Source organism: Eriocheir sinensis, chromosome 13, assembly GCF_024679095.1.
Source record: "Eriocheir sinensis breed Jianghai 21 chromosome 13, ASM2467909v1, whole genome shotgun sequence".
Taxonomy (NCBI): Eukaryota; Metazoa; Arthropoda; class Malacostraca; order Decapoda; family Varunidae; genus Eriocheir; species Eriocheir sinensis.
In genome coordinates, this window is record NC_066521.1 from 8,215,092 (window position 1) to 8,280,707 (window position 65,616).

Consider the following 65,616-nt stretch of genomic DNA (forward strand, 5'->3'; position numbering starts at 1 on the left):
GGGGGGTCCACTCACACAGCTCTCCTTGACAGAGTGGAGTCAAAGGCTCTTCGTCTCATCAGCTCTCCTCCTCATACCTTCTTCTACCTCTCAAATTCCGCCTTCATGTTGCCTCTCTTTCTATCTTCTATCGATATTTTCATGCTGACTTCTCTTCTGATCTTGCTAACTGCATGCCTACCCCCCTCCCGCGGCCTCGCTGCACACGACTTTCTACTCATGCTCATCCCTATACTGTCCCAACCCCTTATGCAAGAGTTAACCAGCATCTTCACTCTTTCATCCCTCACGCTGGTAAACTCTGGAACAATCATCCTTCATCTGTATTTCCTCCTGCCTACGACTTGAACTCTTTCAAGAAGAGGGTATCAGGACACTTCTCCTCCCGAAATTGACCTCTCTTTTTGGACACTCCTTTGACCTCTATTCAGGAGCAGTGAGTAGCGTTTTTTTTTATATTTTTTTTACACCCTTGAATTGTCTCCTTAGCTGTAAAAAAAAAAAAATTCTTCTAGCAGATATAATGTAACTTTTAGATGGCAATTCAATCGATTGGTAGTTGAGACCACTAAGATCCACCATGTCTGTTAGTTCAATCGCTGAACAGTGGTGTTAATTACCGTCATTGTAATACTAACAACTTTTCTGATGTTACTTAATTTTGTCGAAGGTAACAGATAAACACTTAATTTCACTTTACCAATAGTTAGTTAAGGGCCACCAGTATATACCTCACCTGTTACCTCATTTCCTGTACATTGTGGTCATCTAAGACCATTAAATAACTAACCACTTACCTACTTTTCTTCAGTCTCTTTTAGCAAATAGAAAATAAAATGCGGAAATAGTCCCCTTTAGGTAGACAAGATCATTACTAATAATTCCCTCGCTTGTTAGTCATTTCCTGGCGGAGAGTGGCGGGTGTACTGTGCATTAACTTCCTGCCGTCATTTTCCCCTCCAGGAGACACCTCAGCCGCGATGCAACACTCCACCAACACCTCCTCCTCCTCCCACCGAGCTGTCCATGCCTCCGTCGCCACCATCATTCACCTTCTGAGTCTGTCCTTAGTGCTGTGAGTGCGCTGCAAGGTGTGGCTCGGCGTGTGATGGTGTGGGTAACGTTGCGGGGGTGTGGGTGTGGCTGAGGGTGGGTAGGCAATGTTGTGGCTGTGTGGGTGTAGCTCAGGGTGTGTGGATAATATGGCTGTGCGGGTATGGCTGAGGGTGTGTGGTTAATAATGTAGCGGCTTTGTGGATGTGGCTAAGGGTGTGTGGGGAATGTTGCTGGTGTGTGGGTGTGGCTGAGAATGTGTGGGAAATGTTGCTGATGTGTTGGTGTGGCTGAGGGTGTGTGGGTAATGTTTTGAATGTGTGGCTGAGGGTGTGTGGGTAATGTTGCGGCTGTGTGGGTGGTTGTTGTTTTTTTACGTCGTGGCCTATAACGCTGGTAGGCTTTCTTGGTTGAGCTTGGTGGTCGGCCCAAGTCCGTCATCGCGTAGGCAAGTGTTTTATGGTCTCACCCAAGGTAAAGGGAGGCAAGCCAGGTATTCTCACGTGGGGGGCGCTGGACCAAAATTGTTGTGGACTGCGCAGGCAGACCGTGACGTCACAGGCTAGACGTGGAAGAGGTCTGATTGCTGCGTGGACTTCAGTCTTGACCCAACCACCGGCGAGAGGAGGTTTATCTGAGCGGTCCGTTTTCTGTGACATGGGAAACTCTTGTAGAGTATGCCTTCGTGTTGCATTGTTCGTGGGTACAGATCCCTGCATCCCAAAGGGACCACACTGCTTTTTCGGTCTCCCAAAAGATGAAGTTACAAATTCAGTTTAGTACTGTGTGTAATTTCATTAGGCATATACTGTACATAAATAAATCATAAGTCTGTAGGCTCATTAGATAGTACAATGGAAGCTGCCAAGTTGTAGAGGGAAGGAACTCAATGAGCTTAGCTGCACTGGGCACCATGGTTTATACCCAAGGCTTATCATAGGTGAACAAATACTTTAAAGAGGAATGGGAACCCTGGATTAAATGTGAACGCACTTGCCCTATAGCCATTATTATTATTATTATATGAGTGAATTGCCCTAACACTCCAGGGAAAATTAATGCAGAGGGCACTAAAACAGTACTGAAAGACAGTGCATTCCAGGATCAGAACCTACTTAGACGTGCAACGGACTACATTACATTAAGATACCTTTAAATTCTCACACACACTCTCTTTTTCTCTATCTATCGCTTGCTCTCGTACACTTGGAGAAAGAAAATAAGGAGAAGGCATGATGTCACAGAAGTGAAGCAGTCTTGGCCTTGGCTTAACTCCTCCCACCCCTACACCCCATGCTTCACCTCACACGCTGAGGGCCACTCCATGTATTCTTCCTTCAAGCTCGTATAGCCCGTGACGTCACTTAGATGCGCAGAGAGTGGTGGGGTAGGGGGGATCGAGACTACCTGCTGTTCCTTCTACCACGGTTTCACCATCTATTCTTGGCTCATACTGCCCCCCGGAGCTCATTCTTGATTTCACTTGGACCGTTCATCTAGAGTCCGGGATGATAGGTGGTCTGCAGGACAGCATGTGGGTAATCTTAGGCCACTCGGCGGTGACTGAAAAATCCCAGGTGTTAGCGGTGGATTCAAACCCGCATCATCCAGAACGCGGCGAGCGCGGGACCGGCACGCTAACCACTCCGCCACTCAGAGAGTGGTTATATTTAACCCCTAAAGGGCCGGAGGCGGCTATAGCCGCTTTTCCACGGAAGGGCCGGGGGCGGTTATAACCCGCTTTTTTTTCGCTAAATTTGTTTTTTTAATGACTTTCGACGATTTTCGTTCGCAACTGCCAGAGGCTATGTTTTGAGCTATCTTTTACTGCTTCAGAATCTTCTCCGCTCTCACGCGTATCCTGGCACACTGACACGGTCCTGATTCCTGCCACCTTCCCGCAGCCAAGCAACACGAGAATGAGAATGAAGAGTGCTACAATGACTCCCCCCCACCCAGACGACTGTGTTACATAGAGAAAGCTTAGTATTGACTATATATAAGACTTGTGTGTGTGTGTGTGTGTGTGTGTGTGTGTAATTCACCACGGCCTGATCACGAGTTGGACTAGCGATTGCCAGCAAGTACCTTCACAATTTGTGCAAGGCTCTTTAGTCGATCTTTGGGTACACATAACACAATCAATCCCCATTACTCAAGGGGGGAGGGGGGGGGGTAGTAACCGCTCCTACTCAGCGGGAAAAACCCGGCCTGAGCGGGGTTCAAATCGCTGCCGCCCACGCCGCGAAGCTCAGCACTTTACCGACTGAGCTATGTGTGTGTGTGTGTGTGTGTGTGTGTGTGTGTGTGTGTGTGTGTGTGTGTGTGTGCAAGTGTTTGAGTGTGGATATGGTGTTGCAAGTGTGACTGTTTAGGTAAACTTGTGGTATGGCTGTGGCTGTGAGTGCATGGGTGAGGGTGACGGTGTTGCTGTAACTGCGTAGAAATAACTATGGATGCGGGTAGGTGAGCGTGTGTTTGCGTGGGATAATGTAGTAATAGGTTCGAGTGTGGCATCTGGGAGCTGGTTGTGGGTGGGCCGGTGGCCATGGGTGTGCTTAACATCTTAACACGTCTACCTGTGATAGTTGCATATGTGAACGTAAGTGTGTGTGTGTGTGTGTGTGTGTGTGTGTGTGTGTGTGTGTGTGTGTGTGTGTGTGTGTGTGTGTGATGATCATTATTAATGATTTTTTTTTTTTTTTACGCCCAAGCCTGTAGCGCCGGTAGGCTTTCTTGAGGGGACAGGTGATCGGCCCAAGCCCGTTCTGACTCAGGCACGTGTTTATAGTGGCGCCATCTATTCTTGGCTCATGCTGCCCCCCTAAGCTCATTCTTGATTTCCCTAGGACAGTTCCTCTAGAGTCCGGGTTGATGGGTGGTCTTCCGGACCGCATGTGGGTAGTCTTGGGCCACTCGGCGTTGACTGAAAAAATCCCAGGTGTTAGCGGCGGATTCGAACCCACGCGGCGGAACGCGAGACCGCCACGCCAACCACTCAACCACCGCCTCCCCATGTGTGCGTGTGTCTGTGTGTGTGTGTGTTTTGTCAATGTGTGTGTGTGTGTGTGTGTGTGTGTGTGTCATAACCTTATTTTTATTATTTCGTTCCTCCGTGTTTGTAACTTCTTAATTTTTATTGGCCTTGTTTATCTAACCATAGACTTCACAACTAGTTGACGGGAAATCTCTTCAGTCTTGGCGCGCTGGCTTCGCGTAAGGGGCCGATTGTTATGGCGACTTTCACTGCGACAACTCAAACACACTCTGCGTTCTTACTCCGAATTTAAGTGGAAACAGGACGAAATCTTCAAGTTTTAGTGCATACAAGCAGGCAGGAGTCTCTAAGTGATTTGGGAGGATTCAAGGTAACTTATATAAAATAGCACCATGCGTGCACTTTGAAAACGTTGTGTAAAAAAAAATTGCGTAACTTTAGGTTGAAATCTTTACGTAAAAAAATGAATGATAACTGTGGATAGTAAGTTACGTATTACGTATTAGGAAACAAGAAATGTACGTTTAGTTAGTGCCTGCTCAGTTCCGCCTAACTCGCCTTAGGCACGCAGTCAGCTGGGCACCCCTCTGTAAATTATCGCTGTCCTGCCTCTGTTTACTCTCAAGTAAAGGACCCTACAGTTATTCATCGTCTCTGTACCCTTCCCCACAACTGGACGAGCGTGCAGAACTTCATGGTGAGCAACAGGTTGGCCCAGCGCCTGCATTGCTGAAGCTCGTCGGGTTCTTCCCGGGGACGTGCAGGCCGACCTGGACCGGGCAGGCAGAGGAGAAGGAGGACGACGAGGTGATCTTGGCCCAGCTTGCCAGGGAGCTGGCCGACGACCAGCCGGACCCGCCGACGGACGGTGCTCTCGCCGCGGTCGGTCACCTTCGCCAGCTACCTGGCCGGAAGGTCAGGCCAACTCCTCTGTGGCCGAGTGCTGCAAGCAGGAGCTTGCCCAGCAGGAGGAGATGAAGATTACCGGAGCTCGAGAGGGGCGACCCGCCCTCTGTGATGTTCGACGCCCTGGTCGAGCTGGTCAACAGGGGAGAGCTGGAGACGGGCCGAGGGCCAGCGGCCATCTCTCTCAATGGCCCACATGGCGTCCTTCGGGATGTCGCTGGACTCCCTGATGTGCAGGAGGACAAGAAGGAGCGCAGGTTGAGGTTCCTCTCCTTGCCATGCGCCACAGGACAGGTTCAGGCACCTCCTGGTGCAGGGACACCATCTTGCCGCACATCAGCAGGTCCCTCTTCAACTGTTTCGTGCTAATTTCTCCAGGACGTGACCAGAAGCGAGGAAGAACAAGGCCTTGAGGCAGCAGCCAGGAAGGGAGCAAGGAGGCAGGAAGGAGACGGCGAGGAACAGGGACGTGTAAGTCCAGGAAACTGACCGAGGCCCACAAGTCATAGGCCAAAAGGCTAAGTGATTGTTCAGGCCAGATAGCCGGCATCGAATTCAGCAAAATAAGTTGTGATTGTATATAGAAAATATTTTTGTTTTGTTGAGTAAAATTAAGATGTTCTGCATGCTTTCCTCAAGTATTAAGTTTCTAAAAATTAAGTGATTTATTAGATGTTAAAACTTACGTAAAAAATTGCACTAAATAAAAAAAAATAAGTAGCTATTTCGGGCAAAACTTATAAGATATACTAAATATTGCTATTGATTCTGAAAATATAAGTGATTATCTCTGCATTTGGTGATGTTTGTGCATCATCTGAGGATTTTATAATTTTAAGTTTATTATACTTATATAAAAACAATTAATCAGGATTTTATTAGGGAACGACTTTGAATTTTTGATACCGCTGCTCATGGAGACTCATATATGCCTTAGGGGAGCCTGTTTTAGTTTCAGGCTCAGCTGCTTTTTTGAAAATATTTAAATTTTAAATTTTTGAAAATCGGCCCCCTGCGAATCGGCCCCGCGCCCCGTTTCCCGTCAAGAGATTGTGAAGTCTATGATCTAACACATACCGAAGAAAATCCCTACTCGCGAATAATATACAACTTTCTCTTCATCACAAACTATCCATCTCTTTCTTTATTAAACAACAATATTTTGCGTGCAAGCAGAATTTCATTACACTTGCTTATCTAACATGAACATTTAGATATATATTTTTTCAAGATAAATCTGTATACTCGTATTTTCAAGTTAACCAACAATTCTAACTAACAATCAAATAGCATCGCTCTGATCCATCAGGTACATTTCACATTATTGATTGTTATAATCCTTGTCTTTGCAGTATAACAAGTTTTCCTCTTACCCAACCCTCCCTTGCCTCTTTTTTCTAACTTAATCAAGAATTTTACTCACAATCAAGCTAGAACATTTTTCATTCCTTACATAAAATGCCTTACATTTACAAACCATATTTTTTTCTACAATCCTTCCCTCACCTGACGTACCCCACCTGTGCTCCTGCGGAAACAGCCGTGTCCATGGTCACCTTGGCGGCAGGTAAGGGGAGTGTGAAGCCGTGACCGCCCCACAGTGCAGCTCCGTCACCCTCACCTGTCACTGGAGGGCCAGCCCACTAGTCTTCAACGTCACGACCTGACTGACAGGTGTTTATAAAGTATATTATTTTTTGTGTCTACATTTTCTGAGTTGGAGGTGGTTTCGCATTTGTAGTTTGGGTATATCTGGCGTGTTCTTTGTTTTCCTTATTTCTTTAGTAACTCAATGAATTTTAACATTTTTCTTCTTTATCTCCTTTTATTGATTTTTTTTTTACAACAAAGGAGACGGCTCAAGGGCAACAAAAAGAGTGTAGAAAAAAAAGCCCGCTTCTCACCGCTCCCACAACAGACAAAAGTAAAGACTGGCCAAAAGAGAGGTCAATTTCGGGTGGAGAGGTGTCTTGATACACTCTTCTTGAAAGAGGTCAAGTCATCGGTAGAATGAAATGCAGAAGAAGGAAGGCTGTTCCAGAGTTTACCAGTGTAAGGGATGAAAGAGTGAAGATGCTGGTTAACTCTTGCATAAAGGGTTTGGACAGTATAGGGATGAGCTAGAGTGGACAGTCGAGTGCAGCGGGGCCGCGGAAGAGGGGGAGGCATGCAGTTAGCAAGTTCAGAAGAGCAGTCAGCGTGAAAATATGGATAGAAAATAGAGAGGCAACATGGCGGTGGTCTTTAAGAGGTTGAAGACTAGCAGTAAGAGGAGGAGAGCTGATGAGACGAAGAGCCTTATGTAGGTTAGCGGATAGCTAGGCTTGGCAACATCGCCTCGGGGCATCACGTGACATGTTCCTCTTTGAACTTAGTAACTAAGCAGCTAGCCTAGGGGGTACACGCCGCTCGCTCGTTCCCGTGTCTACCACTGTACTTTCACCAATAGACTGATAAAGGACCTCAGGGTGTTTTCGTTCCCATCCTTCAGTACGAGAAGCCAGCATCGGCAGGGACATAGATGGCGCAGTGAGACTTATAGTGAAAACAGTGTGTGACAAGAAGCCGGCTCAACGGACGCGGACGCCCCTGGCCAAGGATTACTCATTTTGCGTCGCCTTTGGATACTACAGGTACTTCCGAGCTGTTTAGTGTGCGTTCCCGTGTGCTGTGTGTGACCCTGGTGCAGTGTGTGGTGACGTGTGTGGCCTTTGTGCGTGTAGCAGTGCATCGCCCTTACGCTGCATGTACATAAGGGTGGGAATCTCGTCTCCCTAGCCACCACGGAGCGGCGCAACACGTCCTCTCCCTATGACTGTCCGCTGGGCACTGCTTGCCGCGGGCCCCGCCGGCCAGCCGTGACACACCCACGCCACCGCCACACACACACACACACACACACAACGCCGGGCTGGCCAGCCCCTGCCCCCCCCACTACAGCTCTAAGCACGCACACTGCCGTCGCGTCGCAACTTGGCACTAGATCTACGCCCTACAGACTGCGAGGAGTTGATCCGGTCTGGAAAGGCTTGATCTATGCCACCACCTGTTCTTCGCAGCCACACACAAGCTCAAGAACAGCAACAGACATCTGCAGCCATGTCTTCACCGCCGTCAGACCTGATGGCTTTGTTGCAGCACATGGAGACCAGAGATCAACAGAGGCGCCAGGAGGAGCAGTTTCAACGCAGGGAGGAAGCAGCCGCCAGACAGCAGGAGCTCACAGCTATCATTGCAGCTCTAACGCAGCGATCAGGCGGACAGGCCTCTCCCGACAGCAGTCGCCCCACGTCGGAAGGAGCGCCGCAGCAGCCCTCGCTGCCTCCTCGCCCCGCGCACACCCAGATCAAGGCTACAATCTCACCGCCCCCTCCTCTACAACCTGACGCAACATACCAGGCTTTTCGGGAATGGCGCCGACGGTGGCAAGATTACGCCGTTATGACTGATCTGGCTACGTTATCTCTGGGTAAACGCCACATACAACTACGGACTTGCCTCAGTCCAGAAGTGCTCCATACACTCCACTATCGCCTTCAAGTTCCCCAGGACGACACCGCAGCAATAGACGACGTCCTCAACACACTCGACACACACTTCAAGGCCCAAACCAACGAGGCGTTACGAAGACGTGAGTTGTTCAGCTGCCGTCAAGGTGCCGGGGAGCGCTTCAACGAGTTTTTCGTCCGTGTCAAGAACCTCGCGGAGGCAGTGGACGTATGCAAGGGAGGTGATAAAGACTGTGAGGAAACACAGATCAAGCAGGTGATATTGATGGGCGTCACCGACCAAGAGTTAATACAAGAACTCATCGGTATCATCCCCACGCAGTCACTCGATCAGGTGGTGCAACACTGTTACGCATACGAGGCTGCTAAACACACTGCTACCGCCATCACCTCCAAACCCAAGTCTGCTTGTGCTGTGTCTCAGTACAAGAAGAACAAGACAGCCACACAGCGCTCGCAAAGGTCAGCAACACCTACTACAAGCGCCTGCAACAGCTGCGATCGTTCACATGACAAGGGATCTTGCCGTGCCGCCAATGTCACATGTGGCAACTGTGGCAAAAAGGGACACTTCCCACGAACTCAGCGTTGCCCGCACGTAACGCCACATGCAGCAATTGCGGTAAATCAGGTCATTATGGCCGCTACTGCCGTTCAACCAAAGCTACTGGAAAGGGAGGAGAAGCGAGTCCCAGTGAGTCAGCTGCCCGGGACTCTAAGGGTAGTGGAGCGCGGCGCGTCACTTCCACCACCCGAGCCCCGTCTGAGACGTCCCCACCCGTAGTTGTCAGCGTCACTCATGACAAGGGGACGAGGGATCTCCGCATGTTACCCGATACAGGCGCCGACACGACAATCATCGGCCTGGATCATCTGCGTAGCATCGGCCTGACACACAACAACCTCCAGCCGCCTCCTCAGACGCCGACATACGGTGCTGATGGTTCCCTCATGCAGCCAGCGATTGGTTCGGTGCAAGTGCAGCTGCAGGTCAAGGACATCAGCACACAGGAGTGGATCGACGTACATCCTGGCACTCCTGTCCCCCTTCTGTCATATAGGGCGTGCAGAGAACTTTCGCTCATCCCCGAGCGCTTTCCCCACCCTATTGCACAGGTGACCCATGCACGTGTTCAGAGCGACCGTGGCGACCAAGGCACGACAAGCGACGGGAAAACTGAGACGCCGATCGCAACAGCTGGCAGTGACGTCACATCCACTGCCAAGGTCACGTCCACTCCACACTCAGCCCCGCCCACAACGCTCCAACACCTCAGCACCCCTCACCGCCTTTCACCAGCAACACGACTCCTACAGAGGCCAGAACGTACTTCCTGAAGGAGTATGCTGACGTGCTGGTGCGGAAACAGGATCTGCAGGCGACGCCGCTCAGGCCTATGACAGGGCCGCCTATGCGGATTCACCTGCGGGAGGATGCCCAACCGTTCGCCATCCACACCCCGCGGCAGATCCCGCTGGCATACCAAGATGCCGTGAGGCAGGAGCTGAGCGACATGGAGGCCCAGGGAATCATCGCACCCGCTGCTGACGAACCGTCGCCCTGGTGCCACCACTGGTGGCCGTACCAAAGCCACACGGCGGCGTACGCATCACCACCGACCTATCGAAGTTGAACAAGTACGTGTCTCGCCCGCCCATCCCTCTCCCACACCTTTCGCTGCGATTCGGAGTGTCAAGCCTGGCGCCAAGTTCTTCACAACCGTCGACGCGCTGCACGGCTACTGGCAGTTGGAGTTGGCGGAAGCAGACCAGCACCTTACAACTTTCATTACACCTTACGGTCGCTACAAGTACTTACGCGGCCCCATGGGTTTTGCAGCGACTGGCGACGCCTTCTGTCGCAGAGGGGATGAAGCACTCCAGGGCATCAGCAACTGCGTCAAGGTCGTGGACGACGTCCTCCTCTACGACGAGGACCTTCTGCCGCACCTCCAACGTGTTGACAAAGTTCTCGCCCGGTGTCGTGTCAACGGCATCACCCTCAACGCAGAAAAGTTCTCCCTCGCCAATCCTGCCGTCCAGTTCTGCGGATTCGTGCTCTCGGCTGATGGGATCGCCGCAGACCCCGAGAAGGTGCGGGCGATTACGGACTTTGCCACACCGGCCAACATCACCGATCTACGGTCGTTCATGGGCCTGGCGAACCAACTGGCGGAATTCTCCCCCGACATCGCAGCCGCAGCCCAGCCACTCCGCCCCCTCATGAGCCCACGCCGGTCGTTCACATGGACGATCGACCACGACACAGCTTTCCAACGTGTCAAGACGGCACTGGCCAGTCCACCAGTCCTGGCGATGTTCAACATGCAGTTGCCCACCATTCTCCAGACCGACGCCTCCAGACTCAACGGCCTTGGATACGCCCTCCTTCAGGATCACGGAGGAGGCCACCTGCGGCTTGTCCAGTGCGGTTCCCGTTTTTTGACAGACGCCGAGACCCGCTACGCAACCATCGAGCTGGAGATGCTTGCTACAGTATGGGCGACGCACAAGTGTGGGTATTACCTCAAGGGACTGCAAATGTTTGACCACGTGACCGACCACCGCCCGCTCATACCCATTCTCAACAACTACACCTTGGACGCAGTTGAGAACCCCAGACTACAGCGTCTCAAGGAAAAGCTGTCTCCATTCATCTTTACCGCTCGATGGCGTGCCGGCAAGCAGCTCTGCATCCGGATGCACTCTCCGCCACCCGTCAGTCACCCCACAGATGAAGACGACATGCTCACCGACTGCTCTGTGCAGGCTGCCGTCGCAGTGCGGGCCGTACGTTCCCTCGCCGAGACCGACGCATCGCCCACGACCACAGACACCCAGCTGGAGGACCTCCAGAGAGCAGCACACAACGACGAGACCTACGTCAAGCTGCTGGAGTGTGTGCGCCATGGATTCCCAAGCCACCGATACGACCTCCACAACACCATCCTCGACTACTGGAAGATCCGCGATGAGCTGTACTGCGACGGCGACCTCGTACTCTACGGCCCACGCGTCGTTGTCCCTGCAGCGTTACGCAAGTCAGTACTGCGACGCCTGCATGACAGTCACCGCGGAGCCGAGGCCACCAAGCGCCGCGCGAAGCAGACGGTGTTCTGGCCGGGCATAAACGCCGATATCACTAACGTCGTGCGCTCCTGTGATGCCTGCCAGACCCTGCTTCCAAGCCAGCAGCGAGAGGAATATCGGAACGACGACCACCCGACACGACCCTTCGAGTCAGTATCGGCAGACTACTTCTCCGTGGCGGGAAATCCTTCCTCGTCATCGTCGACCGTCTGTCGGGGTGGCCGGCTGTCTTCCCGTGTGGCACCGACACGACTGCCGCTGCCACTATCAACCACTTCAGCCGCTACTTCGGTGACAAAGGTGCGCCCGTCCGCATACGCACTGACGGAGGGCCCCAGTTCACTTCGAAGGAGTTCCACGACTTCCTGCGGCGCTGGAACGTCCGGCACATCGTCACCTCCCCACATCATCCACAGTCCAACGGACACGCCGAAGCAGCCGTCAAGTCCGTAAAACACCTTATCCTCAAGGTTGCTCCTGCCGGGAACATCAACTGCGAGGACTTTCACCGCGGACTGCTGGAGGTGAGGAACACGCCAGACCACACAGGACGTTCCCCAGCACAGATACTCTACGGCCACCCTCTCCGCACTTGCGTCCCTGCCCACCCTGTGTCGTTCCAATCGGAGTGGCAGCCTGACGCGGAGGAGTGTGATCGCCGTGCCAACCAACGGGACCAAGACACACGTTCCCGTTACAACAGTCGAGCCCGGCAGCTGCCTGTACTCCCAGCCAACCAGCGAGTCCGCATCCAGGATCCTGTCACTAAGCGCTGGTACCAGACAGGCACGGTGGTGGCACAGCCGAGGCCACGACAATACGACGTCCGCCTCCCCAACGGCCGCACCCTCAGGCGCAACAGGGTTCACCTACGCCCTGTGCCAGCCATCAACGGGGATCAAGCCGCCACCACTGTTGCAGACGAGGCCGTCATCCAGGACCCCCCTGCCCCTCGACGTTCCGAGCGCCTTCGCCAACGCCAGAGGACCCCGCCGCATTGAACCTCAAGACTTCGCTATGAGCTTCAAGGGGGGAGGGAGGTGTAGGTTAGCGGATAGCTAGGCTTGGCAACATCGCCTCGGGGCATCACGTGACATGTTCCTCTTTGAACTTAGTAACTAAGCAGCTAGCCTAGGAGGTACACGCCGCTCGCTCGTTCCCGTGTCTACCACTGTACTTTCACCAATAGACTGATAAAGGACCTCAGGGTGTTTTCGTTCCCATCCTTCAGTACGAGAAGCCAGCATCGGCAGGGACATAGAATACTCACTAAACGTTCAGGCTGACGAGGTTTTCATCATGGAGGGGCTGCCTTTTTTTGCTTTGTTTCGTGATGTACTTTGGTTCGTTTCCTGAATTGCTGTTTTATATATCTGGCAAAGTATTTTTCCAAACCTTTTCTTTTTCTTTTACTTGGACAAGTCAAGTAGTGGTATTTTTTTTATTTTCCCCTCCAGGTAAGGGCTTGGGGTTGGCCACTAACCAGGAGACAAGGACACAGGCAAAAATGTGAACCTCAAATCGTTTCTTTTTACTTTTGTTTTCTTTTTTTTTCTTTTTTTTTTATCCAGTCACATCTCCTGTATTCGACAATGTTTGGTCATTGATATATTTTTTTTCTGGTTCTATTTCATTTTTTGTATTTATTTCCTAACTGATTATTATTTTTTTTTTTTTAGTTTTGTTTCTTTTATTTTCTCTTCAATGTCATATTTCAACTTTCCACCTAATTAGCTTCTTGAATTTGTCCATCTGTTCTTCTATTTTGCATTATGTTCTATTTTGTTAATATATATTTTTTCCATTCTTTTTTATCTTAGTTTCCTACTTCTTGAAATTCACCAGTTTTCTTCTCTTCTTACCTTTCCACTTTGTTTTTTTCTAATTCCATGTTCCTTTACTCCTCTGTTGTTTGTTATTTATTTATTTATTTATTTCCTTATTTTTGTTGTTGTTGTTCTTTTTAAAAAAAAAATTTCTTCAAGTTCGTTCCCAGTTTTCTTCTTAACTGTCCACTTCGTTGGTTTTCTAATTTCATGTTCCTTCAGTCTTCTATTTCGTGTTTGCATTTTCCAATCTCTTTCGACATTTACTTCTAAGTGTTTTCGTTTTCTCTTTTCCTTCCATTTTTTTTCTTTTCTTTCCACTTTGTCACCCTTCTAACTTTATGATCCTATAGTGTATAATTTCGTATTGTTTCATTTTCATTGTCGTTTTCTTGTCTCTATCTTATTTTTTTTTACTTCATTTGATTTCCACATTGTTCACTTTCTATTTTTATATTTTGCTACATTTCTTATTTTGTATTATTTTCTTCCTTCCTGCATTAACTCCATGTTTGTGTGTGTGGGAGGATGGTTCTTATATTTCATTGTATGTCATCTGCGTTCCCATTTGTCATTTTCTTTCTCTCTCTCTCTTTGTCTCTCTCTCTCTCTCTCTCTCTCTCTCTCTCTCTCTCTCTCTCTCTCTCTCTCTCTCTCTCTCTCTCTCTCTCTCTCTCTCTCTCTCTCTCTCTCTCTCTCTCTCTCTCTCTCTCTCTCTCTCTCTCTCTCTCTCTCTCTCTCTATATATATATATATATCTTTTTACCTACCTATTGTTTTCGCTTCCCTCTTCACCCTTTCAACATAACATTTCCTTTTCATCCATTTGCTACTTTTTCTCTCCTACTGACTTCCTCCCCTATTCCCTTCTCTCCTATATCTCTCTGCTCAATTCTCCCTCTCTATCTATCTGCCTATCTGTTTGTCTGACTGTCGGTCTGTCTCTGTCTGTCTGTCTGTCTGTCTGTACACTAAAGGACACAGGATGCCATAGCAATACATATACATCTTTATGACTCGAAGGAGTAGTCTTGGCAGTAGTGGTTGCTATTGTTGTGTTAGTTTTCGTTGTTGTTGTTGTAAAAGTGTCCATCCGTCCTCACAACCCTATCATCTTCCCCTTTCATATGCCTTGACTCGTAAAGTAAAATTAAGAAGCAGCACGTAGTAGTAGTAGTAGTAGTAGTAGTAGTAGTAGTGGTAGTAAGAGGAGGAGGAGGAGGAGGAAGAAGAGGAAGAGGGGGAAGAAAATGAAGAGGAAGAGAATGAGAAAGAGGAAGATGATTATGATGATGATGAGGACAAGGGGGACGAGCTAGAAGAAGAGGTAAAGAAAGAGAAAGAAGGGGAAGAGGACGAAGAAGAGAAGAAGGAAGAGGAAGAAGATAAGGACGAGGAGGACGAGCAGGAGGAGGCAGATTAAGAGGACGAGAATGAGTAGGAAAAGTAAGAGGAAGAGGAAAACGACGAGGAGGAGGAGGAGGAGGAGGAGGAGGAGGGTATATACGTCTTCACAAACCTCTAATCTTCGTCCCTGTGCGTCAGAAAGTTAGTAGAGCAACGCGCCGCCGCTCACGCCACTCCACAGAGGCTCCAGGTTGCCTGAGTGTGCCGCGGTCTACTGTATCTCTTGTCGTGTGTCCGTTTGTTGCTTTTAGTGTGTCGGTGTTGTTCGAGGAAAGCTTTTAAAGAATAGTTGATTTTTTTGTGTGTGTTACCGATCTATTTATATATTCTTTGTGTGTGTGTGTGTGTGTGTGTGTGTGTGTGTGTGTGTGTGTGTGTGTGTGTTTTCTTTTCCAGCTTTGGCAGGTACCAACGTAATTATTTGATCCATTAAGTTTAGGTGAGTTTTTTATGAGATTTTATTATTATTATTATTATTATTATTATTATTATTATTATTATTATTATTATTATTATTATTATTATTATTCATTGTTACCACCATCATGAACGCTATCATGGGCATTGCCCAACACTCATCATATTTCTGTATCTCTTTTTTTTTTATTCTGTCTTCAGTCATAATAGTTAACTAGTTATCTTCATTTTTTTTTCTCAATTTTTTCTATCCTATTTTCTCTACTTATACTCTTTATAATCCACCTTCTCCATTTTTCTCTCTTCTCTTCTTCTACCTTCTTCCCTTAAAAAGAAAAAAAAAAGACTTTCTGTAATACTCATTTTCACCTTTTCTTTATCAACCTTATCTACCTTTCTTCTCCTTTATTTCACTTGTCCACCTTTCCTCTACTCACTCGCCTTCCCTCACCTTTTCTCACCTCTGCTCACCCGGATTCATGTTTTTTTTCAGCCTTGTCACCTTGCCTTCAACTTTCGTTATCTTCCTGTATATAGCCTCACTTTTCTTCACCTTTCATCACATTCCTTCCCTTTTCTTCACCTCCCCTCACCTTTTCTGACAGTTCTCACCTTTTCCTTACATTTACCATGAACCATCCCTAACGTCTTTGCGCCTCTCCTCACCTGTCTTCACCTTTACTCAATTTCCTTACCATTCCCGTACCTTTCCCTTCTTTTCCCACCTTTTCTCGCCTTTGCTTACCTTCCTTACCTTTCCTCACCATGTTCTGACCTGTCATTACCTCTGCAAACCTCCGCATACCTCTCCTCACGGTTGCTTCCCTCCCTGTGGCGTTCTTCTTCACTCCACTCTTTTATTTACATCCCATTCTTTTGCTCACCATTCCACACCTTGCCCCACCTTCCCTCCTTACCTGCCTCCCCTCACTCGTAACTCCTCATTGATTACCAGCTCCTCCCTCGTTCCGTCGCCGCCGACCGCACACCAGCTCACTCAGGCGCCTGTCTTCCCGCTGCCTTCCCCGTCTGTATCTGTTATCCTGCAGGCGGTGGGATTTATATTGATTGCACAGTACTTGAGGGTTGCGTCTTGTTTCTTGTGTAGGTGTGGATTGTTTAATTGGTGTGGGGGGGGAAGGAGGGGCAGGAGGATTGTGTGGCGAGGATGGAAATGGGGTGGTGTATGTAGGGGTGTGTGTGGGGGGAATGGGATATGCATATAGGTAGATATATGTGTAGGTATTTTATTTACAGCAGAGGAGTAAGTTCAAGGGCATAAAAAAAGGTAACAAATGTTTTAAAAAAAGCCTGCTACTCACTGCTCCTATAAAGAGTTAGAGGAGTGGCCGAAAGATAGGTCAGTTTCGGGAGGAGAGGTGTCCTGATACCCTCCTCTTGAAATAATTTAAGTCGTAGGCAGGAGGAAATACAGATGAAGGAAGATTGAAGGTGCTGGTTAACTCTTGCGGAAGGAATTTGGACAGTAAAGGGATGAGCATGAGTAGAAAGTCGTGTGTTGCGAGGCCGCGGAAGGGGGGGAGGCATGCAGTTAGCAAATTCAGAAGAGCAGTCACCATGAAAATATCGATAGAAGATAGAAAGAGAGGCAACATGGCGGCAAAATCTAAGAGGTAGAAGACTATCAGTAAGAGGAGGATAGCTGATGAGACGATGAGCCTTAGACTCCACTCTGTCCAAGAGAGCTGCGTGAGTGGAGCCCCCCACACGTGAGATGCATACTTCATACGAGGGCGGACACGGGGAGAATAACTGGCGGAGACGGTACAGAACGCCCAGCCTCGAGGAAGCTGATTTAGTGAGAGAAGAGATATGAAGTTTCCAGTTGAGATCTTGAGTTAAGGATAGACCGAGGATGTTTAGTGTTGAGGAAGGTGATAGCTGGGTGTTGTCAAAGAATAGGGGATAGTTGTTTGGAAGATTGTGTCGAGTGGATAGGTGGAGAAACTGTGTTTTTGAGGCGTTGAAGGACACCAGGTTCTTCTTGCCCCAGTCGGAAATAATAGTGAGGTCTGAGGCTAAGCGTTCTGCCGCCTCCATCCTGGAATCATTTAGTTCCTGTTGGGTGGGTTATCTATTAAAAGAAGTTGAGTAATGCAGAGTAGAGTCATTGGCGTAAGAATGGATTGGACATTTCGTTTTGGAAAGATCATCAGTGAACAACAGAATGAGAGTGGAAGATAGGACAGAACCCTGCGGAACACCATTGTTAATAGGTTTAGGGGAAGAACAGTGACCGACTACCACAGCAGAAATAGAACGGTCAGACAGGAAACTTGAGATAAAGGTACAGAGGGAAGGATATAAACCGTAGGAGGGTAGTCTGGAAAGCAAAGATTTGTGCCAGACCCTATCAAAGGCTTTTGATATGTCCAGCGCGATAGCAAAGGTTTCACCGAAAGGGCTAAGAGAGGATGACCAAGAGTCAGTTAGGAGGGCAAGATCACCAGTAGAACGCCTCTTGCGGAACCCATACTGGCGATCAGATAGAAGGTCAGAAGTGGAAAGGTGCTTTTGAATCTTCCGGTTAAGGATTGATTCAAAAGCTTTAGATAGACATGAAAGCAAAGCTATAGGACGGTAGTTTGAGGGATTGGAGCGGTCACCCTTCTTAGGTACAGGCTGTATGAAGACATACTTCCAGCAGGAAGGAAAGGTAGATGTTGACAGGCAGAGGCGAAAGAGTTTGACCAGGCAGGGTGTCACCACGAAGGCACAGTTTTTAAGGACAATAGGAGGCACTCCATTTGGTCCATAAGCCTTCTGAGAGATGAGGCCAGAGAGGGCATAGAAAACATCATTAGGAGGAATCTTAATTACGCGCATAAAGAAGTCAGAGGGGGGATAAATAAGAGGAATATGCCCAGAATCGTCCAGGGTGGAGTTCTTACAGAAAGTTTGAGCGAAGAGTTCAGCCTTAGAGACAGATGACACGGCAATGCTGCCGTCAGGGTTAAGGAGAGGAGGGAAAGAGGGAGAAGTGAAATTGGAGGCGATATTTTTGGCTAGATGCCAGAAGTTACGGGAAGAATTAGAGAAAGCAAGGTTTTGGCATTTTCTATTAATTAAGGTGTTTTTGGTTAGTCGGAGAATAGATTTGGCACGATTCCGGGCAAAAATGTATAGATTATGGTTAGCGGAAGTTCGAAGGCTCTGGTACTTTTTGTGAGCTGCCTATCTATCTTTGACAGCATGAAAACAAGCGTGATTAAACCAAGTTTTTTTTTTTAGCATGAAGAGTAGAGAAAGTACGTGGAATGTGTGCCTCCATTCGAGAGACAATCACCTCTGTGATGCGCTGGGCACACAAAGAGGGGTCTCTATCCAGGAAGCAATAATCATTCCACGGGAAATCGGAAAAGTACATCCTCAGGTCGTCCCACCGAGCTGAAGCAAAATGCCAGAAGCATCGCCTCTTCGGTGGCTCCAGAGGGTGTACAGGAGCAATAGGACAGGATACAGAAATAAGATTGTGATCGGAGGAGCCCAACGGAGAGAACAGTTTGACAGAGTAAGCAGAAGAGTTAGAGGTAAAGAAGAGATCTAGTATGTTGAACCGGTCTCCAAGACGGTCGGGAATACGTGTAGGGTGCTGAACCAACTGCTCTAGGTCATTGAGGATAGCAAAGTTGTAGGCTTGTTCACCAAGGTGGTCAGTGAAAGAGGATGAAAGCCAAGGCTGGTGATGAACATTGAAATCTCCCAAGATGTAGATTTCAGCGAAGGGAGAGTGGGTCAAGATGTGCTCCACTTTAGAGTTCAAGTAGTCAAAGAATTTTACATAGTTAGTAGAGTTAGGTGAGAGATAAACAGCACAGGTGTATTTAGTAGTAGAATGACAATGAAGTCTTAGCCAGATGGTGGAAAATTCTGAAGAGTCAAGGTCGTGGGCACGAGAGCAAGTGATGTCGTTGCTCACGTAGACGCAACATCCAGCTTTGGATTGAAATTTAGGATAGAGATAGTAGGAGGGAGCAGAGTAGAGATTGCTGTCAGTAGCTTCAGAAACCTGTGTTTCGGTGAGGAAGAGAAGGTGAGGTTTAGAGGAGAGATGGTGTTCCACAGAATGAAAATTAGAACGAAGACCGCGAATGTTGCAGCAATTTATATGAAAAAGGCTCGAAGAGTTATCAAGACACCTCTCAGGTTGGGAGCCAGAAGGGGAGTCCTCCCTGGGGGAATTTATGGTCCCCCCCCAGGCGGGGACTCCGAGGCATGATTATTGAACGCCATTTTGAATTTTGAGTTTTGGAAAAAAGTGTGTGTGTTGTGTGAATGTAGTGTGGTGTGGACAGAAGAGGATCTGTCTTTAGAGAGCATGCTGAACTACTCTCTGGTGTAGATGAGACAATAGGGAAACGGTTAGTAAGGTAATGGGAAGGGTCTTTGGAGGGCTTCAGCACCCTCCTCACTTCCCATATATACCTCACCGGGAGTGGCTTGTGCCCGTTCGGTAGGTGTCTTCCTACCTACTCCAACTGTGTATGGATACCTGATTAAATGTGTGTGATGTGTGTGTGTGTGTGTGTGTGTGTGTGTGTGTGTGTGTAAGGCTTTCACTCCTCAGTTAATTTATCAGTATATATTATATAATCGCGAGTGCTATATATATAACAAAGTTTTTGTTGTTATTTTCCTTTTCCTTTGTTGCATTTTTTGGGACATAGCATTTCGCTCACATTTTTCATGTGATTTATATGTTGCTTGCCTTTCTTTACATTTTTTTGTGTTTAATTTCGTTTAGGATCATTCTTTGTGTTTGTTTTATATTTGTTTCTTTCTTCTCCTTCCTCATATTTGATTTTAGCTTTTTGGTGTTTATTTTTTTTCTTTCACCTTCTGGAACCTTTCGATTCTTTCCATGTTTTTTTTCTTCACTCCACTTCCTCCTTGCTTTGTGTTCGCCTCCTTGATGTTTTTTTTTCTTATCTTTGTGCCCAGTATCATTCTTTTTATTTACTTTTTTCAGTGTCAGGAGTCATTTTTCTTTACATCATCATGCCAGCATCTTTCACTTAATTTTTGTCTTTGGTCATATTCATCTTTATTTTATTAATTTCCTCCTTTACCTTTTTCATGTTCCAGCATCAGTCTGAAACGTTTTTATGAAGTTCTTTTCGCTTTATTTTCTATATATCGACGTGGCAGCATCTTCCTCTAACTTTTTATGTGTTTACTTTGTTTTCTCCCCTCCTTTTTTTTTCTTCATAACCGTTTTATTTACACACCAACATCACTCTACAGTAATTTCTATGTGAGTGTTTTCATCTTTCCGCGTGCCGCGTGCCGTGCAAACTCTTTCGCGTGCCGCGTGCAGCCCCTTGTCGGCACACACACACACACACACACACACACACACACACACACCTGTACACGTGCCTCCAGGTGTCGCCTCTACCTGGGAGTGTTACTGGCACGGCCGCTGGAATATTATTGTGGCTGTACTGCGCCGTGACGGACGCGACACGATTTCAAGTGGCCGGCGAGGGAGAGCCTGAAATGTGATATATGATATGATAAGATGTGGAAAGGCTGCAAGAATATGTGATGAATGATAAGTAAGGTGGGAAGGCAATGGCGGGCGCGGCGACAGAACATGTACTAATGCAGAATTTGACTAAGAGGAAGAGGAGTAGATGATAATGGTTAGTAGATACGAGTAGATTGATAGATAAGAGTAAATGATAAGAGTAGGTGGAGCTGTACTGTAGAATGTACCTAAAAACTGGTGGAGTAATTGATATTAGTTGATAAGGTGGTAATATAACCATAGGTGCGCCAAGAGAACACGACTCGGTACTTTTGTGTTACAGTAGAGGAGACAGATCAAGGGTAAAGAAATTAAACAAAAAATATTGACATACAAATCTGTGGAGTCGCCACTCTTGTTACCTTGTCTGTCCTAAAATCAGTTATACGCATGACGAGCCGCCCAAGACGCAAAACTAAGTAAGGTTCAGAAAGCACGAAAAGAAGTAAAGGAAAGAGGCAGCCATGCAGACTTGAGCGCCGGTCTTTTTAGTCACCAAAGAAAATGCAGAGATAGAGAAAAAAACTAAAAAGTAAATAAATAAACAAAGATGAAAAAGAAACAGAAGATACGAGAAGAGTGGAGAGAAAATATGTGTGCAAAGTTGAGCGCTTAGTCCTTCAACTTTTTTTACTGTCATCGAAGAAAATACAGATATACAGAAAATGCATAAAAACACAGATTAATAAAAACAAATATAAATTAATAAAATACAAAAGGCACAAAAAAGACGCAAAGGAGAGCATAGAGTTATGCAGAGTTAAGCGCGCAGTCCTTCAACTTTTTTTTTCTTACTGTCAGCAAAGAATTTTAAAACTCCTCGCCGCCCAGCCTCGTCCAGACTGGCGGGACAGCTCGTCAAGGAGTCACTGGGCGGCGCCTGTCGCGGGACGTTAGGCGGCCAGTTAGTGTTGAGGCGTGGTAGCCGCGGCGCCGCTGACAGAGGAGTTACCTGACAGTTGTGATTCACCTGACTCATTTACCTGCCTTTTCTTACCTGCCCGACGTGTCTCATTTACTTACTTGTCATTCACCTGACTCATTTACCTGCTCTTTTTGAACTCCCTTTCTTGTCTCCTTTCCTGCCTCATGGTCTGCCCCTTTCTCTTCCCTACCTATCTAATTCACCTTTTTTTATATAAACATACAGGTATGTTTACACGCCCAAAGATGCAATGCCGTGTGCTGCCTATTCTAAGGGCATAAATGTTTATACAAAAACAATATACATATACACTGGGCAGTCTTATGTGTCCATTTCATTGTCAACGGAGTGGGGAGTGTGCCTTTCCAGCGGTGGGCTACTGTCTCATTACCTGCCCGTTTCTAACTGCCTTACCTGTAGTAAACAGACACCCTCGCCAAAAACCGATAGGTCTTCTGGTGTCTGTTCTTCCTATGTATTCCTATGTATTCCTTCCCGTCTTTTCTGCCTCACCTGCCTGATTACTTACCCTACCTCGCTGCCCTACCTGTCTCCTTCGCCTGTCTTATTACCTGCCCTTTTCGTTGTGTTTTCATTGCCTTACCTGTCTTCACATCTCATTTACCTGGCCTGGTGTCATAGTTACGTGTAAGGACTAAAAACTTTTCCTATTACCTGTTTTCTTTCCCCTTTTTCCTCCTCTTTAACTGACCTTTTATTATAATTACCTGTAAGGGCCGATAATCAAGCTATGTTCTGCTTAAATAGTATTAACCAAAGTTTTGTCGGGTAAAAGTAGGAATAAATTAGCAGGGATATATTAGATGCAAATAAATCATGGCCTCATTAAGCAGAATAGTCCGGCAACATTTATATGCAGGTAATTAATTAAATGAGTGAACTTAGTTGCACAATTATTGTTTACGGAAATGTTAAAGTGCATGTGTCTCATTTAAGCTAACAAACCATTAAATAACACACTGGTCATCAAAGAACAGGTGAAGTAATTAGATGAGTACCTAATGAAGCGTGGCGTTAAGTACATTACTTCGGTTCGTCTAAAAATGTTAAAAATATAATGTAAGAAAATGTCACTGACAAACTGCTTTTATAATTGCTGTACTGCTCTTACGTTCCTTCCTGTAGTGTTTCTTTCTCCTTCGTGCGTTAGTGTAACACAACAGGTAAGGATGATCACACAGGTAGGTGATTCAATAAGTTGAATTAACTGCAACGTGAAGATGGACCTTGTAATGAAACAGAACACTAAATTTGTCACATATTAGAAATAAGTCGTAAATAAGTAAGGAATTACGAGACAGAAAACAAATCAGACAGGCAAGGAATTACAGGACAGAAAGCAAGCGAGGGGACGAATGACAGATGAATCAAAGACCAGGTGACCTTAATTAATGATGCCTCTTCCTGAAAATGTAACCCTAGATTTTGTTTGGCCGTAATCAAGTATGGGATCATAATCAAGGCAGCGTAATTATACATGATTGCAACTGGTGTCTTGTTATACCCGATGAGCCATTCCCTGCCCTTTCCCTTCACCTCCCCCTCTCTTCCTTTCCCTTCCCTTCATTTCCTTTCCGTTTCCTTCATATTCTTCCTTCCATCTCTTCCTTTCCTTTCCTTTCCCTCCATTTACTTCCTTCCTTTCTCTTCCCTTCCATCCCTTCCTTCCCCTTTCCTTCCTTGCCCTCCATTTCCTTCCCTTCCCTTGCCTAGCCTTGCCTTGCCTTGCCTTGCCTAGCCTTGCCTTGCCTTGCCTTGCCTTGCCTTGCCTTGCCTTCCTTTCGTTCACCTTGAGGTCTGAGGCGGAATATCATGAGTTCTATCATCACTGCATCATTATCTCTTCAATTAACTCGAACTATTACTTTTTTTCGATATCTTGTTTTACCTGACTTTGTTGTCCTCACATTACTGCTGATTCATAAGCGCCTGGGAGTATATTGGGAATCTTTTTTTGTCATCTTGCATCACATGGCTTCGCTCTTATCACATTCCTACTGATTCATAAGTGCCTGGGAGTTAAAGGAGAAAAATCATCAATGCCATCACCATCTTCATCTCTTGAAATATAGTGTGCCATTCTTTTATGTCGTCTTAAATTATATGTCTTCTTTCTTATCACATTCCTACCATTTCATACTCGCCTGGGAGTGTGAGGCGAAATATCATCAATGCATCGTCCCTTTTCTAATCAAACTGCGTTATTCTTTATTCGTATTGTTCTGTTTCACTTCGTTCTTATCACATTTTTATTACGCCCTTTTCGCCCCGGAGTATTAGGCGAAATATAATTAGTGCATCGTCCCTTCTTTTGATTAAACTCATGCATCATTTGTGTTTGTCATCTTGCTCTTTCCTTCTTTATTCATATTTTTAGTGCTATTTGTTCGCCTTGGAGTGTGGGGGAGAACAACGTCACGGTATGAGGCCACAGCGAGGGCGAGATTTAAGAGCCTCGCTCGGCCTCGGACTCTTCACCTCCTCCTCGCGTCACAACTCTTAAGGGCGACACACGTTAACCAAGTCGAGAGCGAGAACGAAAGCCCTCACGTCCTTCTTCACCTCCGGTCCTCGCCCTCTTCACCTCGCGTCACCCTTTTAAAGCCGACACACTGCAGCCATACCGAGAGCAAGACCGGAAGCCCACACGTCCTCTTCTGCCTCCTCGTCTTCGTCTTCGTCCTCGCCACCCCCTCCGCGGCACAGGCTTGAGGGCAACACGCTCAGGCCGCGCCAAAAGGGAAGACCGACACGCCAGCCCTGCCAAGCCTCGCCCTCTTACGGCGCGCGGTGAGGGTGAGGGTCAAGATAACTCAATGCAGACCTCACTCGCGTCGGTCGTTACTATTCCGTCAGCTGGCAAATCAAGGTCGTAAGGAGCGTGTGCACCCATTAGACGCTCGGGGCCCGCCATTACCCCGCCCAACGCCGCCTCCCTGGGACCTACATCACGGCGAGGGCCACTCAGCGCCGCCCCGCGAGGGCCTGGCGAGCCGCCGCGGTGCCTGAGCGTGTCTGGGAACGGCCTGTGAAAAGTGGAGAATGGCTTGTGGGGGTGGGGGGGGGGGGTTGGGGGGGTGGGGGGGGTTGTTGGGTGTTGGGGGGGGGGGGGGGTGTTTGGAGGGGTCAAAGATGTTTGGGGGATGGAGGTGGTGGTGGTGGTGGTGGTGTGTGTGTGTGTGTGTGTGTGTGTGTGTGTGTGTGTGTTCGGATCAGCTCATAATGGTTTGGGTGCAACTTGAGACATTAAGCTGACAGCAAGACTCCTCTAGACTTTGGCCGTAAAAATTGAAGACCTAGAGCGCGATTTTTTTTTTTTTGTGTGTGTGTGTGTGTGTGTGTGTGTGTGTGTGCACTGTCTTTACATGAGCTCATAAAGGAATACAAACCATGAAAACCAGGAGAGCAACAGTTACCAGCGGGGCGAAGCAAATTTACAAACTGGAGACGCGGAGGTTCGTTTTTCGGCTCGACAAATGGCGGCAAACTCATGAAACATTTACCAACTTACAACGAGTTTGGGGAAAGAACAAGTTTTTGGACCCTTCTTTTCTTGTATTAAATCAACTCTTTTATCACTCATTAATTACTCCATAAATGATCTCACCGTCTCGTATCCCTGGTAGCGTGATCCGGCTTAAGTTGTTATTGGAGATTAGAGTTCGGGGATAAACGAGGGAAAAAGAAAATATACATTTATTTAAAATTAAATGAAAGTAATTGCCTTACGCAATATTCTATGCTCAGACGATCATAACACTGGCATATTCAGCAATGGATGCAACATATGACAAACGACATGTCTTAAACATAATACTACAATATGTGCTCAGTTGTTGCCAATAATAATAACACTCGTCGTTCCACAAGCAGTGGTTTGTATCTCTCTGCTTACATCACAATCATTATGTACTCTCTTCACAAAATCCTAAAAACACATTCCTATAGTATAATCTACTACAAGTCATGAAAGCACCAAATTATACCACACCCAGTGGTCTTACCTTTGCTTTACATCGCAAACAAATAATCACAATCCTGTCCCACTCACAATCCTACTTCACATCTCCTACATTGTAATCTCCAGGACAATACAGTCGGTTTCCTTAGATTCTCAATTTCTACTCACGATTAAGATCACAACAGTCATCCTCGGCTGAGTGAGTAGCAGGTCTGCTGAGGCGAGAACCAAGCTCGGTCTACCCATACCACTGATTTCTAGGCCACATTTTCTTTGCTTGAGGCGGACTTACATCCTTGACACCGATCCAGAAACAGCAACCACACATACCACATGGGTGGCGAACCACTACATGTTGTGCAAGAGGAAAGAGACCTCGGGGTCACCATCAGCAGTGACTTGAAACAAACAAAACACTGCAAGTCCGCCAGTAAGAAAGCCAATACAATGCTTGGGTTCATAGCGAGGAACTTCTAATACAAGACGCCGGGAGTTATGTTATCCTTGTATAATTCGCTGGTAAGGCCCCACCTGGAATACGCCGTGCAATTCTGGTCTCCTAATTACAGGAAAGACATTGAATTACTTGAGAGAGTACAGCGCCGCGCCACGAAGACGATACCATCACTGAGGACGAAGCCCTATGAAGAGCGACTCGAGCGACTCAACCTCTTCACGTTGGAAAAGAGACGCCTGCGGGGAGACATGATACAAGTCTTTAAGTACCTGAACAAGCTCAGCAACGTTGATCACTCCAAACTCTTCACGCTACAAACCAACCTGAGAACAAGAAACAACGGAAAAATAATTCAAGCAAAGCGATGCAATACCGACATCGGCAGGAGTTATTTCTCGAATAGAGTTGTTCGCCACTGGAACAGCCTTCCTGCAGAAGTGGTTAGCGCAGAGACCATCAATTCCTTCAAGAAACGCATTGATCGCCACTTTGCTGCATCGGGAGTGACCTGAACGTTCCCAAGAGTAGATACACAAGTGCTCTAATCCTTCCCTGCAAGCCACTCCTATGGCAAACGGATTGATTAAATCACTGAGCGCAGGCAGCCTACTAAGGATTTCAGAGGCTGTGCGGCCTCGTTTTTTGGGAATAATATCGTAACGAACAATCGTATCGGTACGAGATTTTGCGACAGTGTATTTCACACACTGCCTTAATTTTGAAGGGTATCGCCAACCGCCACAAGTAGAGAATAAAGGCACTTGTCCCTATACCAAGAGGGTAAAGTCATCAGTGTCAGGCAAAGATACGAACACAACTACCAGAGGCTCCGCCCACCTTGTTCCTCTTCCCTCCATCTCCCGCCTCCTCCCTTCTCCCTCAATCTCTCTCTCTCTCTCTCTCTCTCTCTCTCTCTCTCTCTCTCTCTCTCTCTCTCTCTCTCTCTCTCTCTCTCTCTCTCTCTCTCTCTCTCTCTCTCTCTCTAATGAGAGAGAGAGAGAGAGAGTTGTTTCGCTGGAATGGCAACAGTGTAGCTCTGTGACTACTGGTAACCCACAACGCTCGGCTGCAGACTGGGATCTGTTTGTTTGGTGCCTATCGCTGTAAAATTTGAAGGAGGTTCATTTGCATTGTGTAGATGGCCGTTCCACATTACCCCCAGAGGGTGTTCCACTTTGCCCCAGCGGGTGTTCCACATAGCCCCGGTTGATCAAAAAAAAATAATAAATTTCCTATTTAAGCACTCACCGTGTCACACTGCTGCAAGTACATAAACTGGACTCACATTGGTATGTAGTTCAAAGCTGGATATTATAGAAATAAACTAAAGGATGTCATTAACCTTAGCAGTTTACTTTAAAAATAACTCCCTTAAAACATCAGAATTGGAAAAAAGTAAATAAATTTTAATGCATGTCACATTACCTATATTCTTTTCCACAATTGACATTAATGTTTAAGGATCCAATTGAACACTTATAAGGCATTCTAGCCTGTCTTACCAACATATAGGACTATTGCCCCACATTGCCCTGGCGTCCCACATAGCTCCGCTTTATATATATATATATATATATATATATATATATATATATATATATATATATATATATATATATATATATATATATATATATATATATATATATATATATATATATCTATATCTATATATATATATATATATATTTACATGGGGGAAAATACCATTACAATTGTAGTACATTTCGGGCCATTACATTGAGAGTGTGAGTGATATTTCAGGTGGCTATTTTACTAAGTAACGTATAGAAGTGGGTGGGCTGGGAAGACTGTGTGTTACTGACTGACTGTAACTGTTTGTGTGTGGGAAGTGTAAGTGATATATCAAGGTGCCTGTTGTATGCAACGTTCATAGGTACAGAGACAAAATTAGCGTGTAAATAGCGACTGTTGGTTATATATAGTGTTAGGAAGAGAATAGATAAACAAAGGCGGAGAGTTTAGTACATAGAAACAAAATTAATGTTTAAATAGCGTCTGCTTGTCATCCTTTTTTTATATTTTTTTACAGCTACAATAATGTAAAAAAGCCCGCTGTTCGCTGCTCCTATAAAAGCTCAGTGGAGTGGCCGAAAGAAAGATAAATTTCGGAAGAAGAGTTTTTTTTTTTTAACAGCAGAGGAAGCTGTTCTGGGGAAAAAAAGGGAAAAAAAGGATGAAAAAAAGCCCGCCAATCACTGCTCCTACAAGAGTCAAGAGGAATGGCCGAAAGATTGGTCAATTTATGTCCTGATACCCTCCTCTTGAAATAGAGATACAGGTAAATGAAGATTGTTCCAGAGTTTACAAGCGTGAGGGATGAGAGAGTGAAGATTTTTTTTTTTACAGCAAAGGAGACAGCTCAAGGGCACAAAAAAAGTAAACATTAATAAAAAAAAGCCCGCTACTCGCTGCTCCTAAAAAGAATCCAAAGAGGTGGCCGAAAGATAGGTCAGTTTCGGGAGGAGAGGTGTCCTGATACCCTCCTCTTGAAAGAGTTCAAGTCGTAGGCAAGAGGAAATACAGATGAAGGAAGATTGTTCCAGAGTTTACCAGCGTGAGGGATGAAAGAGTGAAGATGCTGGTTAACTCTTGCATAAGGGGTTTGGACAGTATAGGGATGAGCATGAGTAGAAAGTCGAGTGCAGCGGGGCCGCCGGAGGGGGGGAGGCATGCAGTTAGCAAGTTCAGAAGAGCAGTCAGCGTGGAAATATCGATAGAAGATAGAAAGAGAGGCAACATTGCGGCGGAATTTAAGAGGATGAGGAGGAGAGCTGATGAGACGAAGAGCCTTTGCCTCCACTCTGTCCAGAAGAGCTGTGTGAGTGGAGCCCCCCCACACATGAGATGCATACTCCATACGAGGGCGGACAAGGCCCCTGTATATGGACAGCAACTGTGCAGGGGAGAAGAACTGGCGGAGACGGTACAGAACGCCCAGCCTCGAGGAAGCTGATTTAGTAAGAGATGAGATATGAAGTTTCCAGTTGAGATTTTGAGTTAAGGATAGACCGAGGATGTTTAGTGTTGAGGAAGGTGATAGCTGGGTGTTGTCAAAGAATAGGGGATAGTTGTTTGGAAGATTGTGTCGAGTGGATAGGTGGAGAAACTGTGTTTTTGAGGCGTTGAAGGACACCAGGTTCTTCTTGCCCCAATCGGAAATAATAGTAAGGTCTGAGGCTAAGCGTTCTGCAGCCTCCAGCCTTGAGTCGTTAAGTTCCTGAAGGGTGGGTCTTCTATTAAAAGAAGTTGAATAATGCAGAGTGGAATCATCGGCGGAGGTCTGGATAGGACAGTTCGTTTGGGAAAGATCATCATCAATGAACAACAGAAAAAGAGTGGGAGATAGGACAGAACCCTGTGGGACACCACTGTTAATAGATTTAGGGGAAGAACAGTGACCGTCTACCACGGCAGAAATAGAACGGTCAGAGAGGAAACTGAAGATAAAGGTACAGAGAGAAGGATAGAAACCGTAGGAGGGTAGTTTAGAAAGCAAAGATTTGTGCCAGACCCTATCAAAAGCTTTTGATATGTCCAGCGCAATAGCAAAAGTTTCACCGAAACGGCTAAGAGAGGATGACCAAGAGTCAGTTAAGAAGGCTAGGATGCTGGTTAACTCGTGCATAAGGGATTTGGACAGTACGTATAGGGGTGAGCTTGAGTAGAAAGTCATGTGCCGCGGGGCCGCGGGAAGGGGGCGACGGAATTTAAGAGGTTGAAGACTATCAGTAGGAGGAGGAGAGCTGATGAGACGAAGAGCCTTAGACTCCACTCTGTCCAGAAGAGCTGTGTGAGTGGAGCCCACCCCACACGTGAGATGCATACTCCATACGGAGACGATACCGAACGCCCAACATCGAGGAAGCTGATTTAGTGAGAGACGAGATGTGAAGTTTCCAGTTAAGATTTTGAGTTAAGGATAGACCGAGGATGTTTAGTGTTGAAGAAGGTGACATCTGAGTGTTGTCGAAGAATAGGAGATAGGTGTTTTGAAGATTGTGTCGAGTTGATAGGGGGAGAAATTGTTTTTTTAAGGCATTGAAGGACACAAGGTTCCTTTTACCCCACTCGGAAATGATATTAAGGTCTGAGGTTAAGCGTTGTGCAGCCTCCAGCCTTGAGTCATGTAATTCCTGTTGAGAGGGTCTTCTGTTGAAAGAAGTTGAATAATGCAGAGTGGAGTCATCAGCGTATGAATGGATAGGACAGTTTGCTATGGAAAGAAGATCATTGATGAGTAACAGGAAGAGAGTGGGTGATAAGACAGAGCTCTGTGGAACACCACTGTTAATAGGTTTAAGAGAAGAACAGTGACCGTCTACCACAGCTGAGATAGAACGGCCGGAAAGGAAACTGGAGATAAAGGAACAGAGAGAGGGATAGAATCCGATAGAGGGCAGTTTAGAAAGCAAAGACTTGTGCCAGACTCTATCGAAGGCTTTCGATATGTCTAGTGCAACTGAGAAAGTTTCACCGAAACGGCTAAGAGAGGATGACCAAGAATCAGTTAAGAGAGCAAGAAGATCGCCAGTAGAACGCCCCTTGCGGAACCCAAACTGGCGATTAGATAGAAGGTTAAAAGTGGAAACTGGCTTTTGAATCTTCCGGTTAAGGATTGATTCAAAAACTTTAGATAGACAGGAAAGTAAAGCTATAGGGCGGTAGTTTGAGGGATTAGAGCGGTTACCCTTCTTAGCCACAGGCTGAATGAAGGCGTACTCCCAGCAGGAAGGAAAGGTAGATGTTGACAGGCAGAGACGAAAGAGTTTGACCAGGCAGGGTGACAGCACGGAAGCACAGTTTTTAAGGACAATAGGAGGCACTCCATCAGGTCCATCAGCCTTCTGAGAGCTGTGAACAGAAATGTTTTTATTGCTAATATTTTTATTGCCATTTTCATTGACACAATATTTGTCTTTATATTATGGGCATTGTCTTGTTCCCTTCATATTATTGTCATCGTTTTTATTGCCAATATTTTACTGGCACTTTATCTTGCCATTATTTTATTCTCATCATAATACTGCTAGTATTTTATTGACACTTTATTGCCATTATATTACTCCCATTACTTCCTTATTACTTTATTTGCATCATTTTATTCCTATTATTTTACTGAAACAGAGTGATAACACGATGCTAAAAGGTTATAATTCTTTACCGACCAGGGGCAAGGTAAAGTAGGCTACCCCTGAACGCTCCCTTATTAGACTATATGTATTCAGTAGAAGATCCAGGAGGTTGTTCCTCGGGGCAAATAATCTTTACTTGAGGAGAACGAGCAGGAGGGAATGAGGGATGGCTGGCTGCAGGGCGTGGCTGGACGAGCCTTCCTTTGGCACGTGCAATACCAGAAAATATATGGAAACTTGTCATTTGGGGTAAAGGTACAGGCCCCCGAAGTCTTGGACGGTTATGATGAAGCTAGGAAAGTAAATGGACCCTATGTATTGACTAGTATACTTTAATTAAACCATTTATTTAATTATATTCACTTAACTTTCGCGAACATAAGTACAAAGTCGGTAACCAGTCGAGCTATGGATGTCCCCACTCACAGGATACTTGTTCTGCATCTTGTGAATTAACCTGCCTTTGTGTGTGTGTGTGTGTGTGTGTGTGTGTGTGTGTGTGTGTGTGTGTGTGTGTGTGTGTGTGTGTGTGTGTGTGTGTGTGTAATTCACCTCTTGGTCTGCTGCGGGTCTCTCCCGAGACAGACAGCCGTTCCCCTACGGAAGAGCACAGAGCTAGTAGTACCGATCTTTGGGTAGGACTGAGACCACTCACACACAGCACACCTCGACAACGAGGTCACAACTCCTTGCCTGACGTCGCGTACCTACTCACTGCTAAGTGAACAGGGGCTACACGTGAAGGAAGATAAACCCAACTTATCTTCACCCGACCTTGGAATTGAACCACGGACCTTCTGGTTGTGAGTCAGACGCTCTACCCTGTGTGTGTGTGTGTGTGTGTGTGTGTGTGTGTGTGTGTGTGTGTAGAATTGGAAATTCAGTATAATTTGAGGGGATAACAACATTCCGGCGAGTTAGGGAGAGATCTGAGGCTCCGAGACGTCCACAACAAGGAAGGAGTTAATTAGACCCTTCGTGTTTGATGATGACGATGATGATGTTGATAATGCGAAAATAGATCCCTTACTAAGGCCGGTGTCACACTGGGCGGTTTTGCCGCGCGGTATTACGCGGCAGCCGCCCAACACGCACGCTGCGGCAGAATCGCCCTGCCGCGCTGCCGTTGCCCGCCGCGATTGAGGACACAACACACAATTCAATGCACGTGGTCACACAAGGTGGTTCTGCCGCGCGGTCGACCACCATGCTTGATGTTGATTTGATAGTTTATTTAGTGTAATTGTCAATCTTTCCCCGGCAGATATTGCCCTCCAATACTGTGTGTTTTGTTTGGAGATGTGAGGCCTTAGAACTTGCAGCAATTTATCAAATGACCTTGGTCATTCGGCAATTAGAAACATAAGAACGTCGGAGTCTGCAAGAGGCCGATAGGCCTGTACAAGGCAGCTCCTTTGAACCTAAGCTCCAGTGAATCTAACCCCACCTGATATCACTGTCCAAGAATTTATCTAATCTATTTTTTTTAATGCGACAGTTGTATTGCCACTCACCACATGACTGCTTAGCCGGCTCCTCTCATCTACCAATGTTAGTAAACCAATTTTTGTCTATGTCCTTGTTGAATCTGAATCTATCCAGTTAAAACCCATTACTACGTGTCCTACCCGGTTCTCTTACCAACATAACCTTATTAATATCCCCCTTATTAAAGCCCTTCATCCATTTATAAAACTCGATCACGCACCCTTCGCCTTCTAGAGAATGCATGTTTAACTGTTTCAGTCTTTCCTTGTATGGCAAGTTTCGTAGCCCTTGAATCATCATAGTCATCCTTCTCTGCATCGATTCTAACATTTTGATACCCATTCTATAGTAAGGTGACCATAACTGAACAGCATAATAAAGATGAGGTCTAACTAATGCTACATATAGTTTGAGGAAGACTTCAGCGCTTCTATTGATTACGCTCCTTGAAATAAAACCCAGTACCCTGTTTGCTCGATTTCTAGCTTGAATGCATTGTAGCTCACTAACACCCCCTATTCTCATAGAACTTCTCAAACTTTTCTCTTGTTTTCCTCCAAGCATGAAATGGGTGAACCCAATTTCTCAGACATGTGGACTCTTAAGTAATCCCTCTGCCTCAAGGACACAAACAACCTTGAAGTTGTCGCTGCAGAGCGGCTAAACAGACCAGTGTGACATGAATCTGGTCAATGTCATTATAAGTAATGTCAGGACACGAGCATCGGGGGGAGGGAGTATGAGGGAGGGATGGGAGGTATAGCTGTGACGTATAATGGGGTAGCGATGACAGAAAACGGATGAAGTAATGCTTGATTAGAGACAACAGTAAAATGTCAACTTTTAACGTTTATTTAGTTCTTACATTAAATTTTTGTTACCACACGCAATGTAATGTTATAGTTTTTTTTTATTGTGAAGACTTGGTAATAGGTTAATTTTCATGACGATCAAGAATCGATCAATTTAACAATTCGTTTATAAAAAGTTAGATTGGAAAACTGGTTTAACGATAGACTTATATGGTTTCCTTGCTCTTCATATGTGTTTCATAATTCAGTAAACATGAGGATAAGGTAGGACATCTACTACTACAACATTTATAGTTATAAAACTCTTTGGGCCCACTCATTTACTACAACCATAGGCGGCGGGGGAGGGTGGCTTTTAGGGCTTCAGCCCCAAATCTTTCACCAAAAGACCCAGATCTTTCTTTAAGGTTTTAAGGTGTTAAGATATTTTTTTTTACTTAATTCATTATACAGTAACTTGATTCTAGTGTAGGACGTATCATAAATTAATTTTGTCATTATACCAAAGTCCCTTATGTCTCCAGAAGAAGAAGAAGAAGAATCTATGGGGATGTTTTTATTTTTTTTCCCAGGGGAGCATACGCCCGGACCCCTCCCCATTGCCGGACAGGGTTTAAGTCCCCGATGTCTACAATGTCTGGCATCGATCCTGATTACAGCAGAGGATACTATCTGATGTTACACCAGACAGCCTATATTAGTGACATCACTGCCATCGTAGATCTGAAATTTTGCTTATATATATATATATATATATATATATATATATATATATATATATATATATATATATATATATATATATATATATATATATATATATATATATATATATATATATATATATATATATATATATATATATATATATATATATATATATATATATATATATATATATATATATATATATATATATATATATATATATATATATATATATATATATATATATATATATATATATATATATATCTATATATCTATATATATAAAGTTAAGCGTTCTGCAGCCTCTAGCCTGGAGTCATGTAATTCCTGTTGAGAGGGTCTTCTGTTCAAAGAAGTTGAATAATGCAGAGTGGAGTCATCAGCATATGAGTAGATAGGACAGGTTGTTATGGAAAGAAGATCACTGATGAATAACAGGAAGAGAGTGGGTGATAGGACGGAGCCCTGTGGAACACCACTGTTAATAGGTTTAGGGAAGAACAGTGACCGTCTACAACAGCAGAGATAGAACGGTCGGAAAGGAAACTGGAGATAAAGGAACAGAGAGAGGGATAGAATCCGAAAGAGGGCAGCTTAGAAAGCAAAGACTTATGCCAGACTCTATCGAAGGCTTTCGATATGTCTAGTGCAACTGAGAAAGTTTCACCGAAACGGCTAAAAGAGGATGACCAAGAATTAGTTAAGAGAGCAAGAAGATCGCCAGTAGAACGCCTCTTGCGGAACCCATACTGGCGATGAGATAGAAGGTTAGAAGTGGAAAGGTGCTTTTGAATCTTCCGGTTAAGGATTGATTCAAAAGCTTTAGATAGACAGGAAAGTAAAGCTATAAGGCGGTAGTTTGAACGATTGGAACGTTCACCCTTCTTAGGCAGAAGCTGTACGAAGCCGTACTTCCAGAAGGAAGGAAAGGTAGCTGTTGATAGGCAGAGACGAAAGAGTTTGACCAGGCAGGGTGTCAGCACGGAAGCATAGTTTTAAGGACAATAGGAGGCACTCCATCATGTCAATAAGCCTTCTGAGAGTTGAGACCAGAGAGGGCATAAAACATCATTCTAATAATCTAAATAACAGGCATAAAGGAGTCAGAGGGGAGGTGAGTAGGAGAAACATGCCCAGAATCGTTCAGAGTGGAGTTGTTACAGAAAGTTTGAGCGAAGAGTTCAGCCTTAGAGATAGATGAGACGGCAGTGCTGCTGTCTGGGTTAAGATGAGGCGGGAAAGAGGAAGAAGTGAAATTGGAGGAGATATTTTTGGCTAAGTGCCAGAACTCTCTGGAAGAAATAGAAAACAAGGTGTTGACATTTTCTATGGATAAAGGAGTTTTTTTGATAAGTCGGAGAATATATTTGGCACGATTCCGGGCGGAAATGTAATGATCATGGTTAGAGGGAGTTCGAGGGCCTTGGTACATTTTGTGAGCTGCCTCTCTATCTTTGACAGCACGAGAACAAGCGTGATTAAACCAAGGTTTTTTAGCATGGGGAGTAGAGAAAGTACGTGGAATGTATGCTTCCATTCCAGAGACAATCACCTCTGTGATGCGCTGAGCACACACAGAGGGGTCTCTATCCTGGAAGCAAATCGGAAATCGGAAAAGTACATCCTCAGGTCGTCCCACCGAGTTGAAGCAAAATGCCAGAAGCATTGCCTCTTTGGAGGGTCCAGAGGGTGTACAGGAGTGATAGGACAGGATACAGAAATAAGGTTGTGATCGGAGGAGCCCAACGGAGAGAACAGGTTGACAGAGTAAGCAGAAGGATTAGAGGTAAGGAAGAGGTCTAGAATGTTGGGCCTGTCCCCAAGACAGTCGGGAATACGAGTAGGGTGCTGGACCAACTGCTCCAGGTCGTTGAGGAGAGCAAAGTTGAAGGCTTGTTCACCAGGCTGGTCAGTGCAAGAGGATGAAAGCCAAAGCTGGTGGTGAACATTGAAATCTCCCAAGATGGAGATTTCAGCGAAGGGAGAGTGGGTCAAGATGTGCTCCACTTTAGAGTTCAAATAGTCAAAGAGTTTTACATAGTTAGTAGAGTTAGGTGAAAGATAAACAGCACAGATGTATTTAGTAATAGAATGACAATGAAGTCTTAGCCAGATGGTGGAAAATTCAGAAGAGTCAAGGTCGTGGGCACGAGAGCAAGTGATGTCGTTGCGCACGTAGGCGCAACATCCAGCTTTGGATTGAAATTTAGGATAGAGATAGTAGGAGGGAACAGAGTAGAGGTTGCTGTCAGTAGCCTCAGAAACCTGTGTCTCGGTGAGGAAGAGTAGGTGAGGTTTAGAGGAGGAGATATGGTGTTCCACAGAATGAAAATTAGAACGGAGGCCGCAAATGTTGCAGAAATTGATAAGGAGGAGGTTCGAGGAGTTATCAGGACACCTCTCAAGTCGGCAGCCAGAAGGGGAGTCCTCCCTGGGGGAATTTATGGTCCCCCCCCCCCAGGTGGGGACTCCGAGGTAGTGTTTTCGTTAGCCATTTTGAATTTTGAATTTTGGGAAAAGGTGTTTGTGTTTTGTGAATGTAGTGTGGTGTAGAAAGAGAGAGGATCTGTCTTTAGAGAGCATGCTGAACTGCTCTCTGGTGTTGGTGAGACAAAAGGGAAACGGTTAGTGAGGACATGGGAAGGGTCTTTGTAGGGCTTCAGCACCCTCCTCGCTTCTCATATATCCTCACCGGAAGTAGCTCACGCCCGTTCGGTAGGTGTCTTCCTACCTACTTCTACTAAATATATGGCTCTTCGTCTCATCAGCTCTCCTCCTCATACAGAGAGTCTTCTACCTCTTAATTACCGCCGCCATGCTGCCTCTCTTTCTATCTTCTATCGATATTTCCACGCTGACTGCTCTTCTGAACTTGCTAACTGCATGCCTCCCCTCCTCCCGCGGCCCCGCTGCAAGCGACTTTCTACTCATGCTCATCCCTATACTATCCAAACCCTTTATGCAAGAGATAACCAGCATCTTCACTCTTTCATCCCTCACTCTGGTAAACTCTGGAACAATCTTCCTGCATCTGTATTTCATCCTGCCTACGACTTGAATTCTTTCAAGAGAAGGGTGTCTGGACACCTCTCCTTCCGATATTGACCTCTCTTTCGGCTGAGTCGTCAAAGTAACGGCCTCGTGTTCAGGAGGACGCGAGTTCAATCCCCGCCCGGTGCCAAGCTGGGATTTTTCAGCCGCCGCCGAGTGGCTTAAAACTACCCACATGCTGTCCAGAAGGCCACCTATCAACCCGGACTCTAGATTCTAGGATCAAAGATGAGCTCTGGGAGGGCAGCATGAGCCAATGCAAGATGGCGCCACTATAAACACTCGCCTGCGCCAAAACGGGCTGGGCCGACCATCAGGACCTACCGGAAAGAAGCCTTGGACCGACCATCAGGATCCACCGGGAAGAAGCCTACCGGCGCAATAGGCTGCAATGTAAAAAAAAAACAAAAAAAAACAAAAAAAACTCTGGATTATATTTAGGAGAGGTAAGTAGAGGGCATTTTTTATTATTGTTTCCTTTTTTTGGGTGCCCTTGAACTGTTTCCTATGTTGTATATATATATATATATATATATATATATATATATATATATATATATATATATATATATATATATATATATTTATATATATATATATATATATATATATATATATATATATATATATATATATATATATATATATATATATATATATATATATATATAGATATATATATATATATATATATATATATATATATATATATATATATATATATATTGATTAATGTTAAATTAAAGGTCTTGCTCTAGTGTAAGTTGCCAGATAGCTACATGATGTTCTCTTAAACTGCCGGTAAATAATAAGCATGAAATGAATAACTCAAGTCTAAGCTATCCACACATATATTGGCAAATACTGCTATAACTCACTGACAGCCTTTGCGTCGTCATTGAGGTAGATATGTATTATGTAAACAGTCGCAGCGCTTCAACACGAGTTTTAATACGAGTCTATCCTTAAAATACGTTTTCTTCGTTATTTACTTCTTCAAATCGTGTTGTCGGTAAACAAATTTGTAGAAGTAGAGAAAAATATTAATGAAATCATGAATGTTAAGCAATAGATTGCATGTAAAATAACTAAGTGACTTGAAAAACTCTTTGTGAATTATTAAGTCCTGAGTATATTTGGTCATTAAATGCTTAATATTTTTTTTTTTTTGCGGAAAATTTAAAACTCAAGCCAAGGCTATCCACGCTTATGTTGTCGTATAGCGCCTCTCTGACAGGAGAAGGATGCTTGGACGGGTGATTTCTGACATCAGTGCCTTAAATTACGTAAGATAAGGCCATGTCCACACTTGCATCACGTATGGTGGAGCGAAAGACTTTGTTTGGCCCATAAGAACCGTACTATATAGCGACAATCTCTCTCTCTCTCTCTCTCTCTCTCTCTCTCTCTCTCTCTCTCTCTCTCTCTCTCTCTCTCTCTCTCTCTCTCTCTCTCTCTCTCTCTCTCTCTCTTTCCATAGACTCTGGCTTTACAGCAATGCCTGGCAATGTTACCCGGAGACCTCATGACCTATTAACACCATTGTGCAGGACATCACATCGTATGGAGTATGCATCTCATGTGTGGGGGGGCTCCACTCACACAGCTCTTCTGGACAGAGTGGAGGCTAAGGTTCTTCGTCTCGTCAGCTCTCCTCCTCATACTGATAGTCTTCTACCTCTTAAATTCCGCCGCAATGTTGCCTCTCTTTCTATCTTCTATCGATATTTCCACGCTGACTGCTCTTCTGAACTTGCTAACTGCATGCCTTCCCCCCTCCCGCGGCCCCGCTGCACTCGACTTTCTACTCATGCTCATCCTTATACTGTCCAAACCCCTTATGCAAGAGTTAACCAGCATCTTCACTCTTTCATCCCTCACGCTGGTAAACTCTGGAACAATCTTCCTTCATCTGTATTTCCTCCTGCCTACGACTTGAACTCTTTCAAGAGGGTATCAGGACACCTCTCCTCCCGTATATGATCTTCCTTTCGGCCACCTCTTTTGTTTCTTTTTTGGGAGCAGTGAGTAGCGGGCTTTTTTTATTATTGTTTTCTTTTTTGTGTGCCCTTGAGCTGCCTCCTTTGTTGTAAAAACAAAAAACGGAGCATCCTATCAAGAGGAGCTAAAATCTGGAATGACTTACCACAACACTTAAAACTGATGAGTATATAAGATTGTTCAAACCAAATTAATAAAAAGGCTTCTTAGTACCTATGAGAACTTATGGTCACATTGATTTTTGAATTTATTTTATAGTGTTTTTGAATGGTTCATTGCGTTTTTTTTTCTCGCATTATTTTTGCAAACTCCGACTGATTGCTGTAAATTTCATTATTTCAATAATAATCAGGCTATTTTCAAGTTTTATTTCACATGTACACTTGTTTACTGCTAGAGTGATGTCAACTAAGTTTTTTCACATGTTCGTATTGTATACATTTTCACTTCGACTGACCTATACATTTATACATTGTTGAAATATATGTAAGTTATTATGCTTTATGTGGCCTAAACCTGTCCCTTGTTATGTACTTTGTTTACAAGTCTTCAGGTCCTAAGAAAGCCTCGGCTTAATGGCCCTGGCTTAAAATAAAAACTACATTTTTAATTTACCAATATGTATATAACTATTAAGCCAAAAATAAATATATCAATATATATATATATATATATATATATATATATATATATATATCAATATATATAGAACTATTAAGCCAAAATAAATAAATATATATATATATATATATATATATATATATATATATATATATATATATATATATATATATATATATATATATATATATATATATATATATATATATATATATATACACACACACACACACACACACACCGGTTTAACGTTACCAATAATTTAGGCTTCTTAGAATAATTAGCGTATTTGTATAATGAATCGAGGCCGAGTGTCCATTTATGAGGGAGTAAGTCTGTCATTACGTGTGTTGATGGTTTGAAGTTTCTGGTTTGTGTTTAGTGAATGTGTTGGTGTGTGGTATGTTGGTATGTTGTGGCGTTTGTTGATATATGTGGTGATGGCGTTGGTGATACTGCGGTGAACTAACGTGAGATAGAATGTAGATTGAGGGGTAGAAACACATGGCAATTGATAGACTCTCACAGAAGTAGTTGGTGAGGCAGAAGGAAAAGGAGTAAACGAGTGTCAGTCTTATTGTTGTTACCATTAGAAAATCCGCCTTCAACCTTATGGTACCTTCACTAAAACTCTTCAGGTTACCTTGGCGGATATCCCCAGCCAAGGAAATACCATTAACCAGCACCATCTTTTCCCAAAAATCCGCCAATCACATGTAGCCGGAGTTGAAGGGATGGAGGGAGTGGCTTTCTTTTCGCTTGGCTAATGATATACGCGTAATGGGGAAGGGCAGGAGCTTCTATGCGCTGGTAACTGGGGGCGGATAAGATGTGGAGCGATGCAATGCGGACGTAACGATGTTGTTGGGCTCCTCATTGTTAGTCTCGTGGTCTTACCTGGCGGCAGTGCTGGAATTGTATGCGTATAGTTGTGTGCTGCTCATTATTCGCTTGCTGCCTTGCTTCCTCTGATGATGCATGTTGTGTCAGGAAGCCAAACCCATGTCCCTGCCTCCCCGTCCTCCTTACACGTGACAATCTTGCCAATAATAATGGTAGTAAAAGTTGTGTGTAGCTCAATATTCTCTTGCTATCATGCTTCCCTTGATAATATGTATTGCATCAGGAAGCCAAACGCATGTGTCTGTCCCCTCGTCCTCCTTATGCGGGGAACAGAGTAATAAAGCTTCTGGTAATGGTAATAATGAAGAATAAAGCGAGGAAGAGAAGGTAGAGTGTGGGAGAAGACAGTTATGTCATTTCCTGCGGCAGTAATGATCAGGAGAGCGAGTCGAGTCAGACTGCAGCAGCTGCTAATCTAAACCAGAGTGAATGTATAGGAGGCGAGGCTACACACACACACACACACACACACACACACACACACACACACACACACACATGCACACACACACACAGCTCAATCGGTAGAGCGCTGCGCTGCAAGGCTTTACGGCCAAACAGGCAGCGGTTTGAGCCCCCATCAGGCCGGATTCTTTCTGTTGACAAGGAGTGGTTACTGTCCTCCCTTGAGCAAGGGGGATGGGGGGGTGGTGTGTGAGGTCCTGGCAGTACCCAGAGATCGATGATGATGAGCACTTGTTCACGTCGGGAGGGTACCTGCTGGCGGGACCGAGTCCAACTCGTGATCAGGCCGAGGTGAATTACACACACACACACACACACACACACACACACACATACACACAAGACTTTTTAATCAGTATTTATCATGGGAAGAATACTTTCTCTTTGTAATGTTGACAGGTATTGTATTATTGCGTGTGTGTGTATGTGTGCGTGTGCGTGTGTAGCTTCGCCTCCTATACATTCAACGGTTTTAGGTTATCAGGGTCATTGGATCAAAATGTACATCCGCTGCATCAAAATCCACAGCCTCGCCCAAGTTTATGTTATATATGTACAGTGTGTAACTGTGGTCTCGTGGGCTCTCTTTGTGGCGCTGTGGCGCTTCAGTCTGTACATTACGTTGGTTGAGCTCCGTCAAAGCCTCTCCGACCCTAAGCTGTATACGCTCTCTGCACTAACCTGCTCAAGGAAATGCCGAGAAGCAGGACGCGGGAGAATATTTGGCAGGGCGGGGACACAGGAACAGCAAGAGGAAAAAAGAGAACATGATCAGTAGGGACAGGAAAGAGAGGGTTACAGGAGGAGGAGGAGGAGAACCAGAAGGAAATGGGAAATGAACAGCGAGAACAAAAAGTATCTGTGGCTACAATTCAATGAAGAAAAGGTAAGTCCTGCACCTTGGGAGGGGATATCCAGCACACCAATACCACATGGGAAACACTCCACTATCCACCATAGAGGCAGAGAAAGACCAGGGACTGTATGTTATCAGGCTACCAGTGAAGAGATATCCAGCACACCAATACCACATGGGAAACACTCCATTATCCACCACAGAGGCAGAGAAAGACCAGGGACTGTATGTTAATAATAATAATAATAATAATAATAATAATAAACGGTTTATTTCATGAAGTACCAGGCAGCCCTAGAGCTGAAAATATACATCAATGGAAGATGAAATGAAATGAATGAGACAAATGAACAAAGTAGTATGATCGAAAATAAAAAGGAAAATAGAAATAACAATAATAGCAATAATCATAGTAAAGATAATAATAATAATCACGATAATAATCACGATAATAATAATGATAATAATAATAGTAATCATAATAATAATAATAATAATCATAATAACAACAACAATAAGTCCTAATGAAAAATATTTACAAAACATACAAATTGTGCTGCTCTTAATTTGCATTGTTGATATATTTGACCATCACGGGCACTGCGCTGTTCTTATAGCGGTCAGTCCGTGCCCGTATCGGGGCAATAATGTTGTGGTGTCGCACTGATTGCTGAGGGCGGTTCACTGCGGGTGGGAGGATGTGTCTGTGTCTGGGCTGGTTGAGAAGCTTGGTTGCGAACCGGTGTAGTAGGGTCTCGTGACGGTGTTGTAGGCTGGTGAGATGGAGGAGGGCGTCCTGGGAGTTGGTGTAGTGAGGGCCCAGGATGATTTTGCAGGCTCGCTGCTGGACATGCTCAAGTTGGCGGCGCTGCGTGATGTTAATGGAGGAAGACCACGCTGGGGACGCGTATGTGAGTTTGGGGAGGATGAACGAGTTGTACACGCTCGCCAGTGCACACTCAGGGGCCCCAAGCGTGTTGAGTCTCCTCAGCAGGTACATTTTATAGGTGCCAGATCTGGTGAGCTGGGAGACGTGCTCCTTCCATGTGAGTTTGTTGTCCAGGGTGACTCCAAGTAGTTTTGCTGATGTAACTACCCGGAGGGAGTGTCGTTGATGGACACCACAGGGGGGCAACAGGGGCAGAGGAGGGGTTGATGTGTAGGAGTGTAGTTTTGGTGTCGTTGATGGTGACAATGTTTTGTGTTTTCCATGGTTGTAGGTTGTGTAGTGTTTCCTGGATGTGGGAATAATCTGGGTTGCTGTTGTCAACTGTTACTCCCACTGTGGTGTCGTCCACGTACTTCCAGCGGTGGGGTGTGTGGGTCAGGGCGTCATTAATTAGGATAAGGAAGCACAAAGGGCCCATTTTGGACCCCTGAGGTACCCCTGCAAGTAAGGTGTAGAGGAGGAGGCCACTCCTGAAATCTCACCACCTGTTTACGCTGGTGCAGGATATCAGACAGCCAGGAGACCAGGTTAGGGTGAAGCACTAGGTTTATTGCTTTGTTGATGACTGTGGTTTGGTGAACTAGGTCAAAGCCTTTCGGAAATCAATAAAAGCGAGAAACTGATGTTTTGCGTTTTTCAAGATTTCTGTAGGCAAAGTCCAGGAGATTAATTAGGCAGTGTGTGGTGGAGGTTGACTTGATATTGCCGTACTGTTGTGGGTCTATGAGGGGAGCAAGATGAGTGTAAGTCCACTTGAAAATGAAGGCTTCACACAGGAGGCTGGGAATGGGGTGATAGAAATAGGCCTCAAGTCACTCGGTGATTGAGGGTGGTGGTCTTGGGAATCGGAGTGACATATGCTGTTTTCCAGTCAGCAGGACACTGACTTTGACGGAAGGAAGCGTTAACAATAGAGGCGAGGGGGGTGGCCAGCTCGGGGGCAAACTCCTGGTACAGTTTGATGGGGAGATCAGTGGGCGTGGTGGACCGCTTTGTTTTAAGTTGTCTTAGTGACCTGGCGACCTCATAGGCCTCAACCGTGGGGAGTGGTGATGGGGCGGGCAGGTAAGCTGGGAGTGAGGTCAGGTCCAGGCTGGGGAGGGACTGACAGATGGCCGAGAAGTGGAGATTGATGGCCTCAGCTGCTTCAGGTGGCAGGAGGTGAGATACGCCGGGATGGAGGGGCGCTGTTGTTGAGGCCACACAAGGCCTTAATTTTTGAAAACCATTTCCCAATGTTAGCTTGCTTAAGGCTGTGGATCTGTTGGGGGTAGTATGTGGCCTTGGCTCGTTTGATTTCCCGGATAACTTTGTTGCGGAGGGGCTTGTAGAGTGTAGGGTTGGTGTGGAAGGCGTCATTTCTCTGTTCAATGAGACGTTTTATTCTGGGTGTAATCCACGGGGTGTCTGAAGGGTGCACTCGTCTTGATTTTAGCGGGAAGAAGTGGTGGTAAGCTGCGGTAATTGTGCTGGTGTAGTTGCTCCATTTTTGGTGTACGTCATCCACTGTAAGGACTTCAACCCAGCGGTGGCGTGTTATCCATTGGCCGAACGCGCGGATGGCTGAGTCCGTAACAGGCCGGTAGGTCTTGGTGGCTGGCGGGGTTTTGTTGGATGTGGTAGGTGCAGGTGTCCAAAGAACTGACAGGTGTGTGCTGCGTCCCATGGGAGGGAGGGGCTTAGGGGGAAGGTAGTGGGAAGTGAGGTCAGTGAGGATTAAATCCAGTGTGTTTGTGCCGTGTGTGGGGAAATTTACTACTTGTGTGAGATGTAGCTGGTCCTCAATATCAATATCACTGGTGTGTGGAGTGGAGTGAATGTGAAATCTGTGCCAATCGCAGCAGATGGGTTAAACCTTTATGGAGTATGTGGTGCTTTTCTTGAGGGCAAAGAGTCGTCTGTTTCCGTCTGTGGCTTTGGTCTTGGAGGAACCTGACTCGCCGCGCTCTTTGTAGCGGATCTTGCAGCTGGTGATGATCCCATTCTGGTGCTCGGCCAGCGGAGGCTCCCAGCAGATGATGAGGCTCTGAAGGGAAAGGCCGTGTGAGGGAAAAAAGTTATACGATAAATTATCAAAATACAATCTTAAAAAGTTTGAACATTGTGTGAGGCCATGAATGCTTCAACTTAACCCCCTGACTGTGGATTTCCTACCAGAAGACCTCACCAAGCTACAGGAATGGAACACAAACCGGCTGCTACAATTCAGTGGAGAAAAATGTAAAGTCCTGCAGCTTGGGAGGGGATATCCTGCGCACCAATGCCACACTGGATACACTCCACTATCCACCACAGAGCCAGGGAAAGACATGGGAGTAAATGTTTTCAGGCTACCAGTGAAGGCCAAATCCATGCCAATCGCAGCAGACGGGTCAAATATAATGAATGTGCAAGGGTTAAAAATACTGAAACAATGAATGTGCAACTTGTAGAGATGATGTGAAGGAAACGAACAGAGCAGAAAGCTATTTAAAAACGAGTTTCACAATGTATCTTTGCCTTGGAAGCCTTCCACAACTCGCCCTTGAGCTGGCAGCCTCAACGCTCACATTCTGAGGCTCCTTTGAGGGCACGTCTGAGAAGGTTCTGGCAGTGACCTCCGGGGTGGCATCTCCCCCACCATTACTGTTGACGGCGGTGAGCCACACGCTGTGCTCAGTGAACTGGTCCAGGCCTTGGAGGTCATGTGACGTACCAGTGACCTTTACTACGTGTTCTTCTGCTGACCCAACCTGAGGAGAAAACTACAAGGGAGACAATGGTTAAGATACACACTAGGACTTGTACAAACACATGGCTATGGTCACCCTCTACTCAAAGGAAGGTCACTAATGACACACAAGGATATGGGGAGACTTTTGTTAGGCAACAGAGACTCCACATTTAGCACACAGTTCTATAAGGCCGTCCACACCTGCGTATAGAACATGGTGTATCCCGTGATGGGCGTTTTGGCCAGTACGGGCGGCGACCAAGTGGCCTCCAGACTGGTGGGTGAGGTGGAGACAACTTTCAGACTCTGAGGCGGAGGGCAGGTCCAGGTCCGGCTTGGTGAACACCCGCACCTCGTGTATGGAGGCGCCCACCAGGCTGCCGGAGGTGTGGGCCGCCACCCGCACCATGTAGTTACTCCCGGGACTTAGGTCGCTGATCTGGGTCTTGTATTCATCCCGTCCCTCGCTGGAGGAGCTGCACTCACGTTCTGGACGCGTTCTCTGCAGTGAAGGGAGGAAAGTGATGTGTGAATTACTTATTTTGATGAAATGTTGTATATGTACTCGCTAAAATGTTATCATTTCTTTATAATCACTGGAATGGCAGTTGGATAACTCTGTATTTGCTAAATACATCTTAACAGTAGTAGTATTGTGTTGAATTTTTTATGCAATAAATATTCCCAGGTTGTGTCCTTTGGTTCTGACATGAGTGATCCTTCCTGCTTGTAGAGGACTGAGTATCCCAGGAATAATTATTGTGAACAGCATAAAGACTAGTAGGCACAGTGACTGTCAAGGCCCACACCAAGAGAAGGCAAATGATGTAAACAAGCTGTGTCAACAATGAGCAGACATTCTAAGTATTGAAAACAAGGAGTAGTAGTAGTAGTGGTGTGCCTGAGCTGCCCCACTTACTGTGTCTGTGACCTGCCTTGTGCGTGGGTGGGGGCATGCTGCTCCTTCCTGGAGGTGAGCCCAGACAACTTATTATCAAAATACCACAACAAAATAGTCATTCTCGGGTAAATCACATTTTAGTGAGTCACTAACTCTCAGCACCGGCTTTGATATCTCCAAACTTCAGGACAATCAAATATGAACACATTACTGGAGACGTGTGCTTTGCCCACAGTGTAATCTATGCATTTTATTCATTCTTCAAGGAATAATAAACACAACAAAGGGTTATGCTTACAGCCATGCTAAGAAAATCACATGCATCAACATCAATAACTTGGGTAATGTACACTTTTTAAAACTGCAGCGTCTGTACCAGCGGCTGCAGCTGCCCTCAGAAACATTGGAATACATTCAGTAACCTTGTAAATGTTTGCGTCTGGGCTTATTAGCAACCTGGAATTATCTGGACTAGTCACTGCCTGTGTCCAATGCAGACAACACTACATCAGTACTCATGAATGCAAACAAAGGGCTACAGTGTGAACAGTGTCTGCCCCGCACTGAACATCTGCTTAATTGAATAAAGTACACACAGCTGGGCGTCCCCGGCGAGCTGTGCGCCACACACTGGTACATCCCGGTGTACTCCTGGCGCACCAGGCCAAGGATCTACAGGTTGTTGCCGCTCACACTCTACAGGGAGGCTTGGCATTACACACACCTAACACAACACAGCTGTGTTTTGTGTAGCTATTGACAGCCTTATATTTATCTCCCTGCATAGAGCCTTATATCCCTTATCTACTGAAATCCCTTATGTATCTACTTAGAACCTTGTATCCCTTTTCCTTTACTTATCTCTTTAGAACCTTATGCATGGAACCTTATGGATTCTAATGTATCTCTTTACATACCTTATGCATCCATTTAGAGCAGTGGTTCTTAACCTTTTTACTTCCCCGCCCCTTCCAGGAAGTAGTCCTTCCCTCCACGCCCCCTTGCATCTAGCAATAAAATTTCCTTACAGATGTTAAAGAAACTGGCAAGCCCTAAGTAGACTATAGGAAACTGAAGTAATGGCGATACTTTTGCATTTGTTCATAAACTTCTCAATATTAGCCCACGCTCTTGGTAAGAGAATAGCAAATATAATTAGAGAAATTCCTAGTTTTCCCCTAGGGCTCGCACCCCCCCTGGAAATTACTGTGCTCCCCCTCAGAGGGGTGCACCCCCCAGGTTAAGAACCACTGATTTAGGGCCTTACATTCCTTTCCCCTTATGTATGTATGTATGTATGTATGTATCCACCAATCTATCTATCTTATGAATCTACATATCTCTGTCCTTTTAAACCTGTAACAGCGATAAATTTCCACAGAAGTCCGGCTCACCTGAAGGTATTCCGTCTCCACCAGCAGCTCGCCGTTCTTGAGCCAGTGGAGCGAGGGCTCTGGCTGGCCGTACACGCTGCACTCCAGCTCCACGTTCTCCTTCTCATAGGCGAGAGCGTTGGCCGGCTGCCTCAGAAACCTCGGAGCAACTGTCACACAATTTTCAAGCTTTAGTAACTGAGAGAAACATGATGACTGAAGAACACTAAGATTTTTACTATGCCAAACTTTATACTCAAACCGCAAAAATATTGCTAGTCTTTGTTATTCCATTTTCAACATTTTTACCACTCTAGTAACTGAGAGGAACTTAATGATTGACAAACACTTAAGATTTTTACAATGGCAAAATTTATCCACACAAATCACAAAAAAATATGCAGTCTTTGTTATATCACTGAAAATACTTTAGTACTGAGACAAACATCTAACCTAACCTAACTTAACGATAACTGGCAAATGCTAACCTTTCACAATGCCAAACTTTATATACTCAAACCACAAAGATATGAATAGTCTTTCTTATACCATTTTCAATACTAGTAACGGAGACAAACATATGATCATCATTTCCTGGATGCCTGCTCCTAGGAGCTCCCAGCAGGGGATGGCCATGGCAGAAGAGCTTCCATCTTTCTCTATCCAGACACTCCCTCCTTGCCTGCTCAAAGTTTCTCAAAGATCTTTCCCCCCTCTCCCCAACGTACTCTTGCACCCTATCCCTCTATTTCACTGGAGGTCGTCCTCTAGAATTCCCTCCCTCTATCTTACTCACATACACCCTTCTGGTCATCTTACTCTCCTCCATTCGCTCCATGTGGCCAAACCACTTTAAAGTCTGTCGCTTCACTTCTTCCACCACTCCACACTTCTTCCCTTCACCCCTGTGACACATTCCAAAACGTTCGTACACACTTTCATTACTCATTCCATCCATTCTACTCACACCACAAGCACTCCTCAAATAACTCATTTCCACTGCCTGCACTCTAGACCTCTGACTTTCATTCCAGGCCCACGTTTCACTTGCATATGTGAGGGTTGGTACTATTATTGTATTTCTCAAATCCCTCTTTACCTCCATGCTCACACTTCTGCCATTCATGATTCGTCCCAAAGACCCTAAAACCCTTCTTCCTTGCAATGCCCTTTCTCTTATCTCTCCCTCCATACCACCATGCTTACACATAACTGATCCAAGATACTTAAACTCATTGACCTCCTCCATTTCTTCACCATTCAAAATTATTTTGCATTCTTTTTCACATTAAATTCTCACTCTATATGGGCATACAAAATCTACAACCTCACTTCTATTTCGCTCACAAACCATCACTTCACTTCTGTTGACATTTACTTTCAGCTTTCTCCTGTTACAGACACTATCAAAAACACTGACCAAATTTTGTAGGTCACTTTCATTTTCTGCAATGAGCACCGTGTCATCAGCAAACAGTATCGAATTCAGTACCCACTTCCTTCCCTCATCGAACAGTCTTACTCCATCTTCTCCAACTTTGCCCTTCATTTCTCTAATGACACCATCCATATAAATATTGAATAACCATGGTGACATGACGCACCCTTGTCTTAGGCCCACTTTTATCTCAAAATGTTCACTTGTTTCTCCAGTAATTTTGACACATGCAGATGCATCATCATATAGAGAGACTGTATTAGCTCTAGCTTTTTCCATATTCATGAAGGCAGCGTATAGTTTCTTTCCTTTTACTATTATTTTTTCTACTTCCATCCTGAAGGCAAATATTTGATCCACACATCCCCTTCCCTTCCTGAAGCCTCCTTGTTCTTCACTGATTTTCTCTTCTGTAAGTCTTTGCACCCTCTCTATTATGATTTTTCCATATACCTTTCCGGGTATACTCAGGAGACCTATACCTCTATAGCTCCCACATTCCCCTCTCCTGCCCTTCCCCTTGTAAACTGGGACAACGATGGCTTTCGTCCAGTCTGCTGGCACCCTCCCATGCTACCTCACATATCTTGACCATCCATTTCACGACTTCATCTCCTATGACAAACATATAATTCACAATCACTAAGATTTTTACCATGCCAAACTTTATTCACACAAAGCACAAGAGTTAACCAGCATCTTCATTCTTTCATCCCTTTCACTGGTAAACTCTGGAACAGCCATCATGTGTCTGTATTTCCTCCTGCCTATGACCTCTACACCCAATATTAACCTCTCATGTTTTTCTTTATAGGAGCAGTGCTTTATTGTTTTCATTGTTTTTTTGCCTTTGAACGCTTTCATTGCTGTAAAAAAATATATATGTCATAGTTTTGTCTCACCTTGGACCTGTATGTGGGCCACTGCGTCGAGTCCTCCCTCCTGTTCTCCGCCCGGCACCTGTACGTCCCCTAGTCCTACTCATGCAGTCCATGGATGTGCAGGCTGCTGCTGCTGGTGCCGCAGAACAGTGTGTCCAGGTCCCTGTTCTCCGCCCGGCACCTGTACGTCCCCTCATCCTCCTCCTGCAGGCCATGAATGTGCAGGCTGCTGCTGCTGGTGCCGCAGAACAGTGTGTCCAGGTCCCTGAGGAAAGGCAGAAAGGTACGGTAAGCAAGTGAGTTTTGTATCTAATTGCTGTTTGTCACAATTTTTCTTTTTTTACAGTACGTAGAGGAAGCAGCTCAAGGGAAAAAATAAATACCAACAAAAACAGTCCATTACAATAAGCCTGCTGCAACACTTACCTTATATACAGCAATAACTGCAACACACACACACACACACACACACACACACACACACACACACACACACACACTAAAAAAAAAAGTAATGGGTATATATTTATTTGATTCTGAAATCTCTCCCTCAGTCACTGTTATCCAAGCTCTCAAGACACATCAAAATACCCCTCTCAGTCATCATCATCATTTCATCGACGCCTGCTCCTAGGAGCTCCCAGCAGGGGATGGCGACGGCAGAAGAGCTTCCACCTTTCTCTATCCGGACACTCCCTCCTTGCCTGCTCAAAGTTTCTCAAAGATATTCCCCCCCTCTTCCTAACGTACTCTTGCACCCTATCCCTCCATTTCACAGGAGGTCGTCCTCCAGCATTCCCTCCCTCTATCTCACTCACATACACCCTTCTGGTCATCTTACTCTCCTCCATTCGCTCCATGTGGCCAAACCACTTTAAGGTCTGTCGCTTCACTTCTTCCACCACTCCACACTTCTTCCCTTCACCCCTGTGACACATTCCAAAACGCTCGTAAACACTTTCATTACTCATTCCATCCAATCTACTCATACCACAAGCACTCCTCAAATAAGTCATTTCCACTGCCTGCACTCTAGACCTCTGACTTTCATTCCAGGCCCACGTTTCATATGTGAGGGTTGGTACTATTATTGTATCTCTCAAATCCCTCTTTACCTCCATGCTCACACTTCTGCCATTCATGATTCGTCCCAAAGACCCTACCACCCTTCTTCCTTGCAATGCCCTTTCTCTTATCTCTCCCTCCATACCACCATGCTTACACATAACTGATCCAAGGTACTTAAACTCATTGACCTTCACCATTTAATGCGGAAGATTACTTTACAGTTGATCGATCAAAATAGAACAAGAAGAAATCACAATTTGAAGATAAGTGGTAAAAGATTCTCGTCACACGAAGCTAAACACTTCTTCTTCAATCGAGTTGTTAAGGTTGGAACTCTCTACCCTGTGATGTCGTTGATAGTACAACAGTTATGGCCTTCAATAATAGATTAGACAAGTGTTTTGAATCCAACCAGCAACTAAGATATTACTCATTGTCGTAATAATGTTAAGTTATTTCGAATACTGGTGTCCTTGTCCGCTTTTATCGCCCGGTTAGTGGTAGCAGTAATGGTAGTTCTTTCCTCTTTCCTACATAATTTCCATGCAGTTTTCCATGCTGCATGGTTCTTTTCATTCCTGCCAGCTTTGGCTGGAGGGATGGGGGTGGCGAAGAGCCTTCGCCTTTGCTGTCCTTCATCTTCCACCTTTGATTAGATAGTTAGTGTAGCTTGTCACAAACAGCCTCGTAAGGACCAGCAGGTCTGCTGTTGTTTGTTCTTCCTTTGTGTCTTTGTGTTCTTCAAAATTCAAAATTATTTTGCATTCTTTTTCACATTCAATTCCACTCTATATGGGCATACAAAATCTACAACCTCACTTTTCAGAAACCATCACTTTACTTTTGTTGACATTTACTTTCAGCTTTCTCTTGCTCTTGTTACAGACACTGTCAAAAACAGTGACCAAGTTTTGTAGGTCACTTTCATTTTCTGCAATGAGCACCGTGTCAACAGCAAACAGTACTGAATTCAGTACCCACTTCCTTCCCTCAATCAGTCAGCCTCTGAAATGATGAAGGCTGAGCACCAGGCAGGGAAGAGAACATTCCAGCAAACTATAATGTAAAAAATGTAAAGCCAATAAAATATTCCTGTGGATTGATGAACAACTCATGATTGTATAGAGCCTGTGGCAGCCAGCAACATAAAACATTTTCTTGTCATGAAAGTGAGCATAAATACTCACTTTAAGGCAGTTCACACAGCTACAAAGAATAAAATACAAAATGAACAACATACATCACAAGACAAAGCCCCTGCTGAGAGTGTTGGCCACACAGTGTTAGGCCTTGGCACAAGTATGAGAGAGTATTAACATGCACAAGGTGTCTTAACCATCCTCTTCCCCGCCGCCTGTGAGGAGAAACCAAGCATGAGTCTTGTCAGCCGGGCAGGGAATTGGTCAATGCTATTTGTCATGCCATACACTGCTTGTGGGAATATTTACAGGTTCATCACATACAGCAAAACCATTCTTCCTTGTTGTTACTAAGGCAAACAGCTGATGTTGAGTTTTATTGTAATGCCTTGAAAACTAAGGACACCTTCCCTGTACAAGATACTACAGAGATACTTAGAAGCATAACCACTTTTTAATGTATATGAAACTAGTCCAGAATTCTCCATTTCCTGCCTCTTGAGCCACGAGGCTGGGGGAGTAAGGCTCAGCACTGCCCACAGACTGGCTGACCAGCTCAGGGCTCTCTCAGGGCCGAGTCCTGGCCAGAGTGGGCACCATGGGCAGCCTCCCCTAACCTGAGTCTCCTCTACACCCACCACTGAATGGGTATCACGTATCAACGGGGGCTGTGCCCTTCCTCCCCAGGGGGGGCTCTAAACTCTATGCAGAGATCTGTCACTTATGAGCTTCATGCCTTCTCGGGGAAGGTAGTGACGGACAATCCTGAGTCTATTGTGTGATGACATCATGGTGAATTACACACACACACACACACACACACACACACACACACACACACACACACACATTTCTAACTAACAGGGAAATGAGGACAATAATCAAGGACAAGGTTTCCAACTGGTGCCCAGTGAGGAGTGGGGTCCCACAAGGTTCAGTGCTGGCGCCAATAATGTTTGCTGTTTATATAAATGATATGGTGGAGGGAGTGACCAGCTATGTGAGTTTGTTTGCAGATGATGCAAAGCTGTTGAGACGAGTCAATGATGTGAAGGACTGTGAGGCATTGCAGAGGGACCTGGACAAAATATGGGAATGGAGTGGTACATGGCAGATAGAACAACCTTGGGAAATGTAAAAAAAAATAGAGTTTGGTAGGAGTGGTAGAAGATGTGAATACAATTATAAGATGGGAGGTGAGATAATATGCAGAGGAATGGAAGAAAAAGATTTGGGAGTGACTGTCTCAGAGAACATGTCACCGGACAAACACATCAACAGGATAACATAAGGACAGCATTTGTGTATTTTGGACGAGGAGATGATGAAGAAAATAATAGTTACAATGATAAGGCCAAGGTTGGAGTATGCAGCAGTGGTCTGGTCTCCTCATGAAAAGAAGAACATAAGAAAGCTGGAAAGAGTGCAGAGAGTGGCAACTAAGATGGTACCGGAACTTAGGGATCAGACTTACGAGGAGAGACTCAATAGCATGGGGCTCACAACCCTGGAGAGAAGAAGAGAGAGAGAGGAGACCTGATAGCGGTGTACAGGGTGGCGAGTGGGGTGGAGAATCTGGACAGAGAGGACCTGTGTGTGTGGAGCGAGAGAGAAACGAGAGAACATGGAGAGTTGAGGGCGACCACGTGTAGGCGAGATGTGAAAAAGTTTAGCTTCCCAAACAGAAGCATTGAGCTGTGGAATGGACTGGAGGAGGAGGTGGTTTGTGCAAGAAGCATTCATGATTTTAAGAAAAAGTTGGATAAGAGGATATGGAGACGGGACAGCGCGAGGGTAGCTCTTTTCCTGTCACAACTAGGTAAATACACACACACACACACACACACACACACACACACACACACACACACACACACACACACACACCCACACCCACACGGCCCGGTAGCTCAGGGGTAGAGCGTCTGGCTCACAACCAGAAGGACCGCGGCTCAATTCCCCGGCCGGGTGAAGATAAGTTGGGTTTATCTTCTTTCACGTGTAGCCCCTGTTCACCTAGCAGTGAGTAGGTACGCGACGTCAGGCAAGGAGTTGTGACCTCGTTGTCGCGGTGTGTTGTGTGTGAGTGGTCTCAGTCCTACCCAAAGATCAGTACTATGAGCTCTGTGTTCCTCCGTAGGGGAACGGCTGGCTGTCTCGAGAGACCCGCAGCAGACCAAGAGGTGAATTACACACACACACACACACACACACACACACACACACACACACACCCACACCCACACACATGTAAGAAACAATAAAGACTGTAATTCTGCAAGAAGACCTAAACAAGATTTGGAAGTGGAGTATGGAATGGGAGATGAAATTCAATGTGAAAAAAATGTCATGTTATGGAAATGGGAAAAAGAGAAGGAAGACCAAAATGGACACATAAAATGGAAGATGGTGAAACATTAAAGAAAGTACACGAAGAGAGAAATCTGGGAGTAATAATGCAAGATAACAAACAGCCAGAGAGTCATGTTAATCAGATATTCGGTGATACGTATAACACGGTGAGAAATATAGGAACAGCATTCCACTACATGGATATGATGAGAAGGTTAATTACCACCATGACCAGACCAAAGTTGGAATTGCAGAGGCAGTGTGGTCTCCCCATAAGAAGAAACACATGAAGAAACTAGAAAGAATACAAAAATGGTTCCAGAGCTGGAGGGATTGACACATGAGGAAAGACTAAAGGAAATGGACCTACCAACACTAGAACAAAGAAGAGAAAGGGGAGACCTAATACAAACCTACAAATTATTGAACAAAATGTAAGAAGTAGACAACGAGGAGTTACTACTAAAAGAGGAAATTACCGCCAGGAACACAAGAGGACAGTAAAAAATTGAGGAAAAGAAGATGCTTGAGAGACACAAAGAAATATAGCTTCCTGCAAAGAAATATAGAGCTTTGGAACAGACAAAGTGAGGATGTAGTATTGGCAAGGAGTGTGCTAAGGAAAAGTTGGATAAATGTAGATACGGAGACGGGACCACACCAGCGTAAAGCCCAGGCCTGTAAAACTACAACTAGGTAAATACACACACACACACACACACACACACACACACACACACACACACACACACATATGATATCCTTCTCTTTGATCTTCCTGTGTTAGTCTTCCCTAAGCTGTCCTTCCCTTCCCTTCACTCTCTCTCTCCCTCGCCTTCCATCCTGAACAAACCCTTGCAGCCCTTCATGCTCCCTCTTACTCTTTGTCTAGGAGTGGCCCATCATCTGTAGTCCTGGCCACCCTGCCCTTGGCCATGGCCGGCACCGTGGGCAGCAGCATCTTGGTGGTCAGCTCACGGCCACAGACCTTGCCCACGACCTGACCTATGGAAAAAAGAATGGAAGTGATTTCCAGCAAATACCACTGATAAATAAATGGCCAGGAAGGGGCAAGTTTAATACCTGTGGACACTACGCTGCTTTAATAGCAACATCTCACAAAAAAAAAAATCTCTCTCTCTCTCTCTCTCTCTCACACACAAAACTAGGTAAATACACACACACACACACACACACACACACACACACACACACACACACACACACACACACACACACACACATCCTGCCTCGCCGCACCAAGAAACATCAGATTAGCTCAGGCCATTGTGTCAAGAACAGGAGTGAGTCCTTTGCTCTCCAGTACTGAACAAACATCACATCATGAAGCCAAACACCAGATTCTCATCAAGTGTGCGTCTAGTGGTGGGTGGCAGGTGACCACGACCCACCTCAGGTGAGGCTGCCCATCATGAGTGAGGCCCCGGCCAATGCTCTCCTCAACAATGAGCAAAGCTGAAATGTCAGGGGAAATTCTCAACAATACTGGCAGCATGGAGCATCACCAGGGCTCAAGGCAGCTCTCCCTTAGTTTCCGAGACATGAAAATAAAGAGAGCTGAGAAGAAGGGCGCGAACTCAGTTCTGGATGACAAGTTTTCCCTACTCTTCCAGGCACAGTTCAGTGTTGGTGAGGTGGTGTTCCAAGTGTGTCACTGCCTGCAGTGTTCATGGCAGCCAGGAGCCTCATGCTTGGCCCACAGTCTGCTGGGATGATGCATTTGCCAAGCAAGGGCGCACACACTGCCTCAGAAGGTTCCATGGCCACAGGTTTTGGACGTGTTTGATGCCAAATTCCAATCTGCCACAGGAAGAGGATTGACAGAAGACAACCTAAAGTTCTTAGCTGGAAAGGCATTCAGGAGTCCTCAAGTACAAGATTTCACTAACATGTCATGGTCATGGTTCTGCAAGGAGCCTCTGTCAGGACAGAACTTAACTTTTTGGGAGTGGTTCTTTGAAGGTCACCAAGGAGCACAGCCTTAGAGCTTTGGGCTTTGTGGGACACCCGCAGGCTGAGGAAATGATAAAAAACTCCAAGCCTAGGGCTCCTGCGCTTCTCTGACTCAGAAGTTGGGGGAGGCAATATGGCATGGAAGACACCACTAAAGACTGTGTTCAGAGGCAGGTATTCCTGCTTCAGCCTTGTACCAGTAACTCCTTTGTCCGCTGGGTGAGGTGCTAAGGTACAGTTTGGGGCATGTGCTCTAGCAGACCTTCAATTCGTCCTGTACCTGAACCTAAAGAGCAGCAAGTACTACACCACAGCCAACAATGGGTGTGTCAAGCCTCGTCTAATTCTTAACATCCCAGCAGCAGGGCACGTCAGGGGAATCTTAGCCCAGTGCTCCACAAGCAATGTATCCAAGGCATGATGCCGTAGATCCACCTCCTGTGAGCACCAAGCCATCTCATTGTGCTCGGTATTATAAGACACTTTGGCTTCTCACATCAGCTATTTCTGAAGGTCAAAGAGGGGGTCAATCAGGTTCTAATGAGTGTTTTTTAAGGTTCATGCTACAGAAGAAGGATCAAACTACCACCGGGCTCATAAAACCACCCCTGGAAATGCTCACAACTCCTAGGAAAGCCTTGCCAAATATGTGAACTTGGTTAACAAAATGTTTTAATATAGGAGTGACAATGTGTCTCCACAACGCCCCCACAACAACCCTGCTGATTGTCCTGACACCCTGGAAAGCCTGCCAGACACAGACTTCTCAGCCTCCGTGTGGTCCTCAGTGTTTGGCAGCGTGACAGACAGGGACTGACTGGAAAAGTGGACACTTGTCCGTGGTGGAAAATATTATTTGCATGCTGTTCACAACTAATGGATGTTAAGAAACAGTACAGAATCTTCTCATATTTGTCTGTCATAAACCTAGTAAATGTTTATCAGTGTTTGTAGGAGTTCCTTTTGGGTGTTGTATTAGCTAATATGAATACAAGTGTGCCGATGGAGGCTCATAAGTGCTGCAATCCCATTTTTTCATAATAATAATAATAATAATAATAATAATAATAATAATAATAATAATAATAATAATAATAATTAACAAAATTCTGTGGGCCAGGTTTAACACTTTGCTCTTGTTTAGGAAGAAATTAAGTATGATTTGCAGGTACCTGAAAGGATCACTTGACCTTTGGCCTCAACCCATGGAGCTAGTCTGCTATCAGGAACACTCAACTGAGACTTTCCATTCATCCACTTACACACACACACACACACACACACACACACACTCTCTCTCTCTCTCTCTCTGCGGCTCAGTCACCCACCTTTCCCACGGCCCGGCCTCCCAGCACAGAGAAGGTCACCCCCATGGCCTTGCTCATCAGGGTCTTGATCCTCACCACGCGGGACACCTTGGCGCCATTCAGGTAACACTTGACCTGCGGGATGCCACTGCCGGCAGCCACGGGCTGTGAGGCGGAGGGGAGGAGGGAAGGAGTGTCAGTGAGGGCCACAGAATGGTCCCCAAAATAGTGGCTTCAGAGCTAGTGACGTTTTCTTACTTTTTGATATCGCTGGGCACATGAGAGCAACAGCATCACACAGCATTGACTCAAAGCCTGTGTACTGCTGCAAGGGATGAAGGAATGAAGAAGCTGCTTACTCTTGCATAAGGGACTTGGACAGCATAGGGAAGAGCTAAAGTAGAAAGAGTTTGTAGGATGGGTCAGGCCAGGCTGGGTTAGGTTAGAAAGGGGGTGAAAGAATGAAGAAGCCAGTTAACTCTTGCATAAGGGATTTGGACAGCATTGAGATGAGCTAGAGTAGAAAAAGAGTTTGTAGGATGGGTCAGGCCAGGCTAGCTTAGGTGTGGGGGGGGCTGGGTTAGGTTAGGAAGGGGGTGAGAGTGAGGAAGCTGGTCAACTCTTGCATAAGGGATTTGGACAGCATAGGGATGAGGTAGAGTAGAAAACAGTTTGCAGGATGGGTCAGGCCAGGCTGGGTTAGGTGTGGGGGGCTGAGTTAGGTTAGGAAGAGGAGGGGACAGTGGGATTGGTTGGTTTAATAAGGGCAGGAAAGAATGAAGAAGCTGGTTAACTCTTGCATACAGGATTTGGCAGCACAGGGATGAGTTAGTGTAAAACAGAAATACAGACACACAAACCCTCACATAAAACTCAAAAGATCAACACAAGACTTAACTCAACTTGTGTCTACTCCAACAAGGCATATCCGGACACACTCACCTCCACATAAGAGCCGAGGAAGGCAGCCACAAGCGCCGGGCCAATGTTCAGCGCGACAAACAGCAGGTAGGGGAGAGTTAGCGCCTCCTGCTGCACCCCGCAGTCACTGTCTGAGGCCCGGCTAAGGAAAGTTGGTGGGAAACTTAAGACAGTATTCATTTGTTAATCATTTACTAGCATCATAATTCTTTTCATCACTCTCCACTCCCCGTCCTAACCTACCCAAAGATGCCACACCTGACCCAGCCTGGCTTGACCCAGCCTTCAAACTTTTGTTCTACTCAAGCTCATCCCGATGCTGTCCAAATCCCTTATTTTATTTTATTTATTTTTTTACAGCTAAGGAGACAGTTCAAAGATAAGTAAAAATTGCCGTAGAAATTCAAAGATAAGTAAAAATTGCCGTAGAAATTCAAAGATAAGTAAAAATTGCCGTAGAAATTCAAAGATAAGTAAAAATTGCCGTAGAAATTCAAAGATAAGTAAAAATTGCCGTAGAAATTCAAAGATAAGTAAAAATTGCCGTAGAAATTCAAAGATAAGTAAAAATTGTCGTAGAAATTCAAAGATAAGTAAAAATTGCCGTAGAAATTCAAAGATAAGTAAAAATTGCCGTAGAAATTCAAGAAGTAAAAATGGAAAGACTGAGTGGCGGGAATGTGATAATTGAAGATCCTTAAGACATGACTGAGCAAAACAAAAAGTTCCAGCAAGTTTTTACAATAGAATCAAATTTCAAGTTACCGCAACCGCACTGATGATTTTTCAGTACCGCGCCACCTCTGGCAGACAGTTAAACGAGCCTGTTTGCAGATGATGCAAAATTGCTAAGACATACTAGAAACAGTAAAGACTGTGATATTCTCTAAGACCTGAACAAGATTTGGAAATGAAGTATTGAATGGGAGATGAAATTCAATGTGAAGAAATGTCATGTAATGGAAATGGGGAAGAGTGAAGGGAGACCAAAATGGACATATAAAATAGGAAATGGAGAAATATTAACCCGACAGCTTCGGCGGACCCCATTTGGGGCTCGACTCAAAACCCCTAATTCCAGCTAATTGTTGGTGGTGGCGGCATAGTGCAACCCACCATGCATGGTCATTGTGGTGGGTGAGTGATCTTGAGGTGGGCTTATTTGTCATAGGTTGTGTTGTAAGGTCATGGCAGACTGAATTAGCTACCCATACAGTAATCACTTGTTAAACTCTCTAAAGTAGACAACAAGCGACTCTCGGCTAGATGCCGCACGTCACGACTGCTTGTTTTGTAACAAACACTGCCCATAACAATGGAGGAAAAGTAAATATTTTAACGGCTTTATGGTCATGAGAGGAGTACTCTGATGTATGTTCCATGCTCTTTTTTTAGTTTCAAAATGCAGTGTAATGTTGCCGTTTCTCGGCCACCTCTCGGCTTTCCCACAGCCGAAGCCCACGGGCTAAAGAGAGTTCAAGAAGAGAGAGATCTGGGAGTGACAATACAAGATAATCAACAGCCTGAAAGTCATGTAAATCGGATATTCAGTGATACGTATAATATGGTGAGAAATATAGGATTAGCATTCCACTACATGGATAAGGATATGAAGAAAAAGTTAGTAACCAATATGATTAGGACAAAATTGGAATATGCAGAGGCAGTGTGGTCTCCCATAAGAAACACAAAAAAACTAGAAAGAATACAAAGAATGACAACAAATATGGTTCCAGGGCTGGAGAGATTGCCGACATATAAGGAAAGACTAAAGGAAATGGACCTACCAACACTAGACCAAAGAGGAAAGGGGAGACCTAACACTAATTTATAAATTATTGAGCAAAATGGAAGAAGTAGATAATGAGGAGTTACTACTAAAAGAAGGAATAAACACCAGGAACACAAGAGGACACAGTAAAAAATTTAGGAGGAAGATGCTTGGGAGACATAAAGAAAAATAGCTTACCGCAAAGAAATATAGAGGTTCGGAAAAGACTAAGTGAGGATGTAGTATCGGCAAAGAGTGTGCAAAGCTTTAAGGATAAGTTAGACAAATACAGATACGGAGACGGGACCACACGAGCGTAAGCCCAGGCCCTGTAAAGCCACAACTAGGTAAATACACATAATAACAGTCTATGTCTCCCCTAAAACCAAAGGTTGGAATGAGGCAAGATATAACACTATGCTGGAAGACACAATACGGGCACTGACAGATGAAATAAAAAATATTAAAAAGGTATTATTAACAGGAGACTTAAATTGCAGAGAAATGAAATGTGAAAATTAGACAACAGAGGGTGGTGGAAATACCTGGGGAAGTAAACTATTGAGGCTGGCAACAGATAACCTGGTGACGCAGTGGGTGCAAGGAGAAACAAGGCTGAGAGGGGATCACCAACCATCAAGACTTGACCTAATTTTCACAAAAAACGTGGAGTTGGATGAAGGAGTCACTCACGAGTGCCCCTTAGGAAAGAGTGACCATGAACTATTGGCGATGAAAACTTTGGAAGGATGTGAATATTGAGATGAGGCTTATAAGGAAAAAAGGAAAAACTACGTTAGGGCAGATTACATTGGACTCAAGACTCTTCGGCGGGGTAGACTGGACTGGTATGAAGAGGAGTACTGATATTCAAGAGAAATATGACGTTTTTATGAATATTTACAACAGAGGAACAGAGATATATGTTCCATACTACACAGTAAAAACTAAATTAGAGAAAACATGGTTTGGATGGAGGTGCGGAACAGCAAGAAGAAATATCAATAAGGCAAGGAGGAATTTAAAGAAAAGACCAAATAAGAACATAGGGACAAATATAAAAAGCAAGAAATGATTACGTGAAAATAAGGAGAGAGGAGAAAGCTAAATTTGAAAGAAGAATAGTTTTTATATGTAAAGAAGAACCAAAAATGTTTTATAAATTAGTAAACGGGAAGTTAAAAAGAAATGAAGGAGTGGAAAGGATAAAAGAAAAAAATGTATTCTACGAAACAGACAAAGAAATTGCAGAAATATTAAATAAAAAATTCATAAAGTGTTTACGAAAGAAACTGACTTTGACTGGGGCTCAGAAATTGCAATGAAGGGAAATTAAATCTTGTAAAGGTTGAGAAAGGGGAACTGTTGCACCTGATGAAAACCTTAGAGGGAAGGAAAGCTACGGGACCGGATGACATCTCCGGTCAAGTGCTAAAAGTGTAGAAATGAATTACTGGAGCCACTTCATGACATAATAACATGCTCTATGAATACAGGAAAAGTGCCCTTAGAGTGGAAGAGAGCGAACATTGTACCAATTTATAAAAGTGGAGATAAAACTGAACCACTAAATTATAGGCCAGTCTCTTTGACAAGTGTAATGTGCAAGATTTGTGAAAGTATAATAAAAAACAATGGGTTGATCATTTAGAAAAGGAAAACATGATAAATGAAGGACAGTTTGGATTTAGAAAAGGGAAATCATGTGTCACCAACTTTCTGTGTTTCTACTCAGGAGCAACAGACATGGTGCAAGAAAGAGAAGGGTGGGCTGATTGTGTGTATCTCAATTTGAAAAAAGCTTTTGACAAGGTTATGCACAAAAGGTTAACCTGGAAACTACAGCAGTGGGGAGGAATGGGCGGAAAGGTTATAGAGTGGATGAAGGATTACTTAACAGGAAGAGAAATGAGGACGGTGATTAGAGAAGAGAAATCAAATTGGAGGAGAGTAGAGAGTGGAGTTCCTCAAGGCTCAGTTCTGGCACCAATAATGTTCATGATATATATAAATGATATGCCCATGGCTATAAAAAGTTGTATGAGCCTTTTTGCAGACGATGCAAAGTTAATGAGAAAAGTGAGGACGGAGGAAGACTGTGAGGAGCTGCAAAAAGACTTGGATAGGGTGTACAGATGGAGCCAGTTATGGGAGGTGGAATTTAATGCAAACAAATGCCATGTTATGGAAATGGGGAAAAGTAAAAAAACACCGAGGAAAACATACAGGATGGGAGGAGACAACTTAAAGGTGGTACATGAAGAAAAGGATTTGGGAGTAACGATGCAAGACACACTATCCACAGAGAAGCATATAAACAAGCTGTTTGGAAAAACCTACAAGATGCACAATATAACAGGAGCTGCCTTGTATAGGCCAACCGGCCTCTTGCAGACTCCTTACATTCTTATGTTCATTCCATTTTACAGACAAATAAATGATATAGAATTGCAACTAAAATGGTCCCAGAACTCTTGAATATGACGTATGAAGACAGACTGAGGGAGATGGACTTGACGACACTGGAACAAAGAAGGGAGAGAGGAGATCTGATCACGCTGTATAAGTTGGTAAATAAGTTTGATGAGGTGGATAGAGATGATCTCTTCTCTACTGCAAGAACACAGGGGCTGAGAGGACATGGAAAGAAACTTCATAAAGGAACCTGTTTGAGTGACTTCAAAAAGTGGGTATAGTTTTCCACATAGAAGTGTTAACACATGGAACAGCTTGCGGGAAGAGGTGGTGGAGGCGAGCAGTGTCCACCAAATGAAGGAAAGGCTGGATGAATGTATTTATGGAGACAGGACTACTAGAGCTTAGCTCGGGCCACCTAGACTACAAATAGTTAAATACACACACACACACACACACACACACACACACACACGCACATCTATCCTTCCCTCTCTCTTCCTTTTCCTTCCCTACCCTTTCATCCTTTCCTTTCTCTTTCCCTTCCCTTGAGTCTAGTATGGATCAAACCGTGGGTGCATGAGTCTCCCCTTCCCCTACACACACACACACACACACACACACGTGGAACAGACTTGACGAGGAGACTGTGTGCAAAAACGATTCATGAATTCAAAGCCAAACTGGATAATAAGCGTTATGGAGACGGGACAGCACGAGCCTAGTACAGCTCTTTTCCTGTATTTCACAACTAGGTAAATACACACACACACACACACACACACACACACACACACACATGGCAGGCTATGGCAGACAGCACCTGTGTGAAGACTGCCGCTGCCCGTGCCTCCGTCATGCGTCCCTCCGTGGTGATGGTGTTGAACAGCTCGCCGCCGCCGCCAGGGAATTCCACCACCAGATGAACGTGCAACAGGGTCTCCACCACCTTGAAGAGCCTGCAGTGATGAAATGGTGGTGAGGATGGTGGTGGTGGTGGTGGTAGGGTGTGTTACTTAACCACTAGAGCGGAGGTTCTTAAATTTTTTGCTAGCTACTTTTCTCCCAGAGTTGACGCCCCTCTTGGAAATTATTAGCGGCAGCACACCCTCCAGTTCAAGAGCCAGTGCACTAGAGTACTGGTGTGTTACAGGTACACTCTCTTCACTTATACATCAAGAATAAATATCTAAGTCGTCCCTCAATAACTGTTCTCTGTCAAGGTTGTGTGCCTGCCCAGACTGTGCAATTCCGTGTTCACCACTACAGACTGTCTCACACACACCCTGCTGCTAATGCTGACAATGATGATGATGCTAACCGCAAGACAGCATTTAAAAGTTACACCTCAGTTTCTGGCAATGTGAAAAGTTTGGAAAGTTTTGTTTAGTTGGCGCAACATATGTGGTCGTATGCTGGAGAGACGGAAGGGGAAGGAATTATAGGATAAGGGAACAGATCACAGGAGACAGGACACAACCCCCGATTAATACCTGGAACCCATTCACTGCTGGGTGGACAGGGGCGTAGGGTATCGGAAAAGCCGCCCAAATTTTTCCACTCCGCCTAGGAATCGAACCCGGGCTCTCTCGGTTGTGAGCCGAGTGTGGCAATGTGAAGCAAACACAATATACGTGTAAATGAAATGCGCACTAATTTATGATCGCAGGAACCGAGGTGTTCTCCTACCGTGACATTACTGACTAGGTTATCTTGGGTCGTTATAACAAGGTCAAGTATATTATTTTGTCAAGTTGGTTCAGAAACCATTTGGCTTAGATAATTTTCTTCAAGAAATTCGATCATTCTATGTGACTTGCCTTCTGTACCTGACAGTGTCGCCCAGTCGATATGGGGGAGGTTAAAGTCTCCTAGTATCAGAGAGTCGCTGTTATTAAGTGACTGCCTTAAGACGCTGTACATTTCAAGGTCGTCATCGAGTGATTGCCCGGGAGGCCTGTAAGTGACAGATATATTTAAATTAACTTTTGCAATGTTTACTCGCACGCACAAATGTTCAACGTTACTGTCTCTTGGTGTTTTGTCAGTGGGTTGCAAATAGCTTTTGACAAAAAGGGCGACGCCGCCGCCTCTACGGTTTACACGATCTTTGTTGAAGAGTCTGTAGCCATCTATGTTGTATTCGGAACTTAAATCAATATCTGTGGTGTCGATAAATGTTTCGGTTATAGCAATTATGTCAAAATATTGTGTCAGAGCAAGACATCTT

General features: G+C 45.1%; 3 protein-coding genes and 1 pseudogene across 4 annotated transcripts in view; 2 read left to right on the forward strand and 2 right to left on the reverse strand.

The window, feature by feature from the left end:
* Positions 1-6,650, forward strand: part of LOC126997938 (hemicentin-2-like) — a 162,905-nt gene extending 156,255 nt beyond the window's left edge. Inside the window, exons 8-9 of the mRNA XM_050859190.1 lie at positions 964-1,075; positions 6,498-6,650. Coding sequence (XP_050715147.1) covers positions 964-1,075; positions 6,498-6,528 — 143 coding nt within the window. The 3' untranslated portion in view covers positions 6,529-6,650. The remainder of the gene's footprint in view (positions 1-963; positions 1,076-6,497) is intronic.
* A 38,326-nt stretch (positions 6,651-44,976) lies between these two features.
* On the reverse strand, positions 44,977-55,959 carry LOC126997805 (neogenin-like). Its single transcript, XM_050859018.1, has 4 exons — positions 55,880-55,959; positions 48,142-48,400; positions 46,048-46,348; positions 44,977-45,877 (listed from the first exon to the last, which is right to left on the reverse strand). The coding sequence occupies exons 1-4, from the start codon at positions 55,957-55,959 to the stop codon at positions 45,816-45,818; spliced, it is 702 nt and encodes a 233-aa protein (XP_050714975.1). The 3' UTR covers positions 44,977-45,815.
* LOC126997940 (H(+)/Cl(-) exchange transporter 7-like) lies at positions 50,599-60,049 on the reverse strand. 2 transcript variants are annotated; one of them, XM_050859193.1, is made up of 4 exons: positions 59,222-60,049; positions 58,301-58,444; positions 55,880-56,003; positions 50,599-50,704 (listed from the first exon to the last, which is right to left on the reverse strand). In XM_050859193.1, exons 1-3 carry the CDS (start codon positions 59,378-59,380, stop codon positions 55,968-55,970), a joined length of 339 nt encoding a protein of 112 aa, XP_050715150.1. In that variant the 5' UTR covers positions 59,381-60,049; the 3' UTR covers positions 50,599-50,704; positions 55,880-55,967. The 2 variants fall into 2 exon arrangements, with proteins under 2 accessions (XP_050715150.1, XP_050715149.1); XM_050859192.1 differs by lacking the exon at positions 50,599-50,704 and adding an exon at positions 52,124-52,861.
* On the forward strand, positions 56,316-57,853 carry LOC126997939 (signal transducer and activator of transcription 5A-like; annotated as a pseudogene).
* Positions 60,050-65,616: the final 5,567 nt, after the last annotated feature.

What these genes read in the sequence shown, in the direction of transcription:
- LOC126997805 (XM_050859018.1), bottom strand. Translation starts at nt 55,959, where the DNA reads ATGCTGCTGCCCACGGTGCCGGCCATGGCCAAGGGCAGGGTGGCCAGG. An exon ending in TGGAGACGGAATACCTTCAG is followed by an intron (nt 46,349 to 48,141) that starts GTGAGCCGGACT and finishes CCTTCACTGCAG; the next exon opens with AGAACGCGTCCAGAACGTGA. An exon ending in ACACCATGTTCTATACGCAG is followed by an intron (nt 45,878 to 46,047) that starts GTGTGGACGGCC and finishes TCTCCCTTGTAG; the next exon opens with TTTTCTCCTCAGGTTGGGTC.
- LOC126997940 (XM_050859193.1), bottom strand. Translation starts at nt 59,380, where the DNA reads ATGAATACTGTCTTAAGTTTCCCACCAACTTTCCTTAGCCGGGCCTCA. An exon ending in TCCTCGGCTCTTATGTGGAG is followed by an intron (nt 58,445 to 59,221) that starts GTGAGTGTGTCC and finishes TCCGCCTCACAG; the next exon opens with CCCGTGGCTGCCGGCAGTGG. An exon ending in GAGGCCGGGCCGTGGGAAAG is followed by an intron (nt 56,004 to 58,300) that starts GTGGGTGACTGA and finishes TTTTTTCCATAG; the next exon opens with GTCAGGTCGTGGGCAAGGTC.